Source organism: Diceros bicornis, chromosome 5 (genome assembly GCF_020826845.1).
Source record: "Diceros bicornis minor isolate mBicDic1 chromosome 5, mDicBic1.mat.cur, whole genome shotgun sequence".
NCBI lineage: Eukaryota > Metazoa > Chordata > Mammalia > Perissodactyla > Rhinocerotidae > Diceros > Diceros bicornis.
Genome location: NC_080744.1, coordinates 6,523,197 through 6,595,285, shown reverse-complemented (window position 1 = coordinate 6,595,285; position 72,089 = coordinate 6,523,197). Strand labels below are relative to the sequence as shown.

General features: G+C 39.1%; 1 protein-coding gene across 1 annotated transcript; it reads right to left on the bottom strand.

The window, feature by feature from the left end:
- Positions 1 to 50,255: 50,255 nt before the first annotated feature.
- FSCB (fibrous sheath CABYR binding protein) lies at positions 50,256 to 53,613 on the bottom strand. Its single transcript, XM_058540359.1, has one exon. It carries the CDS (start codon positions 52,884 to 52,886, stop codon positions 50,427 to 50,429), a length of 2,460 nt encoding a protein of 819 aa, XP_058396342.1. The 5' UTR covers positions 52,887 to 53,613; the 3' UTR covers positions 50,256 to 50,426.
- Positions 53,614 to 72,089: the final 18,476 nt, after the last annotated feature.

Below are 72,089 nucleotides of genomic sequence, written 5' to 3'. Positions count from 1 at the left end.
CAACTTTAATGAAACGCCTCTGAAAATTGATCTATGTATACATATGAATGTGGTCCCTAGTTTTGACATTTATGGTAAAAATGACATACAATTCTGCTTTTCGAATGATATTCCTATCCCTATTTGTTATCCTTTTCTTTTTTTTTTTTTTTTAGCAAACACAGAGTTAACACAGGTAAGAGATTGGGAACTGCCCTCAATTATATACTTACAATTTCTCACAAAGATTTGAAAAGGTCCAGGAAAATTACATGACTGCCCCAGAAAGTTTGTAATGGTAAATGAGGAATTGGAGGCAGATTAAGAAAAATAAATTTAAATAATCCCTTTTGTAAACCATGCTAACCTTTGGCTATTTAAGTCAGTTTTGGCAAAGAAATTCTGACTACGTCAGTAAAAATATGTGCCTGTATTTTGAAACGGTTCTAGGCCCAGAGAATGCCAAGACAATTAGCCAGTTTACATCTGGGCTGTGCTACCTTTTCCAAAGCAATACCACAAACTTAACAAAAGTCTTTCCCACCTTCCCCACCTTCCTGAGTGTCTGTTTTTGGAAAACAAGGTGCTCTAGCTCTTTCAACAGAAATTTAAGTGAAATAACCCATTACTTTCTCCATAAGAAAGAGTTATCACTCCAATGGCACATTAAATTGGAGGTGTACAAAATAAAAGCAAAATTAGTATTATTCAGAAAAATGATCGATGGCCTAGATACATTTGGCGTGTCACGTTAAATGTATACGTAGCAGCTCTCCGTATGTTTACTAAGCTTTTAAACTCACATTGAAGGTGAAACTGAGGTTAAGAGAGGAAGGGGCTTTTAAACATCAGCTACCAGGATCAGTCCCCGTTAGATTTTAAAACAGGAAATAAAAATACTCCATCCTAGGAAGGTGCAGGGTTGTGTCAGCTCACATCTTCACCGTGAGACATCAAACTCCTTTTCCGTCCATACATTCGCTAAGAATCATCCAGCAGCTCTTTGGTTCTTGTCAATTATCTGTTCTCTATTCACAATGTATCCAATTTGATTTATTTAAAAGAAATGTACAAAATATAATAAAATGCACGTTATATCCCCACTTTTATGACTATAACCTTTGGACTGAATTGTAATGAGATTATTGCTCCCTCCCCAGGCTCTCTAGATACTTAGTCAAATAATTAGCAGTTTATTTTATTTATGTCACATACTTACCTATTATTATAAAAATAGTAATAATAATAGCTAAATTTTGTTGACTGCTTGTTATCTCTCAGCCATAGTGCAAATCAATTTAAAGACATTAGTTCATTTAATAGTCATAACAACTCAGTGAGGCAGATACAAATACCCTGACTTAGCCCCAAAAGGCTTTAAATTGGAATTATCTACCAACAGGCTACTCAAGAAAAGTGTTTATGTCCATGAGGGCGTGGTTAGAATGATGGTGTATTAGTGATGAGGGTTTCTACTACACCTCCTTCTCCAAAGACACTGCTTGCCCCCGGGGCAGACACTATTTCTGAGTGAGTGACAAATGGTGAAATGTCCACATTTTAACAAGTGAGCGTCTCCTGACAGATGCTCTGAAAGCGAATAAGTTCAGAAGAGTGTGGTGTTCTCAGTCTCCTCGGGGAGGGACGCCTCCACTTGGAATTCTAATTTCAGGTTCTGTTACCAAGGAAGAGGAGCAAAACCTGACAGCACAGGCCGAGGAGGAGAATGAAGGAGAAACAGGGCTGTGAATTCTTAATTAACAGGATGTTCCTGGAAGCCAGGGCAGGCTGTATAAAGCTGTTGCGAAAGGCTGCGTTTAGAATAGACACAGAGGCCGCTCACTGCTCTTACTAACTTCAGGAGGTAAAAAGGCCATTTCCAGAGTTCTAGTCGGTGCTGAGAAGGGAAATTATTTCCTCTGGAAACCCTGAATCTATCTCTCAGAAAGCATCTTCATACTGTTAAATGACTTGGCTAATGATATGGCTCAGAGGTTCCAAAACTCAGTTTCTGAAATGAATTCAAAATGTGCACTCAAGAAATGAAAGGAAAGAAACAATCATAGGCAAAAATACTAAAGACAGAATGATTTCAACTCATATTAAGTTCCCAGAGGAATCAGGGAGCTTCTTAAATATTTTGGGAAAGGTGAAAGCAACATAGACTATCCTTTTTTCTAAGTAAAATTATTGAATTTAGTAATTTAGTGGAAATGTTCATTTAATTATGCATTAATGGGTATATATTGATAATTTTTACAAAGTGCTAGGCACTGTTGCTAGGCACAAGAGCTACTAAGAAGAAAGACACATCTCTGAGGTTGAAGAAACTTTATTAGTCTTCTTGGAGTGAATACCAAAACTTCCTGTGATAAGCCACAGAAAGCAGAAAGCTTTAAAACAGTAATTTAAGGAGGTAACCAGCACTTGCAGCCAACACTATTATGACTCCCTCAAGATGTGCACAAACCAGAATAAGCACAAAATATAAACATTTACAAGGACAGGAAAATTGAATTTTTGAAAATATATACCAAGTTGTATTTTCACAAATAATCGTGTTTATAGATGCATCAATATTACTTGAGACTTGTTTACAATCACAAAGTTTGTCCTCAAAGTTTTGTTGGCTTGTCAGATGTTAGAGGATTAACCCTGGTCAGTATAACTATAGGATATTAACATTTACCGGGCACCTACATCTGATCAGAATCATGGTAGGGGCTAGAGAAACCAAGAAAAGACACGTCCCTTTTCCCCAAGGAGCTCAGAGTCCAAAGGGAGAGAGAGGCAAGTAAGCAGCCCATGACACTAACCAGTATTGTAATTAGCACCCCATGACACTAAGCAGTATGGTAATTAGCACCCCATTACACTAAGCAGTATGGTAATTAGCACACCATGACACTAAGCAGTATTGTAATTAGCACCCTATGACACTAAGCAGTATTGTAATTAGCACACCATGACACTAAGCAGTATTGTAATTAGCACACTATGACACTAAGCAGTATTGTAATTAGCACCCCATGACACTAAGCAGTATTGTAATCAGCACACCATGACACTAAGCAGTATTGTAATTAGCACACCATGACACTAAGCAGTATTGTAATTAGCACACCATGACACTAAGCAGTATTGTAATTAGCACACCATGACACTAAGCAGTATTGTAACTGCCAGGACAGACATACACACAACCTGCTGTAGGAGCCAAAGGATGGGACTTGACAACCACGAGGATAAGGAAACAGGAGATTGTCTGTAGCTCATTTTTAAATGCCTAGCTGAAATTCAGAGCTGCCCAACAGAGGAATGGGAGATCTTGCTATAGGGGGCTTCTTCAGAGCTCAAGAAATGGTAAGGCAGAGAGACCAATTATCAGCACCTTGTAGAAAACTTATAAGAGATGAAACTAGGTAATAATCTAGAGTTTCCAATTGGATCTAACTCAGAATTTTCAACTCTGGATATATCTTTCTATGCTAGGTTATATAGCTTTACGAAAAGTGGGCTCTGCTGCCCCCTCTTTTAAGGTTCTTCAGCACAGACTTGCCCACAAAGGTTTTGAGGTTCTCCATCCTGGAACAATCTCTGCCAGGACAGTGGGGACCCACATCAGCAGACACGCAGGTCGCTCCATGGCAGTAATCAAGGTGACCTTCCTTTTTGTAACATGATTGTCCTACAGGTCAGAATTGTCAGCATCCTCATAAACAATACATACTTCTCCAGCTACGTTCAGTTTTGGAGGCACCTTCTCCTTGGTCCTCACTCTCCAATACTGGCCTCTGCCACCTCCCACAGTTGCGAAATCTCTTCTTTCTTCCTCTTCTCTCTGCCATGGTTTTCCTTAAATCACAACCCAAACTTCGCATTCTTCAAAAAGTCCTACCAATTCATTACATTTGTTCATGGACTTCCACAGCAAATACTGACCACAGAGATGTGAATGCCTGAAAATGTGGAAAAAAGATCTTTTGTAAAAAGCAAAAGTAGAAGAGGGAAATCTTTTTCCAAGCCTGTTCATCTCTAATAATAATGAAACTTAACATTTATTGAGTTCTCCCTGTATGTCTAATACACTTCTATACACTTTAGAGAAATAACCTGAGTCAAATATTATTAACATCACCATTTGACAGAGGAAACAGTGAGGTGAGTAACTTGCCCCAGACTGCTCATTTCATAAGCAACAGAGGTGGGGTTTGAGCCCAGTTAATATGAGTTCAAAGACTGTGTAGTCAACCACTACTTTACACGTCCTCTCCAGTATTTGACAGTTCTCACGGTTATGACCCATATGGCACATAAACAAGGTGATGGATTTGTTAACTATCTCTGCTTATAGGAAACAAGGCAGAGGAGATGGGGAGGGAGAGATGAGCAATTATAACCCCATAGATTATGTGTTAGAGCCAGAGCAGGCCTGGGCCTACCTGAAGAAAGGATAAAGCCACGCGAAGTAGATCCACTCTGATGCTATAAATTTAAGAGAACTAAGCAAAGGAACTGTAATCCAAGAGAGGCTGATCAAAATAATAACTAAACATATAAGACTTGTGGACCCTTTCTGACGTGGAGATATGGCAAGGGACACAGAACAAAGACCACTACACGTGAAGGGTTACTGCCTTTCAGCACTACACAAAATGTTCCAAAGCAGTGGATTTTGCCTGCACCCCCTCATACACTGTAGCACTGGTGCTATTTTATTCTGCTATTATCCATCTATCTATCTCTCTCTCCAAATTTTATAACTAGCAAAAATTCACATATTACTAAATTGTAAGCAATTTGAGGAAAGAGTCGATGTTTTGTTCTTTTTTTGTATCTCCCAAAATTCCTGGAACTGTACTTTGACAATGATAAGCATTTAATAAACACATGTTGAAATTAAGTCCGCTATTAAAAATTTAGATACATTTCCTGGAGGAAAAGATTTTCCCCAAAAGCTTCTGAAAGGAATTAGATTAAAGAGGAAATGGAAAAGTTTATTTTAACCAAAGTCACCAAAATGGCATACAGCAAAGAAGTGAAAAATATTAATAATTCTGAAAAGATCAAAGTGAAGAAAGTTTTAGTATTTAGAAAGGAAAGTGTCACTGTGAAGTAGAAAATGAATCAAGAATGCAAAATTCATTTCAAATGGATACGAAAGAGACAGAGCTTTAAAAAAGCAAAGTTGCACGGGAAACAAGATGACTTTTTGCAAAGCTTCTAAGCTCTAACCCCTGGCGCAAACTCAAAGTGGAGGCTGGCTTCTGGGAGAGGATTTCTCTTAGCATCTATGCTGTTGTATCTTCACATCCTTTACAGCCACCTGTTGTATCATGCGCCTGTCTGCTCTCAGATGATTTACTACAATCAAGAGTTTGCATGTGTTTTCTAGCTGCCTGAGTTGAGCCTCCTCTTTCCAAAATAGACTAAGAGAGAAAGCAAGAAAGAGAGAGAGGGAAACTTGCCTGGGTAAAATTGTACTGCCTAGTCCCTCATGACTGTTATCCAGGTTAATATGAAAGAGGGAAAGCTCTGGTCTTCCCCCACTGCACTCCCCAACAGTGATTGCTTTCTCACTTTCATCCTACAAGTCCAAAGGTAGCCAGGATAACTGGCATCATACAGTGTTAGCAATGTGTTCTCTGAAGGGAAAAATTGCAGTCGCCAGATAAGTTGTCAACAATGCTTGGTGAGCTTTTGTTTCATCGTCATATGAGAATTACAACATGCATCTCCAATAAGTTACTTTGCAAAATGAACTTCTTATCACTCCACAGCAAGCACAGACTACTATTTGGGGGAATCCAGCCTTTTCTGGAAAACAGTGGCCTTTCCTTTGCTTTGAAAATTGTGTGCTATAAGAAAAACAATTGCAAGTAAAATTACAAGTAAACTGTAGATTCTTCATAAACTTAAAGGGCAAAATGGCCCATTCATCCTCTCCCCCCAGCCCCCTTCTTAAAATCATTCTTAGCATTTGTTAAAAGTGTGTCTCTGGCGAGCTATAAAACAGCAATGTTACTCATGATTATTTTTAAATGTTACTTTTTATGATCAAAATATATTGTGATGACACTGTTCATTTTAAAAAGAAATTTTAAACTATTTCAATATTCTTTCTGAAAAAAACACTCCTAGGTTACAAATAGGCAAGATGAGACAGGCCCACACATGGCCCACAAGGGACGGCAGAGTTCTAAAATGCAGGCTTTGTTGGCTTGGAGAGGGGTTGGCAAACTTTTCCTGGAAAGGGCCAAATAGTAAATATTTTAGGCTTTGTGGGCCCTTCAGTCTCTGTTGCAACCACTCAACTCTGCCATTGTAGCATCAGAGCCGCCACAGACTATACATAAACAAATGGGAATCTGTGTTCCAATAAAGTTTTATTTACAAAAGTAGATGGCAGGACAGGCGTGGCCCATGGACCCTGGTTTGCCAACCTCTGATTTAGAGGCAAGACGACAGCTGACAGAAATTGGACATCAGTGTCACCTTACATAGCAAGAGAAAGAGAGAGAATGTCCCCTGGCCCAGGTAACAATATTAAAGGCAGAACACTGCCACACGGAGTTGTTGAGCTGCAGCTGACATGTACGTGTTATCCTTGGTATAGTTCTTAGATTTTACTTGATGTCATCCAGATAAGATGATTAGTTTACAGTCAAAGTAGGTTGTGTCAATGAAGAACCATCAACCACAACAAAATGTCAGTGGGCTGCATGTTTGACATAATGTCATCTACCTTAAAACTGGGGAGTTGGGGAGAACCTAGGAGGAGCCTATCGAAGTTTACAGCAACCACATTAGTTAACATTTCTGAAAACAATTTATTTTCAGTTATAAGGAGACAATCAATTCTGCAATATAAGCTAAAATATTAGCATAATCCCACCACACTACTGAGCAGCATAGAGAAACAACAAACACACACACACACACACACACACACACACACACACACACACACACTCCCCTCTTTTATATAATCCCAATTATGCTGCTGATGATAATGATAATGACGATAGCTACCAGTAACAGTACTTGCCTACTGTATGTTGGGAATTATGATAGATTGTTTTACAAAATTATTTCTATTCCTCAATGACCCTATAGAATAGGTATCATTATCCCATCTTCCATGGATGAGGAAACACATACAGTTATTAAGTGGCTGCAGCTGAGATTAGTCTGACACCCATACGTACAACTTTTCCACACATGATGGAACAACTTTTCCAGTTCTCTGACTTATAAAATAAAAGTTAATTTTACATTTATGGAATTCTGACCCAACTTACCTTCTAGAGTGAAAGCCCAGAGGAGTAAAATGTGACGTGCATTCACTCTCCAAGACCAAAACTCCACAGCGGAGCAGTGAGTTGGGCATGATGAGGAGTGAGTAATGTAATTCTAACCAGCCAACATTTTCCTCACCCACTGACTAAGGTAAGTGAGGAAGGCAACTCACCCTCAAGCTTGGCCTAAAACAGGAATATTAGGCTGCTAAAAATTCCAAATGTGACTTGAGAGCAAGATGGTATAATAGGAGGCCACCAGCCCCACTCATATTTGCCCTCAGCAACAACAGTTTAGCAGACATCCACAGTCAAAAGTACCTTTGTGGGAGATTTGGGATCCAGGTAGAAGATCCCGGCGGATCCAAAGGCTGAAGAGGACCATTTTGAGAAGGCAGGCCCACGCCCAGGTGGCTGACTCACCCATCAGGATCCCAGCTACCAACTCAAAAACAGCCCCAGCCCCTGTGGACTCAGCCACTGCCTTGCTTAGCCTTGGTTTTGCCACCAGCACCATCCACCAAGAGATCCAGCAAGAGTCAACTCACCTGCGTTCTGAGTAACAGGTCCAGTGATCTCAGTCCCAGCTGTGACCCCAGAAGCAGCCCATGACATGGCTCTAGCCCCTCCTAGCTGCCAATCCTACCCACTCTGGGACTGGGTGGGAGACACACTTGTCCATGCCCCTGAAGCAGGTCCTCTGACCTTGGTCCAATTGCAGATCCTGAAATGGCCATGTCAGTAGGCCCCAGCCCATCTCAGCCACAGGCTGGGAACATTCCCATCAACCCAGGGACCTACCAGGAGACACACCTAGTCATGCCCCCAGAGGTAGGCTCACCAATCTTGGTCCAACTGCAGATCTCGGAGCAGTTCCATAGCTTAGCTCCAGGTCCTTGTGGCTACATTAGAGAGCAGTCTTGTCTACCCAGGGACCCAGAGGGAGACACACCTGTCCATTCTCCAAAGCCTGGCCTGCCGACCTCAGTCTGAGCATAGATCCTGAAGCAACCCTGTGACTTAGCTATAGCCCTGCCTAGCCAGGCTCCAGGAGCAGTCCTGCCTGCCCAGAAACTCAGTGGGAGAAGCATTCCTCTGTGCCCCCAAAGGCAGGCCCACTGACTTTCTTCCAACTGCAGATCATGAGGCAGCCCTATGGCCAGGATCCAGCCCCATTCAGCCATCAGCAGCCAAGGGCAGTCCTGTTCATCTAGGAACCCGGCAGGAGGCATGCCTGTCTGTGCCCCTGAAGGCAGGCCTACAGATCTCAGTCCCAGTTACGGACCCTGGAGCAGTCCTGTGACTCAGTTCCAACCCCCCACAGTTGCAGTCTGGGGCCAATCCTGCCCACCCAGGGACCCACCCAGTGACATGTTGGGAGCCCTCACAGTGACTCGATGGGAGCTAAACCCATCTATACACCTGGTGACAGGCCTGCTTTCTGCAGACCCTGAAGTGGACACTTATCCTAGCACTACCCTACAGACCAAGGTGCTGGAGGCAGTCCCATCATCCAGGGACCAGAGAGAATGCAGGCCCACCTGAGCGCCCAGTAATAGGCCCACCAACTGAGGACGCCATTGTAGACCAAGGAGCAGACACATGACCCAGCTCCAACTTCACTCGACTGCAATCATGGAGGTAATACCATCAGTCTGGAGAACCAACAGGAGAAGATCTTTACATATCAAAAACAGTCTGTCAAGACTGAAAGAGGTATTTGCTCCTTCAAATGCAGAGACACCAATGCCAGACTACACAGATCATGAAGAATCAGGCAAACGTCACTCCACTAAAGGAAACTAATAAGCTCCAATAACCAACCCCAAAATGAAGATCTATGAGCTGCCTGAACAAGAACTCAAATAATAATCTTCAAGAAGCTCAATGAGATGAAGAGAAGACATACAGACAACTAAACAAAATCAGGAAACAATGGGTGAACAAAATGAGAAGTTTAGTAAGGAAATAGAAACCCTTAAAAAGAACCAAACAGAAATCCTGTAGCTGAAGAATACAATGACCGTATTGGCAAATTCAGTAGAGACCTTTAACAGCAGACTCGACCATGCAGAAGAAAGAATTAGCAAAATGAAAGGCAAGCCATTTGAAATTAGCCAGTTAGAGAAACAGAAAGAAAAAAGCACCAAAAACACACAGCGGGGAAAGGAGAGTCTCTGCAATAAATGGTGTTGGGAAAACTGGGTATCCAAGTGTAAAAGAGTGAAATTGGATCATTATCTTACGCCATATGCAAAATTCACTTGAAATGGATTAAAGACATAAATATAAGACCTGAAACTATATTAAAGAAGAGACATTAAAGCTGATACCACAGAAATACAAAGGATCATAAGAGACTGCTATCAAAATTGTGCCAACAAATTGGATAACATTGAAAAAAATGAATAAACTTAGAAACATAGACCCAACCAAGACTGAATCGTGAAGAAATAGGAAATCTGAACAGATCAACGAGTAAGGAGATTGAAGCAGAAATTAAAACCTCCCAACAGAAAAGACCAGGACCAGATGGCTTCACAGGTGAATCCTACCAAACATTTAAAGGAGAATTAAAACCAATCCTTCTCAAGCACGTCCAAAAAATTAAAGCGGAGGGTATATTTCCAAACTCATTTTATGAAACCAGCATTGCCACCATACCAAAGCCATAGGAGGACACCACAAGAAAGCAAATTATAGGCCTATATCCCTGATGAATGTCAATGCCAGTTTCCTCAGCAAAATACTAATTAACCAAACTCAATAGCACATCAAAAGGATCATACACTATGATCAAGTGGAATTTATTCCTGGGATGCAAGGATGACTCAATATATGCAAATCAGTAAAACTCTTAGAAGAAAACATAGAGAAAAAGCTCCTTGACATCTGTCTTGGCAACTATTTTTTTGATATGACACGAAAAGTGTAGGTAACAAAAGCAAAAATTAGCAAGTGGGACTACATCAAAGTAAAAATCTCTGTACAGCAAAGGAAACTATCAACCAAATGAAAAGGCAACCTATGGAATCGGAGAAAATATTTGCACACCTTATGCGATAGGGGGTTGATATCCAAAATACATAAAAAACTCATACTAGATAGAACTGAAATTCTGATACATTGCTGATTAGAGTATAAAATGGTACAGCCACTTTGGAAAACATTTGGACAGTTTCTTATCAAGTTAAACAATTTCATTCTAAGTATTTATCCAAGAGAAATGAAAACATATGTCCACAAAAACACTTGGACATTAATGTTTACAGCAGTTTTATTCATAATGACAGTCATGTGTCACTTCACAACTGGGATACGTTCTGAGAAATGCATCATTAGGCAATTTCTTCGTTGTGCGAACATCATAGAGTGTGCTTACACGAACCTAAATGGCATAGCCTACTACACACCTAAGCTATGCTACAAATCTTATGGGACCACCATTGTATATGAGGTCCATTGTTGACTGAAACATGGTTATATGGTGCATGACTGTAGTCTTAAACTAGAAACAATCCAAATGATCGTTAACAGATGAATAGATAAACACTGTGGCATATTCATACAGTGCAGTATTATTCCACAAATAAAAAATAAAAATGTACAAACTGCTGATACGTGTAAAAACTTGGAAGAATCTCAAAAACATGCTAAACGAAGTCGACAAATTTACAGTAGCAGAAAGTGGATTATTGGTTGCATAAGGTAGGGATCAAATGCAAAGGAGCATGAGGGAAATTTTGGGAGTGATGGAAATGTTCTATAACTTGATTGGGGTGGCAGTTACAAGGTATACATTTGTTAAAACTCATCTAACTGCTCACGTGAATGGATGCATTTGCTGTACGCAAATTATACTAATAAAGTTGGTTTTAAAAGAAAAAATGAGATAATACTATTATTATAGAAATCCATCTTGTTACTAAATATACCCAACCTCAGAAAAATTGTGGCCCTCTCATTAAGTGTCACATAAAGCAGCCCCAATAATCATCCTCAATTCTCCTTATCTTCTCCCTGTGCTACTTTTTAGCTGTCAGCAACTATCATGGTTATACTCAGTATTTTTTGAAGACACTAAACTATAAGACAGACGAAAGTAATTAGTATAACTTACCTTAAAAAGAATACCAAAAAGCTGATACGCATCCTCCCTACTACCCATCACTCAGCTCTCCACTGTAGGGATCCCAAACTCAGTAAACATCCAGGAATATAATATAACGTATGAAGATATTCAACATTAGACATCAGGAAGTGATTGTGGACCTATATCAGGGGAATTTATCAAGCAATTTAAAAATTGTTAACATTGTAGTGGCCAAAATAATCAAGCATTTTCCAAGTGCTAACAAGAAGTTTAATATATAAATTTCATTTTAAAGCCTGACTTTCAGGGATGCTTAATCCACAGAAAATGGACGTATCTAAAGTAACCAAAAAGATTCCCTTTGGCTTGCATTAAATTATGGATTTATAAGTTATTAATGAAGTCTTCATAGAAAATTTTGAAGATTTAATGAAGATGGTGAGAGAAGTAAGGTGAGACTAGCGAAAACAAAGCTTGAAACTGCCTAAATTTGAGGTCTTCATTAAGGCAAAGGGAAGAGTAGAAGTGAATCAAAATGCGAAAAAAAGTTTTAAACCAAACAAACAGAGAAGGGGCATTTCTGTCTTGATTTTGAACTTGGGCTAAAAGATTCAGACTGTCCATCTCTCCCATCTCATACCTCACCTATTTCATTTCAGGAAGTGTTCATATAAAAAATAATACGTCACTTTTCCAAGTATACCTGAATCTGGACTTCAATTTCCCACTGATCTCTTTCCTGCTGGTGACAACGGTCACATCACAAAATCCTGTTTCATCCGCAATAGGAGGGCTTAAGTCGCATCACGTTGTCTTCAGAAACTGCAGAGCATTTATAAGATCAACTAACATAGAAAAATTAAGTAGAAGTTCAAGGTTATATAAAGAACAGGCGGGTGCTCTGGAGGAAAATACCAATCCGTTAATAACTGAGAACAAAACACTGCAGGTAAAATAGAAATCCTTGTTAAGCGCCCCCGTCAAAACATGAGCTTCTTTCTAAATATCAGAAAGCCACATTTGTGTTTGCTTCTATGGGATCCTTTCTGTATATAGATCTTACTTATTTTGCACTATTGCTATTTCAGGAATTCATTTATTCCACACGATTATGGAGCCATTTAGCAAACACATAGGCTTTATAGACGCTGTACAGAAATGAATATCAAACTGTGGCTTCCGTGGCTCAGTAGCCTCTACACTGAGAAACTAGAAACAACCACAGGCAGCTCTGCTTGGCTAGAGCAAAGATTCTCAGTTCTGACATCCCCGAAACGACTCGGGGAACTGAAAGCAGTCTTTCCAGTTTACAAGATTCAGGAGCTATCAGGGATACATTTTAGGCTGGCGGCAGAAAGCAAGCATGGAGCTCACTGCTTAGGGGTAGGAATGAAGAGAATAATTAAGGTGCCTTGTCAGACCCTAGCAAGGAAACATTGATAGGACCTTAAGGATGAAAGTCAAACCCTGCTGAGAGGCAAAAAGCATGCTAAATTTTGAATAAGGTTTCAGGCACTTGTTTGCACCATCTCTCCTGCTGGCACTTTCACAGATTGGAGCAGAAGTCCAGAGCCCAGTTTAGGGAGGCAGTGGGTGGGGATGGGAGTGTGAGAGGAGAAACATGGGGATGGGCCCCTGGGTATGTCACTGGGTGCACCTAGGAGGGTAACCACTACATGACTGTGTGTGTAGAGCATGCATTATCTCATTAAATATTCATAATAAACGCTATGAAAAAGGCGCTATTAATTATTCCTATTGTCAAAAAAAACAAGCTCCCATCACATTTGGATTTGGAGGCACTGGCTGTGGTTGCTGTTGTTGCCTGCTTGCGGGACCTCAGGGAGACCTGGGCCAAAACCCATATTGCTTACAGAGAAACACAGAGCTGGCAAGTTCTTTTACAACTGAAAGGAAGAAATTCCATTTCCTGCACCCAACCTATTCTATAAATTAAATAAAAATATAATGCTTCCAGGTATTTACCCCCGAAGGTTAAGTTCCAGAGAAATTAAATATGAATTTTAAATATCATAAGAAGAACTTATCTTCTTAAGAAGGAAGTTTCTTCACTCCTTCTCACTGTTATATCAAGAGACAGAGTCTGTATAGACTGGAACTTAAGTAGGGCCTTTCCCATATGTCCTCTCTCCTAGGAACAGTCTTTGTTGACTGTGCTCCTTGGATCAGAGAATATAAATATCCTTATCTCACCAACACATCCTTTGCATTCTGTCCTCCTCCACCTTATCCATTACCATCGTTTGTGAAATGTGGCTTCTTTTCTTTTTAACCGTGGCTGAATCAAGTTTTCCAGTTCATAAGTTCTAGTTCCTTGCCACTTTATGTATGAGGACACGGAAGCTCAGAGAAGGTGAATATACCCACATTCACATGGATTTGAATGGGCAGGTCATAACTGGAACCCAGGTCTGCCTGACTCCCAATCTCCTGCTCTGACCTGCTGTATTATTCTGCCTCCCTCAGGTGCTAACAGAACAGCTGAGGCAATGGGAAGCTGAATGTCAGCAAGAAGGGCCACGGGGCCAGCAGTCTGGACATGTTTCTAGGCGGGAGCTGACTTTTCGGATTCAAAGCTTTGGAAAACAAAGTATGTTAAACAGGATCTTACTCTCTCTGAGCCTGTTTCTGTACCTAGATGGAGCTTTAGAAAGTTAAGCAACTGCGCAAAAATGCCAAAGACAGGAGAAAGCTGTGCTGCTCCTCTTGACCTGAATAAGACAGATGCCCCAACAGTACAGTCAGGGCACACCCGGCACCAAGTTACTAGGAATGGACCAAGGGTGGCTCTCTCGGTGTCCACTAGAGGCAGCATTATATGGTGGTTCTGAGAGCAAGGCCCGAAGTCGAACTACCTGAGGGAGAATCCCTTAGCCACCCCTTTCCACTTGTGTGACCCTGGGCAAATTATCTAATCTCTCTGCCTCCATTCCCTCACTTATTTTATAAATAAGAATAATAATAGTATCTATCTCACAGGTTTCTTGTGAGAATAAAATAAGTTGATATGTCTAAGCACTTAGAAGCATGTTTATTATTAGCAAGCACTCAATAAGTTACTCTTATCATCAACGTAGGAAATGGAGTAGAGGCGAGACGCAGCCACCCTCCACTGTCTGCTCTTATCATCTTAGATTGGCAAGTTTGAGACCCTGTAGATGGGCACACAAATGGTCAAAAGCAGTTAACAGAAACAGGTTGGTCTCAGAAATACACAGGCTACTTTGGCATGTTGGGTAAGTACAAAAAGACTGTTGCCCACACTTGGCATCTTTACTCAAAGTCTGGCGGATCTGACAGGTGATGTACATATCTTGATGGACAAACCCAGCCAATTTCTAAGAGAAAGGGCTACTGGCAAGGGGCAGGGTCAGGCTGTGGCTCCGAGGACACATAGGTGCTTTCTACTGGTCATGTTGAATACTCGGATTAGGGGCAGCAAGATTTGTGCGAGTAGACTGGCTGCTATGGGGCTCCTGAGAGCCAGGCAGTCTTGGTCAGAGTTTGCTTAGTTCACTGCACTTTTGTTATTTTGCCTACCAAGCGTTTATCTGTCCTTCAGGATACCATACGCTGAAGAAGATTTCTCTAATTTCTCTAGAGAATCATCCTCTACTGACTCTCTCTCTGGTTCCAGTGGTGATCCAACCTCAAACAGGTGGCATGCAACCCATGTTACACTAGTCCTTGGTTCAAGGTTGGTCATGTAACCCAAGTGCTTCCAATCAGAGTGAAGGCCACCATTTGATGGGAGCTCCCAGAAAAAGTTGCTTTCAAATCTACTCTATTTCAACTTGAGATGTGGGCATAGAACTGCTAAGTGACATCTTTTTTTTCCCCACTCTAGAGACTGAGAATGAAGCCAATAAGAAAAGAGACAAGAAGTAAAGAAGGGGATGAAGTCTTGATAGCACTCTTTGAGCCCCTGACCAAGCCACACTTAAAACGAGACTATCCCCTGGATTTTCAAGAAATTTGAGCCAACAAATTCCTCTTATTTTTTAAGTCAGTTAGGATTGGTTTTCTTTCACATGCAACAGAAAGAATCCTAACTGATATACTTAGGAACTGAGAGAGACTATATCTGCTAGTTGAAGGCATCATCTCTAAAGCTGACAAAGACTCTAGTAGTCAGATCCGACAGATTCATAGCACGCTCAATGGCGCTCTTCAGCGTCCTTGACGGGATGTTTCTGTATTCTTACTCATGTTCAAGATCAGCCCACATCTAGTTTTGATAGTGTCCTTTTTTCTAAACATCCTGAAATAATCTTTCCCAATAGAAGAATAAAATATCTTCAGTTCTATACATGTGAATCCCATATCACCATCTACCTTTAAGCCTGTCTATATAGGGCTCACAGCTCAAAATTGTTATTTTATGACAAGTCTTAAGCAAAAACAAAGCCAAAAACCCAAGCAGCTAATCTGGAATACTAATCAGGTTGAAAATAAGCACAAAAATTTGGTGGCCAAAAATGAAATAGTGAAAGATATTTATGACTTTTCTTTAGGCTCCAATATATTTTGATAAACAAATTAATGCACGTTTCAAGCTTTAGGTGTGTCACTTAGGCTAACCTGTGGAAAGCAGGCTGCGGCACAGACACTGTAGCAGTCTGAGCACAATCAGGAGGTAGAAACCACCCAGTAGGTTAAAAGGGGGAGCATAATATAAAGAATTATCAGCTATGACAAAAGAGTAACTATCAGATATGAGGAAACTCTCTACAGCACCCAAGAAAAGACAAATGTGGAAGGCGTTCAGACTGTACGGGAAGGTGTAGTTTGGCCACTGGATAGAAGAAAATTTCACTGGTTTAACCAGGCCTGAGCTGGTCTGGAGTTGCTGATCAAGAAACAGGCACCCTCCATGGTACAGGTGGGAGAGCAGGTGAACAGCAACAGTGGTGTGGGTGTGCAGTGGGAGTCTGGGTGCCAGTGGGAGCAGGAGGCCTTCAGAGCATACAGGCACACAGTAGCCCTGGCTGCCATGCCAAGATGGCTGTGGGAAGGTTATAGCCAGGCCAAGGCTGCAAGAGGGTGGAAGAACTGTGTCTTGGGCCCGTGGTTGGGGCAGGAGCCACCCACTGTCCTGACATTCATACCACCAATCCCAGGTTCCACACGAGAAACTGCAGGAGAGCTTCTCCCTCCTGCAATGTCTGTCCAGCGTCCTCTGCTGGGAGAACCGAACATTGTGCTCATTGTAAAGGAGAAATACTTCAAGGAATTCCATTGTTTATCACAAAGAATATATTGAAGGGCACATGCAGAGCTGAGAGGCAATAAATAAATGACAGCCAAAAGCTGAGTCAACCCTTTTCTAAGAATCCTTCTTTCTCTTTTTCTTGCCTTCTTCACTTTTTACATTCTTTCAAAAATCAACGTTTATTGAATACCTACTATTCATCAAGAAAAGATGAAAAAATGCAATCCACGTCCTCCTGGGATTAGAGGCAATGCAAACAAGGAAACAAACAATTTGAAGTGCAATCTGATGAGTACTGTAACAGAGGTGTGTTCACCAGAATTAAGCTCTACCTATAGAACTCAAGCAAGCCTTCTGTCAGGGAGATTGACCTCCCTAGGCTGTAGCTCAGCAGCACTGTGAGGTTTATAGCAAGTAACTTATTGCTAAAAATGAGCAAGGTATTGAGGTTTGCATGATTTGGATTTTTGTCAATTTCAGTGCAATCAAGGTGTTCCCTATAATAACATCACTTTCATCTTCTTGAACATTGATAGGCTTTCTCAAAAGGACGGAAACTTCAGGAACTATACATAACCCGAGTCTATGAGATTTATGCTACCGCCCACAATCTTGATCTGCCTGTAGGAATATGTTATATTCATAACACTATTGCATCTGAGAGGGAATAAAGGGCATGTGAAGCTTTCGGCTGGCCTCAGACTTTTATGATCCTGAAATTTCTAATTCAATGCAATTAAAAAGAATCAAAATACAATCTTGCCCGGAGATAGGAGGCAGTCCTAAATTTGACAAAACCTAAAAAAGTAGGCAGTTGTACTTCGCAGTCTGGAATTTAGACAAGAGATATGAGCTAGAGAATATCAGTTTGAAAGTCAGTATATTAGTCATGGGATTGCTTAGAGAGGAACTGTAAGGAGGGAGTAAAATGACTGTCCCCTAGAAGCAGTCAAAGATGGAAAGTCTTGTTCAAATAATTTATGGAAGAGAGCTCTAGGAGGAAGGGAGTGGGGAGCAGGTTAGTGCAGGGGGAAAGCTCAGCAAGGATGTGGTCTCAGATGGAGCTTACTTTCAGCTTAATCCCACAAGGAGGTCTGAATCAGCGATGCACCCCAGAGTTGGCCCCACCTTGAGGCATGGGGGCCTGGATTTTAGAGGTCCTCTCTCATCAGAGAATTGTTAGCTTCAGGCTGCCCTGGGAAAGGAGTAGAGCATGACTCCAGGAGAGGTGGCTCCTTTTTCAGGCAAGTCTTCAGAGAAGGGGGCCAGCATTGTGTTATTTTCTAAAACGATTAGTATAAAATAAAGCACAAATAAAGTCTACACCAGAAACAAGGACAGCCACTACCATCTTGTCCTTGCAAGATGCCAGTCTCAGAGAGCACAGCCCAACAATTAAGCAATTCACTTGGAAAGTAACAAATCACACAGAAGGGAACTGGGCAGTGGCTTCTGGGTCTACTGGTGTCCCTACTTGCATCACTAAAAGTCTTTGGGGAGATTAAAAAAAAAAAGAGGTCTTCTTACATTTGCAAAGGACATGCTAACATAAACTATAATAAAATAAAACGGAAACTTGATAATGCACAATTAAATAAGAAAGTACTGTGTGACAATAGCTTAGTGATTTGTGATTATCCAACTTTGGGGAAAAAAGAGTTCACCGTAACTAGTTTTGTTTAGATTATGTTGCTTTACTACATTAAGTAGATAAAAATTGGTACTGGCTGAAAAAGTAAAACTTTTGCTTTCTAATTTCTTTAAACATTTCTTCCTTATTAAGAGTAAACCAACTGAGCCAGTGGTAATTAACCCCTGATTATTTAAGCAAGTCTTAGGAGTTATGCACATGGTTCTTTATCAGGTAAGACTCATGGAATACAGTCAGAATACACCGTTATGCTTTCATTTCCCACCACCCTTTAAATATATTCAATGGACTAGTTTATCATCTGCCTTTGGTTGAAAACTCAGGCAGCCAGCGATTGCCCCAGCACTTGTTGAGCGCAGTCCTAAGCTGGCTTCACACTCTCTTGGTACAGTAGATGTTCACAGCTGGCTTTCTCTGATGGGGAAAATGTATGGATTCTTCAGAGATGTCCGGCATTAGAGTGGGCTCTCAGATGTGTTTCCTTGATCCAGGGGAATCCACTCTCTTCCGGGATTTCTTTACGCCCTCCCCAGCTCCTACTAATCCAGCAGTCACTTCTAACCTCTCTTGAGCGCCCTCTGGTCTGCCCCATTGGGCAGCATTAGGAAGACCTCATTCCAGCTCCCTTGAGCCTGTGGCCCACTCCAGTCTGGATAACACTTCCTCTGTCTCCACAACCTCCAGGACTGTAGTGTGAGTCCAGTGGCCCCTTCGGCGATTACCCTCAGATATCCAATCAAGTTTTCCAAGCAACCTCCTTGAATCTCTCCTCTCTTAACATAAAATGAAGGAGGACATGCCCCAGAGGAGGAGAAATACTCCCAAGTTTTTTTAACTCCACTTTAAACTTCCTACAGGGTCATCTGTTTCATGACTCACTTTGGTATCTTGCAGATATATTGACATCTCAGTTAAAACCTCCAATTTAACATCCTTTTACATTTAAAGGCCACTGGGAAATAAGCCTCATATCTTATATAAAAGCTTTGGGGAGTTGCAATAGTGAGAACACCCTGATTTTAATCAACAAAAGCGGAGGAGAGAATGGACGAAGCGCAGGGATGAAGCTGGGTTCTGAGGAACGGTCGCATCACGGTCCTCAGGAGAGCCCTGAGTCCTAGCAGCCCCATCAGGCAGCACTCTTGGGGCATGTGAGCAACATGACTCGGAGCCCTGTGTGGGGAATCAGGGCGTAGGTAGCTGCCCCTTAACTAGAAGGTCAGCTTCTCTCTAATTCTTTGTCCACTATCCCCTATAAAGAGGCCTCCTTTCTTTTTTTGCAAAATTATTTGTATTGAGTACTGAATTCGATTGGCTATTGCAGGTGGGTTAGGGAAGGTTAGGGACCTCTGTCTCAGAGGTCACCTAAAACAACTTTTTTTAACCTCATTAAACCTAATATTTAAGGAGAATCACTTTCTCACTTGAAGTATTCAGGTAATTATTTTAATTCTCTGTTTCCCACTACTAGTACGGAACTATCCCGAGCCAACCAGCAAGAAAGAAATCTGTGATAGAAATACATCCAACCTTAACAAGACTTGGATAATTAGCTTACAGGATGGAGCCAATATACTTCCCCAAATTAACTAATTTTTGCATTCAACCACAACTCATAAGGCATCTTTATAATTCGCATTTCCTTGCTTTTAAAACTTGAACAATATACTCAAAGCGGCACAGTTGATAAACCAAGAGGCTGAGCTAATGTTTTATGTTCTCTCTTTTGCAGAAAAGACTATCTTGGGGACCCATAAGGATATGAAATTTTTCTTCCAAGGTAATAATTTTATAATATTACACTAGACAGCTAAAATATCATACTCATACATATCATATTGCATCAAACCCTTATATGCTTGAAAAGGTTTTCACTTTCATTTAGAATAGTTATGAAAACCAACAGAATCACTTTGCAGAAAAATTCAGTCCTCAGTAGTCTTTCTTTAGCTAATTATCACTGCAAAAGAATTAAAGAGAGAAAAAAATCTAATCATTCAGTCTAACGCAAGAGAAGACTATAGGGCTCATCAAAAATGCCCTTTGAATTTATTAGCAGACTTATGGAGAGATTGGTTGGCCATCCCTTCGTCACCCGGCCAGACCCTGAACTTTTAAAATGTGATTAATTTCAGCCACTTTAAAGGTTTGGATGAAAAAACAACATAGTTTCAGGTAGATTTAAACATTCCCCCTCAAAAAATAATTAATTAATGTTCTATTATACTCAGAAATCAATAAGCAATCAAACTTGTCCCCAGTGTTAATCGCCTGGAAATCACCTTTGAAGTATTTACAGAAGGATAATTTCATTGAGTTAGCAGTGATCAATTCCATTTTTCTACATCATTGTCAAAACTAACATAAATGTGTAAGACTTTTGTAAAAGATTTTTTCCAAATCACCCTTTGCAGAATGGCAGAAGTAATAAAAGCAGAGCTCAAGTATTAAGAAGAAAAATTTTGTGGGAAAAGGGTTAGGCAGGGTGATGAGAGACGGGCATGCAAGCCAGAAAATAAAAGGACAGGAAAAGGAATTCTTAAATTTTTATTGATGTTCTTGTGAGAACACCCCACTGCTGAAAGGAGTTAAGCATTCAGAATTTCAATGATTTTTTTACAGCAGTAAGAAGAATGTAGAAAACACACTCACCTTAACCTGTGGTTAGCCTTCTGAGAGCTGTCCTCCAAAGACCTCCGCCAATTACCATCCAGCTTTGTTTTTCTGGCCTCAAAACTCTCATGGTTATTCCCAAAAGGATGTATATCTAAAATCAGAAAAATTTATTACTTTTAAGTTTCTATATCTTTATAGTAATGGCTCTCAAATATTAAAGCACATAAAACTCATATAAACTTGTTAAAAATACAGAATCTAGCACATAGATCATCACCACAATCATCATCAAAGATTCTTAATCAATAGATCTATATTTTAAGAAATGTGTAACTTTTTCAAGGCTTGAACCACACTGGAAAAACACTGATCTAATTTGGAGGCTCACATTCAAGTTATCAAGAGGCTGTTGTTATGAAGACTATAGTCAACTTTAACCTGTGACATCTTGAAGGAATTGATATAAGAATCAAAATAAATACACAGAGATGATAGCTTAGATAAATAGATAGATAGATAGATAGATAGATAGATAGATAGATAGATAGATAGATAGACAGATAGAAAGAAAGAATAACTGATAGATAATCTGGCCGCAGGCCCAGTTGGGTGAGCGGTGTGGGATAGGTTGTAGAGAGATGGAAGAAAAGACCCGAGACGGTGAACAACACATACGGGTTTATTGGGCGTTCCTTACAGGGATGTCCAGTGGCAGCTGGCTGGATAGCACTGTGTGCCTGCCACCACGGGTGGGGAGGGGGTTGCTTATATAGACAGGGGACACAAAGGCCATATGCTTGCCAAGGGGCTGTTCCTGGTACGACCGGTGTTCCCAGGAACAGTAGCTCACGTGGAGGAGCTCTGTGTCCCTTTAAGACGTGATGCTCCTTGAGTGAGATAAGGTAGGATTCTGGCTGGCCAGGCCCTGGATTGCTAAAAATCCCAATGGCTGGACGTCTTGCCCAGAAGGAGCCAGAGGGATGCATGGTTGCAATGGGTTTGTGGGCTTTTGCTGAGCAAGCAAGGCCCAGGCCCTACATAGATAGATAGATAGATAGATAGATAGATAGATAGATAGATAGATAGATAGATAGATAGATAGATAGATGATAGATAGATGACAGATAGATAGATAGATAGATAGATAGATAGATAGATAGATAGATAGATGATAGATCCAATGGGAAGAGATGCAAGGGCAGGTGGGAAGTGAGAAAAGGAGATGAGAAGAGAAGATGAGGAGATAGAAACGTCTCTCTTTTTAAAATAAGGTAGCTAAGCTTACGTCTACATAACGCAAAACAATTGTAATTTTTACACTAAATTGATTGGTTGGTTAGTAACAGATAGACATTGCCTTTGGCTACTTTAGAACAGGACACAGTCCTTTGGGATTTATCTCCTTTTTATTCTCCTTCCGTCTTTATCTTTCTCCCCCATAACCAGCTCACCCCTCTTTCCTCAGCTTTCTTCTCCTTTTGTGATTTCTTTCACTCTTTCCAGTCATTTCCTCCTGGTCACATTATCAGTCTCCTGTTTTATTATATCCTGCTCCTACGCTACCTTAAGCACAGGTCAGCACTTTTACAGCTTGAGTAGAAGGACTTCTTCAATATAATGGCTTCCCCACTCCCTCTGGCTGAAATTTTAGAGCTTCTTTCTTTTAAGTTAAGCATTGCCTTATCTACCAACTTCTCTTTTAAAAACCCATATGCTTCTGGAAAGGATATACACTACCGGAAGATCAAGTCACTATCAGCTGGAAATGCTTTTCTTCTGACAGTCAGGATCCAGCGGGCTCGAAAGCTCTGGGCTTCTCACAGACACCAAGGGAAGGCGTCTTGGTCCACTATAAAATTTGGAGACATGTCACGACATGTACACAATGCATACTGGGTAATTGACTTTTCCATCTTCAATTAATTGTTTTGGACACAATTGTGATCGATAAGAGTGGCAAATTTTAACATAGAAACATTTTCCTAGATTTATAGACTCAGACAAATGGAAGAAAAAAGCTGAAGAGAACAGCAATCCATCTGTTAATGGAATTAAACAATGAATTAAACAATTTCTTGGAAATGTAGTCTTAAAATACACACACACACACACACACACACACACACACACACACACACTCAGGCTGAGGGCCTTAGAAGTCATATACTCCTGTATCTCTATTTCATTTCTTGCCTAAAAATGTTCCTAAAAAAAGCTGCCTGAATAAAAGCCCCATCTAGTGTGCCATTAGTCAATGATCACTGTTAGGAAATCTTTCCAAGTATCAACTAAAAATTTCTCATGTGATGGCTTAATTTTTTTCCTTTTATTTGGTAGAGTGAAGATGAATAGCTAATCTTGATCCTTTATTTCACACTTTTCCGTGATCTGTCCATAAGCACAGAGGCCACCTCTGTGTTTTTTTTTCTCTTTTATAATTTTTGCAACCCTTCAGCAGAGGTCCTACTAAGAATTTTTGTTGCTTCCCCTTCCTTACAACCCCTCACAACCAGAATCATTATGAAAGCTCATTTTCATATACTCTGCTTATATTTTCAGGGGAAGTTCTTCAGCATTTTAAAAAATATTTTTAATACTTGGCACGTAAGAAACAGCATTTTTTAATATAACTAGAAGCAGAAAATGATTAAAGTTTAAATTCATTATGCACTCAATAAATGTTTATTGAATTTAGCTGAAGTGTCATGAATTTTCCTATTTTTAATCTTCATTATGATTTATTTTCTGTTTTCACTTATTATGAGAAAACATTTCCATATTCCAATAGAGTAGTTAGATTTAATTTGTTCCTCCCTTGGATAATTCTTTATTCCCCATTATTATGTGTAATATTTCAAACTAAAGTGTTCTTACTGCAAGTCTCCTGTCTCCATGTGTCTTTTTCTTGCAACAAATAAATGTATTAAATTTCTTCTCCTCTTAATAGTAATTCTTACCACCTACCTGACTTTCAGGAACATTGTGAAGATTGATGAGTCCATGAATAACACTTGAAACTCCTTGTTTTTATATATTAAAAAAAAAAGACTGTATAATGGAAGACAGTGGTGTTGTATTTGTTTTTCTAGACATCCTACAATAATTCCTTAAAGGACCCTTTTGTTCTTGTAATAAAATTATGAGTAAACACGAACTTGATAGAATATGGATCCCCTTTAGTAAGAGCTCATTTATTTCTATTCATTACAGAAGATAGGTTCACCATTGTCCATTCAAATAACAACTAAATGGGGCGTGACAAGACCAACTGATTTCAAATTCAGATATAGCAGTTTAATAGTATATCTCAGCAGTTGGCTTTTTCATAGCTAGCCCATCAACCAACGGAAGAAATGCTGTCTCCTAAAATCAATGGCTATCAAGCTCTCTTGCTAGGAAATTACAGATTTTCAGGTAAGTTCTTTACTCCTCTCCACGTTTATCCTTCCCTCGTACTCTTTATCAATCAGTTCTGATGGCTACTTCTTGTCATTCTGCCTGTGTGATACAATAAGACTACACCTGACATCAGGAAACCTGGGTCCAAATCTCTCTCCACCACTTACCGATTGAGCAACCTTGAGCAAGTGTTTCTAAATCTAAATGGACTTGTTTGGGGTAGGAGAATAATATTTTCCCTTGCTATTCATACAGTTTCTGAGAGACTGGAATTAGAAAAAGTACGTGAAGGCGCTATATAGACTCTAAAAAGCTTTTTATGTAGAGGATATTATGATGCCATCCTATCTAGCTTTACTGACCCTTTATCCCACAATTTTATCCTTCAATCACATCATAATTCTCACATAAGAAACAAGTGGAGAGGGGCTGGCGCTGTGGCGTAGTGGTTAAGTTCACGCACTCTGCTTTGGCGGCCCGGAGTTCGCAGGTTCGGATCCCGGGCAGGGACATATGCACTGCTAATCAAGGCGCTGAGGCGGCATCCTACATACAACAACAACAAAAAAAAAAATAGAGGAAGATGGGCACTGATGTTAGCTCAGGGCCAATCTTCCTCACCAAAAAAGAAACAAGTGGGGAAAAAAGTCATTGGCAAACTGAACAGGGTTGTCCCACTTACCCAGCCTTGATCTACATGTAGATTTAAAGACTATGATCTTACAAGGGGCTTAATACACCTCTCAATATCTTTCACATTCCTTCTAATGCTTTGACCAACAGTCCTGTCTCTGCTGACCCCTCCCCCTGGCCAGCCCTGATCCTTCCACTTGGAATGTCTTTCCTTTATCCATGCCTATTGAAATCCTACTAACTCTTCAAAGACCAGCTTGAAAGTCACCTCTTCCATTAAGTGTTCCTCAGTTCCTCAAATTAAAAGTAAATTTTTAAAATTTCCTTTTGTTCTTGTAGCACTGCTCTTTATATCACATGTACTCCAGTCTCCTCCCCAAGACTATGACCAAATTGCATTGAAGGAATTCTCTCTTATTCATTGCTATATCTTAGTGCCAAATAGAGGAACTTGAACATGAAATTTACTGAACGACTCTCTGTTACTCTTACTCATCTGTCTCACAGAAGTTAGTCTTTCATTTGTTTTCACCGCACCTGCTACACAAAAATCTGTAAGGACGTAATTCCACCATCTATGAATCTAACCTAAATGCTTCAGTCCTTTACTCAAGACTCTGCATTGTTATCCATTGCCCCCTCTCATCTGTCTGAACTCCCTATATATGCCTTTTCCTAGTGTTCCTCCTTCTTATCATTTCCCATTTCTTTTGCATCTCATGGAATATCCCTCTTTATCAATCATTTCAAGATCTAGTTTTAAGTTGGCTTCTCCAAGAGACCTTATCTGATTAACCCTCCCACCTAGTTCTTTTGTAGATTCTAAGTTCTCAGACACCAGGGCAGTATCCCAATGAAATGAAGGAGAATGTATGACTCCATACTACAAATGCATTAAGATACACTGCCTAAAGCAAACTGCCTGAAGGCAATTTATCAGTACCCTTCAGAGTTTGTTTCTAAAGCATAAGACTAACAACTGCAGAGAGTTATTATTTTAACAGTATATGTACACAAACATTTTTCATCCTTACATTTTTGTGTGCATGAATAGTATTTCTTGAGAGCAGAGAGTTTTGCGCTATACCAAGGTTTACTGTGTGAAGACAAAACATACAAGCAATTCCTGCTTGTTTATCATAATGTCTTTCTGGAAATCATTTTACGAGTTAGATTGCCATAAAGTGCATCAGAATTGTTCATTGAAAGACTACCACACCAGTAATAAACCCTGACAAAGAACCCAGAATTGAATAGGTAATAGATATGACTAACAGTACTTTAAAGACATATTAAGAAACATAAAGTTCTCTAACAATTCAAAAAACAATTATAATTTTAACACTATAGTATAATTCATATTCTATAAATTTATTTAAAAAGACCTAGATTATATACTAATTATCAAGGATTCTGAATGGACATGGAAAATATTTTTTAAAAATTGAATCTACCATGCTGGCTGTAATAAACATTTAACAATTACTTTCCCAGAAATTTGTGAGGCACCCCCCATCCTAAGATGATGACTAAGCCTCGGGTCTGGCAACACACTCCTCATGCTGAGTGGACAAAGGCGCTTTCCCTAAACTCTGAGACCTACAGCCTGTAGATGCCGAAACAGAAAAGCAAAACTCCAAAGCCAAATATTGCTGGTAAATAAGAAAGAACACAGGCTTTGGAATAAGTCCACCTGAGTGCACATGCCACCTTGTAGCTGTGTAAATGTGGGTAAGCTGTTTAAACTTTAAACTTCAGTTTCCATAGCTATAAATTCAGGACAATTATGCTTAATAACAACTAAGTGGTTGTTGAAAATCAAATGAAATCAAGTACATGATGTGCTTAGAAGGCACCAAGTATATAGCAAACATAGTGAACACCAATAAACAGTTACTGTTATTATTATATCATCATTGTCATTGTATAGGGCACACACCCACTTGCACGTGGTAGATAACCTAACACATGCTGTCCATCCCTACCTCACACTGAGGAGAACAACGAGGTGCCCTCCTCAATGCTCAGGATATGATATAACAAAGCCAGACTGGCCTCACCAGACAAAGGGCCTTATGAGCTAAGTAACAGCAGAAAGAATGCTGGCTGTCATAAATCTTGACAGACACCTGTCATATGAATTGATAGAAAATCTCCTTTACTTACTGAGGAGTAATTTAATCGTGTTGTCACTGACCGGCCACTATAATAAATATCTTGAGTGAAATTTGTTTATGGTCTAACAAACAATTAATTATTCCTGCATGGGAAAATTTCCAAACAATGACAGCCTCACAGAATCTCTAAGAATTGGAATATGGACTACTTAATCTTCCGTTTGTTCAAGTGTTGGAGCCCGCTGGCAAAACTGAGTCCAGTTTTAGGTATTTTTGACTTCGCCTATGGCTGGGCCTATAGAGTAGCTCTCTCTTCAATATCTTAGTTAAACTCCTTAATTTTAATAAAAGTGTGAGAATTCTATCCTCCATTTAGTAGATATTTAAGACACAGGAGTCTTTCCTCCATCACTAACATAGAATAAGTCCACTCAAGGATTTTGCTGGAAGTTATCAACACTACCTCTCTGTGCGCCCTCAGAAGCCCTTGAGGATCACAGGAGGTACCTTTGGGAGGTACAGTTCCATTCCTTTGCTCCTCTGTGTGTCATCCAGGCATCAATCCAGACTGTACTGTCTGGGCCTTCCATAGAATTGCTTTTAAGTTATGCTCTAGTTTGATGATTCATCCTGCATTGAAAAATGCTATTAGAAACTGCCATAAGAAAATCTTATTATCCACTATTTCACTCCATGTCTCCTTTGTAACAAACACGGGAGAAATTTTCCCTAGATCGCAAGGCCAGGCCCTTCCCTCTAGTATTTATATTTTATCACACGGACGATGTGAATAATTCGATTTGTCCTAATTCCGTCTTAGTTTTGACTCATTAGGAAACTGAGGATTGATTTTGGGTTCCACCTTTAGACACTGTGAGAATTTTATAGCATGTGTCCTGTTTACTTTTCTCATAGTCTCATTTTATTATTCTTCCTTATTTCTTTTCACCTTGTCTTTTATATTTTTTTCAGTCATCGTGGTGTATGTACTATAATTTTGCTATCTCCTTAGAATTTAAGACAGGTATTTCGGGGAATGCAATAGATTTTTTTTTAAAGCTCCTCAGGGAAATGTCATTAATTTACTGGTAGCAAAGAAAGAGATTCTGTCATCATGGGATTCATTTCCGTTTCCCAGATTCTCACATATATATGCCAATGAGCCTCTTCTGGCAGTCCAGAAAAATCAACCCTCATTTCTAAATTATTCCTACCAAGATAAATATATGAATATCTACCCAGAATTATATCAGGGGTGAGTCCTGGGTTACCTTATAGTGCTTATAGCCTCTAAACGTTTTTTTCACCACCATTGTCCTGACCAACCCTCTGCCATTCCTCTTAGGATGCTACTGGGGTTCCATCTTGAGTGGACAGATCACCTACATCAGCAATGTCATCACCTGCCTGATTTCAAATATTACTGCTGCCTGAAGATTTTCTGTTGCTAGGCCAGTATCAGCCTGAGACCTTAGTTATCAGGCTGGTACTGTGGATGGTCCAATCCACACCTGGTCTTGCCCCACATATTATACACCATGCATTTGACTGCCTTTCTACCTTGTGAAGAAACAGCTTGTAGAGGCTGATTAATTTCCTCAGCACCTGCCTTCCCTGGTTCCTGCTCTAACCCTCCACACCAGAATGAAGCCCCCAAATGCCTGGCACCCAAGCACCACTGCTACCACTGAAATTCAAAAATATGATCTTAACCACCAGAGAGCTGCATTCAGAGATGGTAACTGATATTAAGAAACAGCCTGTCATTCATCTACAGGCTATTTCAACACTAGATGGAGATTGGATTCCTGAACTTGATAGAAAGACACACTTTTATTAGAAAACTGAAAATGAAAGGTGAAAAATGAAGTAAAAATGGATTACGTCTGTGTATATATACTCATGAAGTATATACACATGTACCTAATGGTATAGATACACCCATTTATAATTTAAAAAGCACACTTTAATGTCAACAGTAGGAGGAATACTAAAGAATAGCAAATTCATAACATTTCTCTTAATGTGTTTCCCAAGCTAACTTTTGAGTAAGCTGTAACGTCATGATTTTGGCCAGAACTGTCTATTGTATGTAAAACTTAAGATTTCACAACAAAGAGCCAGGTTCAGCTAACATATTTATGTGATTAAAATGTCTAATAAAAATAGAAGGGCTTCTTAAAGATATTATTAGTCAAACTATGAAAATTACCCAACATTTCATTTTCAGCTAGAAAACATACATATACAATGTTAACTGTGGAATTTAATCCATCAGATCCCAGTTTTTGACAGCAGGACGTACTGGAAAGGACCGGAAACTAAAACTAGTTCCATTTCCTAAGATACTTCTTAAAGTGTGGTCCGCACACCACCTGAATCGAGTTACCTGGGAAGTCTGTTTAGAGTGCAAATTCATGGGACCCACTCAGACTTCTAGAATTAGAATTTTTGGGGTTGGGGCCCTGGAATCCAGTTTATTTCTAAGCTCCCTTGATACCAAGTGCACTACCGTGTAAGAATCACAACACCAGGAGAAGACAGGTGAGAAACAGACAGCCTGAGCCACAGTGGGGAGGTTTCTTGGAACAGGCAGTCCATAGTAACCAAGGAATGCAGCAGCAAGTGACCCAGTCCAGGCAGGCAATCAGCAAGATGAGGTAGGGTATCCACAAGTGCATCAGTGCAACTGGGTTTGAAGCTTCACTATATGCTCATTACGTCAATTGCCAAGTTTTTTTAAATCTATAGCTCAGTTTCTTCATTTGTAAAATAAGAATAATAATACTCTAACTCATAGAGTGGTTATAAGGATTAATAATTTAACACATGTAAAGCACTTAGAGCAATGTCCAACACATGGTATGTGCTCCGTATATATTAGCTCTTCTTGGTCATAAAGCTGGTCTCCTGAGAGATAAAATCATTCCTCCAACTTTGAAAACTAATATTATCCAATTCTGTGGAACTAAACATCCAAGTCATGAAAATACAATATTTTACACGTAGAACGTGCCATGTGGATGTTAAACATCCTATTCTTATTAATTCATTGATTAAAAGCAATGTATATCCTTTTTTCCTAAAAAGTCAGCTTTGAGAAAATTACTCTTCTCCCAAGTTTGGCTCAGTTAATAAAATCTCTTGTAAAACAACTCTATGAAATAGAATTTTTATGGGAAATTTCTACTACCAAGTGGAAGCTTCACCAAGTTTGTTTCCAGTGGATAGAACTTTCTGAAGTCAAGTAGCTTTCCCAATTCTTCATCACCGTCCCAGCTTAGAATCTTTTTTTAAAAATGTTTCATCTCACAACCAGAGGGCTTCTGAATAAGATGTTGCCACAGGAATTTCATTACTTTCTGTCACCTATTTCTTCCATGGAAAAAGCTGAAGTGACCTGGGCTAACATCATATAGAAAAGAGTTACTCTAAAATTACTAGGTCCTTATCTATGAATACTGCTCCACCAGAGGTAAACAACCATCATTAGCCATACCCTGGGCTGTTTCTAAGCAAAACTGAGAGATGAAGTTCATCCTTGACATCATCCCCTCCCTCCTTGATATCTTCCACTCTCCATGCCTTCTCCATCTGCCCTTCCTAAGCTAGATACTACTTTTGTTCTCACCTGCCCACAGCTTGTTGTTACAGTTTTACCCCATTGGAAATGATCTGTTCTGTATCACATCATCTCATGAGCCGGTGTTTCTAAACACGGATCTAAAATGATGTGCTGCAGCTTTAGATGGACTATTGCCAGCTATACATATCTACCTGAGATTTGGGGAGACTAATCCTTGTCCCCATAGCTTTCTAATGCACTATAAAGAGTAATGGTACAAAGTACAGGAGCGTGAAAAGATATTTAAGAGTAGGCAAATCTCTTAGCAACGATTCATGGCCCAAATGTTCCACACCTACAAAACAAAACCTTGGAGAGAGTAATACACCTTCCTGCTTTCCAACCTGAAAGGCTACCTGTGCTGTCCCTAGCTATTCCTCCTTTCCTGAGTGTCAGGGTAAAACATGTTCTTCCTCCTTTTGACGGCTGATACCTCTGCTTGCACTCTGAATCCTATATACTTCCATCTAACTTGGCGCTTTTTAAATCAATTAGTCCCTCTCTTTTCATTGTCCTCAAATAGTTCCTTCCCCTTGTGCTATGTTCAATCTTTCTTCTTGACTTTTTTTTTTTTTTTTTTTTTTGGTGAGGAGAATCAGCCCTGAGCTAACATCTGTCACCAATCCTCCTCTTTTTGCTGAGGAAGACTGGCCCTGGGCTAACATCCATGCCCATTTTCCTCCACTTTATACCGGACGCCACCACAGCATGGCTTGACAAGCGTGCGTCAGTGCGCCGCGCCCAGGATCCGAACCCCTAGCCACCACAGTGGAGAGCTACACCACCAGGCCGGCCCCCATCTTGACATTTAAACTTTATTGGCGATGGCCACCATTGACTTCCACACTGCCAAATCCAAAGGACTGAAACATCTAGCATTTGACACTATCGATTAGCCTTTCCTTCCTAAAACACTGCCCTTTTTTGACTTCTATAACATCATCCTAAATAATTGAGATTTGTTTTTAACGTCTTTTACTGGATCTTTTCACAATGCTCATCCCTAAAACACTCTATACTGCACCCACTTGTACTTCCATATTACATTTCTTTCTTTGTGTTCCAATCTATTCCCATAAATTTACATGTATAAACTTGAGTCTCAAATTGGAACCTATAGTTTCAGATACTTCTGAACTCCACAACCAAATATCTAATAACCCTGTAACGTCTACCTGGATGTCTTTTTTCCCCATGGGTCATATTTTGATGAAAGAAACTGCTGTCTGTGCAATCAACCATGTCAGAAATCTAGGAATAACTTTTGAACCCTCGTACTTCCTCACTTCTCACATCTTATCAGAGCACTAGGTCTTGTCAGTCTACATCCCAAAGCCATCGCTAATCTGTCGACTTCCCTCCATCCCCACGTGCTGCCAATGCCTTAGTACAGATTACATCCTCTCTTTCCCTAGGACAGACCTGTTAAAAGAAAAAAATTTTAAAGGTAAAATGATAAATCTCATACAAATATAAAATGAACATTATCAAAGATTTTATTTAACTAATTAATTAATGAGGGAACCAGTAAGATGTTGCAATGGATTCAAAGGAGAATTCAAAGTACCACACTCAAATAGGCTAATCGGGAATGCTGAATCGAATTTACAAATAGTTACAAAACTTACTTTTTCTACAGCAGGGATAGAATTGATTTTCCTTCCACCAGAGAGAATTCATTTGTACATCTATGGACAAGAGTCATTTGTATTGCCATGATCTACAATTTACAGAGTTTTAAATAGCTCACACAATGAAAGATGTAAACTCTGTAGAATCAAATAATCCAGAAGGGTGTGCTTTAGACAACACATATATTTTGATTGAAGACATCTAGTAATTGTTTTGGCCTACTGCAAAGTATGTCATAATTTTTTTCTGACAGATTTAAGCATCTTTACTAAAATTAAAGTCTAATAATATCCCTTCCCTGTTCAAAATTCCTCATTGGCTCCCCACCAACCACAAAATAAAATCCAGTGCCACCTCAACTGCGTGGGATGGTCATCCTCATCTCCTGACCCTCCAGCTGACCCCACTCTCACATCCACAGGCACTTTAGACCAGTGGGCGCAGGGCCAAAATGCTTACTCTTTCCCAAGTACACCTGGCTGTTTTATACTCATTAGCTTTCACGTGCCATAACCTTTTCCTCAAATGGCCTTTTCTCTAACTAATAAAGTTTTATTAATTTCAAAGTCAAGTTTAAAGGCCCTATTTTCCAAGAAGATTCTGGCCTCTCCAGAGTTAATCATTTCCTCTCTATCAATGCGAATTATTTGTTTTCATATATGACTTTCACAGTAGACTAGATCTGCCTAGGGACAAAGATTGAAAATGCTTATTGTCTTTAAAGTCATATCTGGGTTCAAATTCTGAATCCATCACCTACTAGCTGAGTGACACAGGCAAGTTACTTAACCTCTCTGTGCCTTGGTTACTCCTATAAGAGGAAGTATTGTAGTTTTGAGTGCTGGCTTTGAATTAAACTATGTGTTTGAATCCTGTTCTATAATTTACTAACTCTGTTATCCAAGGCAAACCACTTGCACTCTTTCCCTCAATTTCTTCATCTGTAAAACAGTGTTGATAACAATACCTCGTAGGGTTGTTGAAAGATGTAAAGATGTAATATGTGTAAAGCTGCATAATGGTTAGTCTTATATGTCAACTTGGCTAGGCCATAGTACCTAGATATTTGGTCAAACATCAGTCTAGGTATTACTGTGAAGGTTATTCTTCAGATGAGATTAACACTTAAATCAGTAAACTTTGAGTAAAGCAGATTACTCGCCATAATGTGGGTGGCCTTGTCCAATCTGTTGAAAGCCTTAAGAGAAAAAGATTGAAGTTCCCAAAGGAAGAGAGAATTCTGCTTCCAGACTGCCTTAGGACTTGAGCTACAACATCACCTCTTCCTGGGTCTCTAGCCTGCTGGCCTGCCCTACAGTTTTTGGACTTGTCAGCCTCCACAATCACATGAGCCAGTTCCTTAATGTAATTTTTTTTGTTATTAGAGCTGTGTGGAATAAATGAGTTAATATATGTAAAACACTTAGCACAATATCTGGCACATCACAAATAGTCAATAGATTTTATATAGTGTTATTAATCATTTCTATATTTCCAGAGCCAAGCATAGTACTTGGCATAATAAATGTTTGTTAATTATCTGAATGGATGGATGGATGGGTGAAAAAAATATATAATATCAGGTAAAACATAGCATTCACTTTAAGGTTACATATATTATATATTTTCGTATTAATTATATGGTATTTAATGTTAAATATTACAGTTATTATTCTGAATACTTTACTTGTGGAGTATAAGAAACTAAGAGAAAAGAGAAGTGCTTAAGGAGAGACCAGCAAGCACATTGTGTTTGAGAAAAGAAGATTGGTCTGGGGTTAGAAAGAAGAAATACAAGTATATTTTAAAAGGATAGTCAACTCAGGTGTGGAAGGAAGAGGTGATACAAATACTATCAATGACCCACCAACCGTCAGCCAAGAGTTAGAATCCAGATACCAAACCAGAGGTAAAAGAGTTCCAAGACATTGAGTCAACACTAAAATCCAAGATGGGAGTTAGAAGGCATAGCTTTAAAGCTGTAGCTTTATCTGGACATATAAACACGTCCATGTCTTTCCTTCTGTGTAAACAACAAGTCTTTGACAGTAAGTCCTTCTCAGACTCCACCCTCTTTCTTCCCTTCACTGCTACGCTGCTTGAGAGAAAAATCTCCCTTATCTATCACTTCTATCAAAGAAAAATTGCACCAGGAGGAGTTAAACAGGCAAGGAAGACTTTATTCAAGACTATTGTAATAGGGATCAAGACTATTACAATAGGACAAAGAGACTGAACTCCAATGAAACAAAACGCGGAGGATTTTTAAGCACTGGGATGAGCTGGTGGAATAGTACTGGAAGACACTGAGGAGGAGGGAGGTTGGTCAGTGTGATTAAGCCACCTGTGTTTGCTAATTGGCGCTAATGGAAGTTAGACTCCTACACTCCATAGAGACCCGGAGAAAGGGGACTCTCCTCCTTGATTATATTTCAACGGGATGGCTCCCAAGTCTTTGAGAAAGACATTCCTGGATTGTAAAACTGACAAGAGGCTGCGAGATTTACATCTAGAAGGAACAAGGAAAAGATTTACAATTGCAAATGCTTTTGTAAATGTTCTAAGAAAATGGTGGTCAAGTGAAGAAACTTGTCCAAAGTTTAGTCAAGCTGAGGGAAGGTAAAGTCCATCTTGGTCACTGCTTCAAAAACCACATTTTCTCTTTCACTCAAGCAATTTGATCTCTTTCCCCACAGCACTCAATGAACCTATTTTCATTAAAATCTCCTCACATGCTAAATCTAATGTTGATGTTACCTAATTTCTATTTTCATCTGTTTCATCTGTTACTATTGACTAATATCTCTTTCGTACGTTCTCCTCTTAGATTTATTTACAATATACTTTTCTGCTTCTTCCATTTCTTCAGAATTTGCCTGGAGCAATTGGCAATCTTTCTCTGTTTGTTTTTTTAAGTTGTTCCCCAGGCTTCTTCTCTCACTTCTCTTCTCTTTTTATTTTAACTGTATACCTGTTGCTCTCAGTTATAAAAACCTCTTTCACCATCCCAAGCCAAACACCACAACTTCTCAAAGAAAACATTATGTGTTCGCCAGACACAGGAAAAACACAGCAGTGTATTAATTGAGCCACAAACTTGTGAAGCAGAAGCAATTGTTTTGTGTGTTCTGTGACACTGTAAAATTTTCAATTCTCCATTAAAATCAAAAGAAACCCAAAAGAAAAATTCTGGCTTTTTGGCAACATCTACCACTACCACAGCAGTTCAGTTCTCTGTTAGCACAACCACCATCACCATCTTAGTTACACTGTGCCTCTGCTCCCTGGAGGATCTCATCTAGGTCTCATCTCCATTTGAATGTCACATAAGCATTTAAAACTCAACATGCCCCAAACTCAATTTATAATCTTACCCAAACCTGCTAATCTCACTATGATTGCCCATCTTATAAATGACACCTCCATCCATACAGTAACCATAGACCCTTCTCTTTTCTGTCATCCCCTATCCAGTCTATCACCAAGTCTTGTCTATTCCCTCTCCTTAGTAGCTGGTCAATCTTTTCCATCTTCTGTACTCCTGCTGTCCATGCTTTACTTCCATCCTCATTTCTCATCCTAATTATTTCAGTAGCCATCCAACAAGTATCCCTACATCCTAAATCCTCTGACTGAAATACATCATCTACACCGCTACCAAAGAAATTCTTTCTAAGCTGCACATCGCTTCTCTGTTAGCTTGCTACTTCAAATCCTTCTACAGACATCCATTACCTTCATGACAAAATCCAAATTCCTTATGATGGCAAATGAAGTCTTTCACCATCCTTTGCCTGCTTCTCCAGCAGCAACATCTCTCACTATGCTTACCCTCAAAGTTGGTGCCCTGGACAAACCGAACTTTTTGAAGATTCAAGAATGTGATGTGCCCTCTATTGCCTGACAGCTTTCCTCTCATGTTGTCCCTTCTGGCTGAAAAACCACTCACCTATCACCACCACCTCATTTGCCTAGCATATCTCTATGCCCAGCATACCTTTTGTCTAAAACCCACTTTCTCATGAAATCCTTCCCTATTCTGTCCCCAGATTGATCTGGTAACCTTTCCTCTATAAATCCATGGTGACCTGCACTGACTTCTTTCACAGCTCCCATCATATTGTAAAGCAGTAGTATATTTATTCCTTTTTCTCTCACTTTAGTAAGAACTCTTTGAAGGTAGGAACTGATCTCTTATCTCTGTATCCCCAGTACAAGAGGACTGAGTTCATGGAGTCAAATCTACGTTCCCCTAACGTACAATTTTAGAGCTACGAGAATCAAATTATATAATGTGTATAAACCTTAGTCAGATGTGTGATGAAGCTGGGTTTCATGATGAAGCTGGGTTTCGTGATGACAAAGAGAAATTGTCATATATCTTAGTATGAGCCTCCACCCAGAAACAGGGAAATAGGACCCGCTAGATATCTAGCATTTGTCACATTCAAACATAAAATTTAATGTTATAAGTTTAAAAGGAAGAAGAAGAAAAGCATCGAAAATCATATGATCTGCAATAGGCATATCATCGTATCCAAATTTTCTACATCATTTTACAGTCCCTGGAAGCTCAATGATGTCCCACGTTTCTCGGTGTCTCACAGGAACAATTTTCTCAAGATCTCCAGTCAACCGTGGGCCCTAAAAGACTGCATTTCCTGCCCTATGCTCCATACTCAGATAAGCAACAGGGAAACTCCTGACTACACCATGTGGATCTGCCAATTTCTTCTTATAGCCAATGCCTCTCTGTTGTGTAGCAAGTATATAGCTCTTTCTGGATACCCTCAATGTCAACAGAGGTGACCTCCGCGTAGTACACCTCCTAATCTTAGCATCAATTATTCCCATCCCTATACTGGCCACCTCCTACCTGAAGCTCTTCACTATTTGTGGATACTCGCTCCACAAAGAGAATTCTCAAGTTATCTGATTCACTAACTCAGCTGTTCTGAAACCTGCATGCACATGAGAATCACCTCTAGCCACTTGTTAAATAAAAAATTTCCCAAGTCCCATCTCTGGTGATCCTGTATTTTTAATAAGTGCTCAGTATAATTCAGGTGGATCTGATCCTTAACCAGAACTGCTAAGGGAAAGATTCTACCCTGACTACCTCTCCATGTCATCACTGGTATTGTTGGTTCCATATTTCCTTCTTTCTGCATTTCTTCCTTACTGGTGAAAGACGAATAAACCTCAGGAAAATTCTGTGATTTGGGTTACAAAGCACAGGTTTTCTGGTAGTGAAACTACGATAAATATCTCTTCAGGAGGTCAAATACATTTTTCTCTGAAATGTCCCTACATTGAAACAATGGCAGGACATTAAATAAGACATCAAAGACAACCAGCTAAAAAGTCTGAGTGGCAACTCTTTACTGTTTTCTCTTGTTGATGAGATATATTTGAAAACATTCTGAAAAATGCAAAGAATTAGGCAACATAAGGTATTATTATTACTACCATAATATTCTGATGCCTAATGTACTCCTTTTGCCTGTGACAGTGTTCGATGAGCCCTGCGTATCTGAGAAAGCTATTTTTTAAAGATGCTGTGAGAAATGATGCTTGCAGAATTAGATGTTTCAAAGAGGCCCAGTTCACATGTCACCAGAAAGGTTTTCAACAGTATTGTTTGTGATCTTTGATACTTGTGGACCACTGTAAAACGGTTTATATTTTTCAACTTAATATGGGAGGGTTATCTGCCCATTAATAGACCCCTCTTGTGAATGTCTTAAAACTTGAATAAGACAAAACTATTCAACAGCTACTAGGACCAATAGGCCAGAATAATTTTAATAATTTTAACTACAAAACTGCACAAGGAGATAATAATCATAGTTTATGTGGGGTATGGGAGAGGAGAACAATGCTCTTGGAACATGGAATAGATTTTTGTCTGACAAGTAATAGGCAAATTTTATCATTATTGTGACCAAAAAATAGTCACAAATGATTCTCTGGGTTCTAGCAGCATTTTAGATTTAGAAGAAATGTTCCATAATAGTGATGTAAACTAGGATAATTCTCCTAATGTTATTGTGCCCAAGAGTCAGTGGAAGTACAAAAATATATTCTTGGCAGTTAAGAAGTCAGTACGACTGTGCTTTTTTGTAAAGGGAACCATCATGACCCGAACTTTATTCAGTCTCTGAGATGTCAAAGCAGTCTATTCAATGATCAAGAAAATCATGAAGCAAAATTACGTAGTCCTGGGCATTGACTGAAATAAATTTTCTGGTTTACCACATGGATTTTTGTTTTAGGCACAAAAACAACATGCTTCTCAATTTCCTTTATCATGCCAGGCTGCCAGAAGCCTCTCTAAGCACCTATTGAGCCCCCACAGTTCATTGGCTATTCATGTGTTCTAAGCCACTCCCGGGGGCCTATGAATACTGCATTCTATGACATCACACAGCTTTGGAATAATGGGAGACCACGGGACCTAAAGAGCTGGGTTCCAATTCTGGCTTATTAAATACTAGCCCTGTGATTTGGAACAAGTTACTCATGGTAATTTAAATTTTTAAGTTAATTTTAAATATTTCTTTAAACTATAATTATGGCTTAAGTGAGGGATGGAAGAGGAGAAACATTGTTTTAGACTTTGGTCTGACAAGCCATATGTTGCATAATAATAGGCAAATTCTACCACTATTTAAACAGGAGGACTTTGGTTTAAATTTAAGTTTAAATTTGAAAAAAATCAAAATAGTAATAATAATACAACATATGAGATCAACTAGTTGTGCTTGTGGCCTTCTGATACTATTGCCTATGTTGTAAACTGATGTGAGTATTTAAAGAAATAATATGTGAAACCTGTGAAGCACAGTAGATTCTCAATAGTTTATACACATATATGTCAAACTCAGGCTCTATAAGTAGGTTTCCATTGCTCAAATACATGTAGTAAAAAATTTGGCTTTGCCCAAAAAGAGGTCTGGCCTTTGCCCTTGACTTTTGGGATGCAATCTATGTCATACCTGATAGGAGCATCCTTGTTTAGAGTGAGGCTGGCCACACTCAGCAGTCTTAGGGTGGGTGGTGGCCATGCCAGAAAGACCAACCATGTTTTAGGGTGTGAAAATTGGGTCATGTCACATCTGCAACCTAGCATCTGAGATCAAACACATTGGAAATCAATCCATCATCAATCAATCATGCCTATCCAATGGAGCCCCCAATAAAAACTCTGAACACTGAAGCTTGAGTGAGCTTCCCTGGTTGGCAATACTTTGTACATATTGTCACACATCAGTTCTAGGAGGGTAACATATCCTGAGGACAAAGGAAGCTTCACATTTGGAACCCACTCAGACTCTGCCCTATGAGTCTCTTCCTTTGGCTGTAACCTTTCCCTGTAATAAGACATAACTGCTTTCAGTGAGTTCCGTTCCTCCTTGTAGTGAATTACCAAAGTGAGGGTGGCTTTGGGAGCTCCCCAATCTTGCAATTGGTGTCAGAAGTGAGAATAGTCTTAGGGACTGTGCACTCATACCTCATAATTCACTAACTCTAAGTAAAATGATATAGTATTATTTAAGTTCATATAAATGACAACTCTTGACTCAGAATTTACCATTTGTGGTAAAGTTTTAAAAAAAAGATAAAATAAGCAAATCACTGAACCTTTCTGAAACATTACTGTTCTACCAATGATACATTTTTATTACAATTAGAAGTCACCTTACTGAAAAAATACCTCTGTGTACTTAATGCTTATTTGGCTAAAGATAGATATGGTTCTCTAATTTTGCCTGAAGGCCATGCCCATAGGAGCTACCAAATATTCAAGACTTTTGCATATGGAAAAAGATTACACTATCATCAAGGTTTTGTCTTTCTATAAAATCATGATGAATTGGTCTAAATTGCAATATCCAAGTCAGAGTCCTGCGACACCTGACAGATTTTTTAAATTCAAGAAAGAGTACCCCATCTGCCTCATTTCTGTGTCTGGAAAGCATTTATATCTCACCAAGAGCATGCTTGGGATTCTGTATCACATCCTGGATCATCTGGAGAGGCCACAGGATGAAAGACTGGGTGATTATTGCAGCTCTTTTTATTTAGGGCAACGATCTTAAAAGTTAGATTAAATTAGTCAGTGCTCTATCCTTTCTCTAGAGCCGTTGGTACTCAGCTGAGTGTGATTTTGCTCCCAGGGACATTTGGTCCCATCTAGAGATATTTTTTGGTTGTAACAACCGAGAGCAGTGCTACTGGCACCTAGTGAGTAGAGGTCAGAGATGCTGATAAACATCCTACAATGCACAGGGAAGCTTCCCACAACAAAGAATTGTCCAGCCTCGAATGTGAATAGTGCCAAGGTTGAGAAATCTTGCTCTAGAGATGTTATAGTTTCAGTCAAACTGAAATTTTGTCCCTGAGATCAGTATAGGAGGATTTCTGAAGGAATTCTGTTCTTTCTGAAGGTATTATTATTCTTTTCATATTTAGTAAGACAACCATACCTACATGCCCAAATCAGATACGCTCCCTTATGTGAAGTAAAATCCTGAGGTATTTACACTTCACAGGGCCTACACATCAGTATCCCTTGGGGAAACTGAATTGAGAGTTCTCAAGCTCCTCTTTCAGAGAGTCTTGATAAGTATGGGCTGGGACCTAAGAATCTCTATGTGTGACCCCTCCCAGATGATCCTAATTAGAAGCCACCTTTGGGAACTGCTAATGTGGAGAGCCATCTGGAGACCTTGTTAAAAATACAAATTATCAGGCCTACTCTAGAGCTACTGAATCAAAATTTCCAAGGGTAAGAACTGAGAAGTTGTATTTTTAACAAGCATCCCCAAATGACTCTTATTATCAGGTCTGTTTGGGAAACATTGGCTAAAAAAGTATCCCCAAAATCAGGATCCATAATCATGGCTTATGGAGAGAGCAGCATCCTTTCATGAGGATAGCAGGACTGAAAGAAAAAAAATTGTCAAAAACTAAGTTCATCCCATCAGGCCCCAGAGGAGTAGGGAGCATTATATTTTTGGTTACAAAAAAGTTGAAGTTTGAAAGGACTGGGAGGAAGGGGTTGACCTCTCCTCTCTGAAGGTACTGTTCCTAGAACTGTTGAAAATGTACTTTACAGAGAGAAGTGTCATCAGTAACTTTCCCTTTCCATGAAGATTGTAGAGAGAATTTTCTCAGCCACAGCTTTGGATTCTATGTCCAGATTTGTGAACATTAACATAATGATCAATAAAGACAATGAAGAAAGGCAGACCAGGACCCATGACACGCTCAATTTTCTGCCAGGGTTTGAAGCCCTCCAAAATTAGAATCCGCAAGTGACCTCATTACACATGGGCACAAGAACTCAGCCTTGAAGTGCCCTCCTGCTAATGTCTCTGACTCAACCACTTCTGACACAGCTCTGCACTCATTCGTATCTAGACAGCTCGCTTGTCTCAGGCTTTCCACCATAAGTGGTTAAGATCCCATAAGTGAGTCATATTTCTCAAGCAATGGACAGAGCAAGTGCTGCGCAGCCAGAAAACATAAGCTAATCCTCCGGAAGCCAACTATTCACAAAGCTGCAGGAAAAGCCTGCGTCAGGGAACAGTACTTATTGAAAACAACTGCCTCTGGTCTCCAGCGTGTGGCCAACTGCAGACTCACACAATCGCAGCTTAGAAAGGAACTGAGCCATCATCTAATTCAACCTCTGTAGGCTCAAACATTCACCTTAACCAGCTCAGTGGTCCCAAATCTGGCTACATGACAAACTATCCTGGGATGGTTAAAAAAAACAAAACACATTCTTGGGCCTCAACTCAGCCCTGCTGCACGAAAATCTCTAAGATGTGGTAAAATCTCTAGATTAAAGCTGTCCTTTTAAAATCCCTCCCTAAATTGTAAAATGGCTCTGCATAACTTCCAACCAATGGTTCTAGTTCAAGCAACTGAGGCCGGTTCTGGAGGTCTTCTTTTTCCTCAGCCAAATACCTCCAATCTTTCCACTGTTCAACATGCGACACAATGTTGAGCCAAGTCCTTAACAGCCGCTTGGTCTCCTGTAAATGTTTTCTAGTTAAGGTATCATAGCCAGGAGAAATGCCGCTTTCTAGCACCAAGTGGAACAGGGCAGTCACCTCCCTCACGTTCTAGATACCGTTTCTATTAGTGCAACTTAGCTGTTCCATTTACACATCACATTGACCTTACCTTAGCTAGATCTTGATCTCTCTTTGAAATCATCTTACATTTTCCTAGTCAAGCTCCTCTTCCATTCCCCCACACAGACTAGTCAAAATCTTTATTTAACCTTCTATCTAAGCCCTACCTCCTAACCCCTTACTCTTAGTTGATAACCATGCTGATAATCCACGAAGAAAACTCAGGCCTACTGTGTCCCCAACCCACCAAAATACCATCTGAGCACAACACATAGTACCAAATTACCAAATCAGAACCACACATATCAAGGTCTTTACGTAGTATCAGTCGTTAGTCATAATGTCAAGCACATAAATAATCAAGAGGCACAAAGAGGGAGAAGCCTGGGATACCCGTGTGGCTCCCCAGGTCCATCCTGTCCACACTGGACAGGAGCCATCTGTCCCAGAAGAATAGATGTGGTTTTTTCAGTGAGGTTTGCGGGTCACTTTACACAGACAGGAGGGTTCAATTATGAAACAATTCCATTTTATACCCCAGAGAATTGTGACATTTCTAGTGAGCTGTGCCTTATAAACGCATAAATCCTAGATGCATTTCCATAAGCAATTCTAAGCCAGGAACAGCCTATAAAGGACATTCCATAGGTAAGGACTCTCTTTCTAACAAATATCATTATTTACCCAAAGGACCAGTTACCATGTTTACAAGGAGATGAGATCAAGTCACCTGCCATCTTTTCTTTCCCTCAGAAGCATCATCCCAGTATTTAGGGCAAAAATAAATCACAGGCCCGCTGCTTTAACTCCTTCCTCCCCAACACCTCTACTTAGCCTTACTTGTTCTCGTCTTAGAGGAAGAAGTCCTGCTTTACATTACTCAGGTGCTCTGAACATCATTCCCTCAGCAATCCTCTTTCATTATGCCCTCTAATATAGCTTTAATGTACTCCTACCTACAAGCGTCTTCTCCTTACCATATAAATGTACTCATTTTCTCCCATTTAAAAACTATTCCTCAATAATTTGTTATCCCGGAGATACCTAATATTCCTTCTTTCATTACTACAACTAAAATTCTTGATGCTTATTGACACCTGAATGTGACTATTACCTGTCAAATGGGGCATTTGTGTGTTTCCTGAGCTATACAAGATATTTGTTGCTGCCTACTGAATATCTCCATCTAGGTGTCCCATAAGTGCCTAAAACTCAGAATATTCCAACCTAAAATTGTCATTTCTAACTTCTCTCCCCCAGCATGTGTTTCTGTGTCTATTTTCCCATTTTAGTGAATGGAATGCACATATACCTAGATGTTCAAACTGGAAATCATGTGAAATGTTCCTCTCTCCACTGAGACTGACATCCAGTCAGTCACTGAGTGCCGTTATTTGTGTCTCCATAATAAATCTCAAATCCGTTTCCCTTTCACTCCCAATAACAGTGCATTAATTCAAGACTTTATCATGTGGGTTCAATAACTCAACACCTAAATCAAGTCATATCCAGCCCACAGTTCTCCATATTTTCCAGTCATCAAAAGAAATCTCATCAAATCCTGAAGTCAGGATACATTAAATCTAACATATTTTGCAAATCTGCTAGTTCAGAAACCTCATAAGTAAAGGAAATGAGCCTTTATGATATTGATTAATATTGATCATATTAATCAATAATATGACTTATTCTGTGATGTTACCTGGATACTACATGACTTCTTTTTATTTTTTATTTATTTATTTATTTATTTATTTATTTATTTATTTATTTTATTTGTCTCTATGCCAGTTCTTACCCATAGCCAGGATCTTTCTGATCCTGAATGGTTGGAGATCTAGCAAACCCAGTTTATGTTCTTTTACTTAAACAGTAATACATGCTTAGTAAGGCCAATGTGGTAAATAGAAAAGTAAAAAGTAAAAAAGACACCCATAATCCCAAACTCAAAGATAACCATTAAATCAGTCAGGGCTCTCCAGAGAAACAGAACCAATAGGAGATAAAACCAACAGGAGATAAAATATCTTTTATCATAAATACATGTACATCATATATATAATATATGCATATATGGATGTATAGAGAGACTTATGGTAAGTAATTAGCTCCTATGACTGTGGGGTTGGCAAGTCCAAAATCCACACAGTAGGCTGCCAGCTTAGGAACTCAGGCAGGCGTTGTTTCAGTCTTGAGTACAAAACTTATACGGCAGGCTGGCAGGCTGGAAACTCAAGCAGGCATTGATTTTTCAGTCTTGAGGCAAAATTTCTTCTCCAGGAAACCTCAATTTTTGCTCTTAAGCACTTCAATTGATTAAATGAGGCTCACTCACATTGTCAAAGGTACTCTCCTTTATTTAAAGTCAACGTATTGTAGATATTATCCACATCTACAAAATACCATCACAGCAACACTTAGATAAGCATTTGATTAAATAACTAGGTATTGTATTCTAGCCAAATCAACAGTAAATTAGCCATAACAACAATAGAATAATTCCTTCAGTCTTTTTTCTAGGCATAAGTGGGGTTGCACATGTGAGTTCTATGATAAATCCTAACAGAAAGAAAAATATTTTGAAAGAAATTTCTTATTTTGAATTAAAGGGTCATTCCAATAACCAAGAGTTAATAGTCAAATTTTTAAAATTTCATTAATATCCTATTATAAAAGTGGACACCAACACCTTCACATTCTCAGAGATGTGTTTAGTTTTTCCAGTTCCATTATGTGTAGTTGGCTTCACAAAGAACTCTTTTGTGATGATCTGGGAATTATACCGGGTTGATGGTCTTGGAAGTATCTCTTATGACCTGAAGAATAACTTCAAGTTCTCTTTTTCCAAGATGGTATTTGAAGTTCTGCTGAAGGAGATGGAATCTTCTACTCAACCTCCTTCCCCCACTTAGCTACATGACACTCTAAAATAATGGAGCACATTTATCCCCAAATATTTGGAAATCAAATAACACAGTGTTTAGTAACTCATATGTCTAAGAATAAGTCAAAAACAAAATCACAAAATACTTGGATTGAATGACAATGAAAGCACAAGGTATTGGAATTTATGGAATGCAGCTACGACAGTGCTCAGAGAGAAATGTACAGCATGAAAGGACCATATTAGAAAAGAAGTAAAGACAAAATCAGTGACATCAGATTCCATCTGAAAAACTAGAAAAAGAGTACACAAGGAAGTAGAAGTAAGCAGAATGATAGAAATGATAAAGAGGAGAGCAGGTCAATGAAATAGAAAAAATAAATAAATACAGAAATCAATGAAACCAAAAGCTGATTCTTTGAGAAGATCAATAAAACTGATAAACCTCAAGTCAGACTGATTTGGGGAAAAAGAAGAAACAGAGAAACGAAGAAACAAAGAGAGAAGACACCAGTTACCAATATTTATTGGTATAAGGTACCAATAATTATACCATAATTAGAGACAGAATATCATTACAGATCCTACTGACATAAAAAAGATAGAAGGAAATGTTATAACAGATAACACAAATAGCCCTATATCTATCAAAGAAATAGAATTTTTAGTTAAAAACTTTTCCACGGGGATTTTCCTCAGCGAAAGTCCCACTTGGGGTCCAGACCAAGATGGTGTCATAGGAGGTTCCTGAACTTCCCTTCTCCCACAGATTCACCAAGTATACAGCTATACAGAAAGCAATTCCCTCTGAGAGAAATTGAAAACCTAGCTTAGTGACTCCTACACATCAGGCAAATGAGAAAATACTGGAAATGGGTAGGAAAGTATGAGACACACTCTTGTCATAAATCCTACATCTAGGCGCAGTGTTACACAATCAAGCAGAAACTCTCAACTCCCAGCTTCTTCCTGAGGAGTGAAGGGTTTGGACCACGCGTCTAGTACACTTGAAAGCCCAACTTTTTTTTTTTTCTTTTTGTGAGGAGATCAGCCCTGAGCTAACATCCACCAATCCTCCTCTTTTTTTTTTGCTGAGGAAGACGGCCCTGGGCTAACATCGGTGCCTATCTTCCTCCACTTTATATGGGACGCCGCCACAGCATGGCTTACCAAGCAGTACTTCGGTGCGCGCCCGGGATCCGAACCAGCGAACCCTGGGCCGCCGCAGCGGAGCGCGCGTACTTAACCGCTTGCGCCACTGGGCCGGCCCCCTTGAAAGCCCAACTTTTAAGGCTACCACCTGAGGATTTGGCCTCCAAATTACCTAGTTCTGAAAGCCAACAAGCTTTGCATTCAAGAGTCCCAGAGGACTATAGCCAATAATAAAGCAATTAATCATATGAACATCTCAATAGATGCAGAAAAAGCATTTGACAAAATAAACATCCTTTCATGATAAAAACTCTCAGCAAATTGGGTATAGAAGGAACGTACCTCATCATAATAAAGGCCATATATGACAACCCTACAGCTAAGATCATGCTCAAAGGTGAAAAGCTGAAAGCTTTTCCTCTAAGATCAGAACAAGACAGCGATGCCCACTCTCGCTACTTTTGTTCAACATTGTACTAGAAGTCCTGGCCAGGGTAGGTAGGCAAGAAAAAGCATCTAAGTTGGAATGGAAGAAGTAAAACTGGCTCTTGCAAATGACATGATATTTTACATAGAAAACTCTAACGTCTCCAACAAAACACTGTTGGAATTAATAAACAAATTCAGTACAGTTTCAGGATACAAAATGAACATACAAAAATCAGTTGAGTTTCTATACACTAATAATGAACTATTAGAAATCCCATTTACAATACCATCAAAGACAACGAAGTACTTAGGAATAAATTAACCAAGGAGGTGAAAGATCTATACAATGAAAACTAAGACATTGATTAAAGAAAGTCAAAGAAGACACAAATAAATGAAAAGATATTCCATGTTCACGAATTGGAAAAATTAACATTGTTAAAATATCCATACTGCCCAAAGCCGTCTATAGATTCAATGCAATCTCTATCAAAATTCCAATGGCATTTTTCACATAAATAGAAAAAACAATCCTAAAATTCACAAAGAACCACAAAAGACCCCAAATAGCAAAGCAATCTTGAGAAAGAATAAAGATGGAAACATCATACTTCCTGATTTTAAACTATATTACAAAGCTATAATAATCAAAAGAGTAGGTTATTGACATTTAAACAGACACATACGTCAATAGCATACAGAGCCCAAATATAAACCCGCGCACATATGGTCAATTAATTTTCAACAAAGGTACCAAGAATATACGATGGGGAAAAGATAATCTATTCAATAAAAGGTCTTGAGAAACTTGAATAACCACATGCAAAAGAAAGAAATTGGACCCTTATCTTACACCATACAATACAAAAATCAACTCAAAATAGGTTAAAGACTTAAATGTTAAGACCTGAAATAATAAAACTCCTAGAAGAAAACACAGGCAGTAAGCTCCTTGACATTGATCTTGCTAATGATTTCTTTTGACGTGACATCAAAAGCAAAGAAAACAACAACAAAAAATAAAGAAGTGGAACTACATCAAACTAAAAAGCCTCTGCACAGCAAAAGAAACCATCAACAAGATGAAAAGGCAAACTATGGAATGGGAGAAAATATTTGCAAAGCACATGTCTGATAATGAGTTAATATCCAAAATGTACAAGGAACTCATATAACTCAATAGCAAAAAATATTCAATAACCCAATTAAAATGTGTAAGGGACTGGAATAGACATTTTTCCAAAGAAGACATACGAATGGCCAACGGATACATGAAAAGGTGCTCAACATCACAATTGTCAGGGAAATGCAAATCAAAACCACAGTGAAATATTACTTCGCCCATGTTATGATATTTATTATCAAAAAGACAAGCAATAACAAATGCTAGAGAGGATGTGGAGAAAAGGGAACCTTTTTACATTGTTGCTGGGAATGTAAACTGGTACAGCCATTATGAAAATATTACAGAGATTCCTCAAGAAATTAACAATAGAACTACCATGTGATCCAGCAATCCTTCTTCTGGGTGTATATACAAAGGAAATGAAATTATTATCTCAAAGAGATATCTGTACTCCCATGATAATTACAGCTTTATTCAGAATAGCCAAGGTATGGAAACAACCTAAGTGTCCATCAATAGATGAATGGATGTGGTATATACATACACAGTGGGATGTTATTCAGCCATGAGAAAGAAGGAAATCCTGCCATTTGTGACAACATGGATGGACTTTGAGTGTATTATGCCAGGTGAAATGTCAGACAAAGATAAATATTGTATGATATTGTTTACATGTGAATCTACAAACTCATAGAAACAGAGAGCAGAATGGTAGTTGCCAGGGGCTAGGAGGTGGAGGAAATGGGAGATGTTGGTTAAAGGGTACAACTTCCAGTTATAAGATGAACAAATTCTGGGGATCTAATGTACAGAATGCTGAGTATAGTTCATAATACTGTATTACATACTTGAAAGTTCCTAAGAGAGTAGATCTTAAATTGTCTCACCAAAGACGAAAATTGTATTTATGTGAGGTTATGGATGTGTTAACTAACCTTATTGTGGTAATCATTTTGCAATACTGTATGTATCAAATCATCACATTGTACACCTTAAACTTACACAATGCTGTATGTCAATTATATCTCAGTAAAGGAGAAAAAAGCAAATACAAAAAGTTTTTTGGAAACAAGAAGCCTCAATAGAAAATCTAAAATAGAAAAAAAAAACCTTTTCAAATTTAGAAAAAGTAGTTTAACTGGATTTTAAGTAGCTCAGAAAACATAAAATCAAAAGGACTTGGAAATATCAAAAAAGCAACCCTCATTCGAGAAGTCCAGAATAATGTTTCTCAACATCAAATCTGGCACATATAAAAAAAAGAATGTGCTTACAAAAATTTTTATAAAATTCTGGAAAACTCACTTAAAAAATATTACATGCTCTTGGTTACAGAGGTAATGAAGAATATAAGAAAAATCTAATGATTATAGGGCATCAAAGTTTAACAAGGCTTAGAATCATTAATCTAGAGTTTTCACTAAACAGAGAAATACACTAACCAAATTAAAAAATTTTTAAGAGAATCATCTCACCATTTCAGCACATTGCAACTGAATTGTAGCTAGACAAAATATTTTCCCAAAAGTTACCATAATCATAGAAATCGAGATGTCCTTTAATAACAGAAATTTTAGAATAATCTATAATTACTATTTAAAAATGTTAATAGCTTACAATATAGTAATTCAACTTTATTCTAAGTTTCTCTTCATCACAAGTTCAGAGTGCTGCTTCCATAGGACTCATCACATTCTAAATTGAAATGAAATAAAAACTATACAGGAATATGCCCTCAAGGCCATCTAGGTATATTTTTCTTCATGTTTCCACACATTTTTTAATACATCATCCATGGTTATCGTCACTGAAATGAAGATTTTTACAAAGGAAATAAACTTCCCTATTCCGACGTTGAATTGTAAAATATGCAAGAAGATAAGAATGAAAACAAGAAAGAAATGCTTGTCTCAGAAGGAATCAAATGGAAAGAGAATAAGAGATACGATGAATTATAGTGAGAAAGAAATCACTACAAACCTTTAGATGTATGGCTAAAACCCAAAGAATTTAAAGTAGGTGAAAGAAGTGTAAAAAATAAAATGCCTTTTCCACTACAAGCTACATAGAGAGAAAAGAAAACATGGCTGTAGAGTATACTTTACCCTTGTCAACAGGGTTGAGTGTAGAAAGGATATTTTAAGTAATTATTTCAATTGTAAACTTACTTCATTTCAAAACAGGCATTTTATACACTCTAGATTTGAATGAAAATAACACAAGCAATTTTAAACCACCAGTTTTTATTGTTCATTTTCCAACCTGCAGTCCACATCTTGGTGTTTCCTTTCATTTGCCTGTTCACAAAGCTATTTCCAAACGCCTACCCTTTTCTAAAGTACGTACTTCCAGACCCCTCAGCTTCTGATTGTAGCTTAGTTAAGCCCTGACTACAGCTGAGGAGGAGGCCCCTATTTTCGTTGTATACGGATGACACCGTCTATTTCAATAGTAGAAACCTGTTCGTTCTTGATATTAGATGAATCTTTGGGAACAGGATCCAGTTCTAATGGCTCTTCATATATTGGCTCATCTTTCAAAACCATGGATTCTAATGTTACTGGGCCATCTGCTGTCTGGGGAGACTGATGTTCAGTAGACACGTTCTCTACCAGAGGCTCAGCTGCAGGGGTTTGTTGAGAAGGAGGAGGCTGAACTTCAGCAGGGGTGTCTTTCATAAAGATTTGTGTAATGAAATTGGGCTCTTTAGCTGGTGGAGGCTGTTTGTCAACAGGGACCATTTCTGAAGTAGTTTCTTCAGTTGGTGGGGGCTGAAGTGGAACATGATGCTCTTCCGCAGGGGCCTCCTCGGCTGGTGGAGATTGAAGTTCAGCCGGGGCCTCTTCTGCAGCGGCCTCTTCCACTGGTGGAGAGTGAACTTCAGCTGGAGCCTCTTCTATATGAGCCTCCTCGGTTAGTAGAGACTGAACTTCAGCCAGTGCCTCTAATGCAGGCGCCTCCTCAGCTGGTAGAGTCTGAAGTTCAGCTGGTCCCTCTTCTGCAGGGGCCTCCTCAGCTGGTGGAGACTGAGGTTCAGCTGGTCCCTCTTCTGCAGCAGCCTCCTCAGCTGGTAGAGGCTGAACTTCAGCCGGGGCCTCTTCTGCAGCGGCATCCTCTGCTGGTGGAGACTGAGGTTCAGCCGGGGCCTCTTCTGCAGCAGCCTCCCCAGCAGGTGGAGTCTGAACTTCAGCCAGGGCCTCTTCTGCAGCGGCCTCCTCTGCTGGTGGAGACTGAGGTTCAGCTGGGGCCTCTTCTGCAGCAGCCTCCTCAGCAGGTGGAGGCTGAACTTCAGCCAGGGCCTCTTCTGCAGCAGCCTCCTCAGCAGGTGGAGGCTGAACTTCAGCCGGGGCCTCTTCTGCAGCGGCATCCTTAGCTGGTAGAGACTGAGGTTCACCTGGGGCCTCTTCTGCAGCAGCCTCCTCAGCAGGTGGAGTCTGAACTTCAGCCGGGGCCTCTTCTGTAGCAGCCTCCTCCACTGGTGGAGAGTGAACTTCAGCTGGAGCCTCTTCTATAGGAGCCTCCTCAGCTGGTGGAGACTGAACTTCAGCCAGTGCCTCTAACGCAGGGACCTCTTCAGTAGCTGGAGGCTGAACTTTGGCAGGGACCTCTTCTGCAGTGGTCTTCTCAGCTAGGGGAGGCTGAAGTTCATCTGGGACCTCATCTATAGGGGCCTCCAGAGCTAGTGGAAGCTTAAGTTCTGGGGCCTCCTGTGTAGGAGCCTCTTCAGCTGGTGGAGGCTGAACTTCAGCAGAAAGCTCTTCTAAAATATCCTCTTCAGCAGGGGCTGGCTCTACTCTAGCAGGGACCTCTTCTGCAGGGGCCTCTTCAACTGGTAGAGACAGAACTTCAGCAGGGGCCTCCTCGGCAGGAGGCTCCTCAGCTGGGGAAGGCTGTGTTTCAACAGGAGCCGCTTCAGCTGCTGGAGGCTGAACTTCAGCAGAAGGCTCTTCTGAAAGAGCCTCTTCCACATGGGCATCCTCAGCTGGTGGAGGCTGAAGTTCAGCTGGGGTCTCTTCTGCAGTAGTCTCGTCTGCTGGTGGAGGTTGCAGTTCAGCAGAGATCTCTTCTGCAATGGGAGGCTGTACTTCAACTAGAATGTACTGCTCGTCTTCTAAAAGTACCGGAGTACTTTTTATGTTTTGTTGACTAAACGAAGATCTGCTGATACTGTTCTGCCTAATTTCTTCACTGCTACATGTTGTGGGTTGAAATTCAGGATGTTCACTAACAAAAATCTTCCCTGAGGATTTATACATCTGTGCACCTTCCTTCGAATTTGAAGAAGAACTACCTGGCTTGCCAATAAACACTATTTCTGAATCAATAAAGTACGTCTGCTGTTCCTTGTCCACTTTTTCATTTTGAGGAATATTTATCATTGTCCAGTCTCCAGTACAACTGGTCTGCTGAGATCTGTCTATTTTGAGTTGAATTGAGTGTCTGCTTGGTGGAATTTCTACTTCCTGAACACTCTCTGGAAATTCAGGGGCTGCCTCTCCAACAGCAGCTGGCTTTTCTTCAGGTACCACTGTCTCACCAACTGACTTGATTTCTTCTTTTTTCTCTTCTGCAATAGTGTCTGTCTGCAGAGATTTATCAGTCATATCCTGTACACGCTTTCTCTTCATCCAAGTTTGCTGAAGTTGAGAAGATACTCTAAGAGACTCATAGTTGACTTTGCTTCCAGGAATATTACCAATACTAAGGGTAGCTTTGGGGCCAGACGATTGTGGCATTGGCAAGGGTTTCTTTTTCTCTGTCACTTCAGTCTGCTGGGATTTGTCTACCATTGGTTGGCTGGGTCGTCTTCTCTTTCGAATTTCTTGCCTCCCTGCTGAGATAGGCTGATCAGGTTCATCACTTTCTTCCATTTCTAAGACTGGTGAATTTCAAATTTACTAAACTTCAAGTGCTTAGTCATCAAGAATTCACAAATGTACCAGATGGTTAAGACTTTGCCTTCCTTCATTAAGTGTTGTTCTGTTGAGTTCCCTCAGAAAAAAGTAATTCATGTATTATTGCATTCTGTACCACACTCTTGTTGGATCCCACCTTATTCAGTAAGCATCTTTCTTATCTAATCTCCAGTATGACTAAATCTTACTTCTAGAAGTTTCCCTCAAGGATCTATGACATCACAGCCAATTCTCCCTACAAAGTTCCATAAGTGGTATTCCCAGCACTTTTTAACTTGTTAAATACTCATGGACAATGGCTGCAAGTGAGAAAATCTACTGTTTGAAACATTCAAGTTGAAAAAAGCATTTGTCTACCAGAGGAACATCAAGAAAACTCCAGTTACACTGCTCTCTAATAGTTGAAGTGAATGCTTTTGAACTCACAATTCTGTTCTTCTCATCCTACTATCAAAGACAGTTATAATGCAGAACTCAGAATGCCGCAGCCTATGTTCAATTGTTGGAGAAAACAACTGATACGTGTGGCAATGTTCTATCAATGTATGTTTATATTATTTGAAAGTTAATATTGTTTGAAAATTTGAGTTCTGAGGTCCATACCCATGTAAGCTCCTTTCCTGTGTCCTTAGCATTCAGTAACCACAAGAACCTACTATCCAAATATATATACAAATAGGTAGCATGTTTGCCTTCTCAAACATCTTGAGATATTTTTATTTTCAACTATTTCAGAAAATAGTTCCATCCAAAGTTTGCCAAATAAAAGAATGTTGAGTCTAAAGATGTGTCAAGTGAAATAAAATGCATCTTTTGACAGTCACTATATACTCTGCTGAATAACCACATGGGACTGAATTCCCCAATGAAGATAAAAACTTTAAATTGAAGCTTTGAAAAAGAGCAACCCCAGTGAAGCAAACTGTAAATGGCATCCTATTAGATTTGGAATACAAATAAAACTTTGACTTATACATTACACAAAAATTTCATTAGAAAGATTGAGATTGGTCAACAGATGTTCAAAAACATATTCCTTTAGTCTAAAGAAAGTTAAAGAGGAGAAAATAGACTTTAAAAATATAGTGACAAGAGACATAGTAGTAAACACATCTAAACAATCATTATGACTTCATTAACCTGGAAATATTTTTAAATTTCTCTATGCTGTATTGCCCCTAGGAGATATAAAAATGCCATCGACTAATTCCCCTTGTTTGACATGCATTAGTCATAATTGTAGCTAGGTCGTCTTGGCAAAATAAATGAGCGCTTTCCACATTCTTTGACCCAGCCCCTGCAACAGCCTCTGTCTCTTGGTAGAGATCAGTGAATATTTGTCTAGTGTAGTTGGAAGATTGTGATTAGAAACCATGCTGCTTGTCCTACGTCTCAACTTGCTCTGCTCTCATTTTTGTCTATTCTGCTACACTGTGTTATATCTTTCTAAGATTTAATAAAGTGAATTAAAACAATAGTTATTTTACAAAAGAATTGACATAGGTTTTAATGAGACCTGCTGTAGTTTGAAAACCAGGTTGTTTATCAACCTCTTTGTGGTCTGGTGCTCCTCTCAAGTGCATCTGTCAAACATTGCATGTGTATTTCATAATCAAGTCTCTGACATTTAATGTAGTATCTTTAAAGTCTGTTTTGGGTCAATTCATAATAAGAAATAAATGTGAAAACCAACATTGCACTAATTGGGTTCACATAACATTGCATGTATTGGATTAATTTTGCTTCCTCAACTTAAATAAGATTTTTACCAAATTTTCCATAGACATAAACTGAATTTGCAATTTCATTAAATTCTCAATTTCCAATTCTTTGATATTTGTGTTTTCCCCTCCAAGAAATAACGAACTTGATCTTCCTTAATTATACACCAAACTTTCACAGTAAACTGCCTTTTGCCACTAGCTTATTCACAGAAGCAAATTAGCATTCCTAAATAATCAATAAATTAAAATTTTACTTGAGATTCCAAATAGAATTATGAGAGTTCATAGAGCAGTTTCTTATCATATTTCTTAACATCCACAAATGCTCCTTTTGCCCTGCTGATCCATTAACCAACTAATCATTAATCTATCTTGTCAATTTAGAGGTTGGGGTTTCATCCTTTATTCTGGAAATCTCACATGATTCGGCTTTCTTCTCTTCACTTGGTATACATCTGTTATGGGTTGAATTGTGTATCTCAAAGAGATATGTTGAAGTCCTAATCCCCAGTATCTACGAATGTAACCTTATTTGGAAATAGGATCTTTACAAATGTAATCGGATTAAGACAGTGTCCTTATAAGAAGATGAAAATTTAGACACAAAGAAAACACAGAGGGAAGATGGCCGTGTGAAGATGGAGGCAGAGATTAGAGTGATGCTGCCACAAAGCAAAGAACAAACACCTAGGGCTCCCAGAAGCTGGAAGCAGCATTGAAGGATCCTCCCCTAGAAACTACAGAGGGATCATGGCCCTGCTAACACCTTGATTTGGGACATTGAGCCTCCAGAAGTGTGGGAGAATTTCTGTTGTTTTAACCCAGTTTGTAGTACTTTGTTATGGCAGCCCTAGGAAACTAACACAACATCCTTTCAGAGCCCCATATTTCTGACTCCTGCCTGGCATGCTGTTCTTCTGACTCTTTCTCTATCTCTAGGGCTAGTTTCTTTATTTCGGACTCAGGTCTGGCATTTAGTTTCATACCATATTTGACACACTTCTGTAGTCATAAAACCAGAGGGATTTGCTGAAAGGCCTCTTCCTGATGATTTGCATTTAATTTTACCGAAAACAAATTTGCTGAGTGGCACTTAATTTCACGTATAATTGTAACAACTTTGAAGGCTATGATTTAGAGATGGCAGAGATGTTTCAAATCAATAATAAACAAACATATCTAAATAATAAACAAACATATCTAAATAATAAACAAAATATCTAAAATGTGGCCTATGTTGCTTTGTTCTTAGCTGAGTAGATCAAATAAGATGAAGTCTGAAAAATGTTCATTGGATATAACAACTATGAGGTCACCGGTAAGTTTAGCAAGAGCAATTTCAGTGGAAGGGTGGGAATAGAAGCCATAAAATTCTAAAACTTCTGTGAATTAAAAATAAACAAAATTAAAATGCAATGACAAATGAGGAAAAATAAGTACAAAATATAACTTAAAGAGCTATACTTAATATACTAAAGGATATTAAAATCCATTATAAAAATAACACAGTAGAAAAATTAACAAAGGGTAATTCAATACATAAATAAATATATACGACATCAAATTCACTTCTAAAATGAAAATTAACATAATACCAATGTAAAATTAGCAAAGATTTATTTTTTTTTAAATTTTTTTGTTTATTGCAGTAACATTGGTTTATAACATTGTAAAAATTTCAGGTGTACATCATTGTACTTCTATTTCTGCATAGATTACATCATGTTCACCACCAAAATACTAATTACAACCCATCACCACACACATGTACCGAATTATCCCTCTCACCCTCCTCCCTCCCCCCTTCCCCTCTGGTAACCACCAATCCAATCTCTGTCTCTATGTGTTTGTTTGTTGTTGTTATTATCTACTACTTAATGAAGGAAATCATACAGTATTTGACCTTCTCTCTCTGACTTATTTCACTTTGCATTATACCCTCAATGTCCATCCATGTTGTCACAAATGGTTGGATTTCATCGTTTCTTATGGCTGAGTAGTATTCCATTGTGTATATATACCACAGCTTCTTTATCCATTCGTCCCTTGATGGGCACAAGACTTGCTTCCAAGTCTTGGCTATTGTGAATAATGCTGCAATGAACACAGGGGTGCACGTACCTTCACAAATTGGTGTTTTCAAGTTCTTTGGATAAATACCCAACAGTGGAATAGCTGGATCATATGGTAGTTCTATCTTTGATTTTTTGAGGAATCTCCATACTGTTTTCCATAGTGGCTGCACCAGTTCGCACTCCCACCAGCAGTGTATGAGAGTTCCCTTCCTCCACATCCTCTCCAACACATGTTGTTTCCTGTCCTGTTAATTATAGCCACTCTGACGGGCGTCAGGTGATATCTCATTGTAGTTTTGACTTGCATTTCCCTGATAGTTAGTGATTTTGAACATCTTCTCATGTGTCTGTTGGCCATCTGTATATCTTCTTTGGAGAAATGTCTGTTCAGGTCTTTTGCCCATTTGTTAATTGGGTTGGTAGTTTTTTTGTTGTTGAGATGCAAGAGTTCTTTATATATTTTGAAGATTAAGCCCTTATCAGAAGTATGGTTTGCAAATATCTTCTCCCAATTGTTAGGTTGTCTTTTCGTTTTGTTGATGGTTTCCTTTGCTGTGCAGAAGCTTTTTAGTTTGATGGAGTCCCATTTGTTTATTTTTTCTATTGTTTCTCTTGTCCGGTCAGACGTGGTGTTTGAAAAGATGTTGCAAAGGCCGGTGTCGAAGAGCATGCTGCCTATGTTTTCTTCCAGAAGTTTCACAGTTTCAGGTCTTACATTCAAGTCTTTAATCCATTTGGAGTTAATTTTTGTGTATGGTGTAAGGTAAGGGTCTACTTTCATTTTTTTGCATGTGGCTATCCAGTTTTCCCAACACCATTTGTTGAAGAGATTTTCTTTTCCCCATTGTATGTTCTTGGCTCCTTTGTCAAAGATTAGCTGTCCATAGACGTGTGGGTTTATTTCTGGGCTTTCGATTCTATTCCATTGATCCGTGTGTCTGTTTTTGTGCCAGTACCATGCTGTTTTGGTTACTATAGCTTTGTAGTATATTTTGAAATCAGGGAGTGTGATAGCTCCAGCTTTGTTCTTTTTTCTCAGGATTCCTTTAGCTATTCGGGGTCTTTTGTTGTTCCATATAAATTTTAGGATTATTTGTTCTATTTCTGTGAAAAATGTTGTTGGAACTTTGATAGGGATTGCATTGATTCTATAAATGGAATATCTATAGATATTCCATACTTTAGGAAGTATGGACATCTTAACTATGTTAATTCTTCCAATCCAAGAGCACGGAATATCTTTTCATTTCTTTGTGTCTTCTTCAATTTCTTTCAGAAATGTTTTATAGTTTTCGGTGTACAGATCTTTCACCTCTTTGGTTAAGTTTATTCCTAGATATTTTATTCTTTTTGTTGCAATTGTAAATGGGATGGTATTCTTAATTTCTCTTTCTGCTACTTCGTTGTTAGTGTACAGAAATGCAACTGATTTTTGTATGTTGATTTTGTATTCTGCAACTTTACCATATTCATTTATTACTTCTAAAAGTTTTCTGGTGGATTCTTTAGGGTTTTCTATATATATAATCATGTCATCTGCAAATAGTGACAGTTTCAATTCTTCCTTTCCAATTTGGATCCCTTTTATTTCTTTCTCTTGCCTGATTGCTCTGGCTAGGACTTCCAGTACTATGTTAAATAGGAGTGGTGACAGTGGGCATCCTTGTCTGGTTCCTGTTCTTAGAGGGATGGCTTTCAGTTTTTCACCATTGAGGATGATATTAGCTGTGGGTTTCTCATATATGGCCTTTATTATGTTGAGGTACTTTCCTTCTATACCCATTTTATTCAGAGTTTTTATCATAAATGGATGCTGTATCTTGTCAAATGCTTTCTCTGCATCTATTGAGATGATCATGTGATTTTTATTCTTCATTTTATTAATGTGGTGTATTACGTTGATTGATTTGCGAATGTTAAACCATCCCTGCATCCCTGGAATAAATCCCACTTGATCATGGTGTATAATCTTTTTAACGTATTGTTGTATGCGATTTGCTAGTATTTTGTTGGGGATTTTTGCATCGATGTTCATCAGTGATATTGGCCTGTAATTTTCTTTTTTTTGTGTTGTCCTTGTCTGGTTTTGGTATCAGGATAATGTCAGCTTCGTAGAATGAGTTAGGGAGCTTCCCCCCCTCCTCAATTTTTTGGAAGAGTTTGAGAAGGATAGGTATTAAGTCTTCTTTGAATGTTTGGTAGAATTCACCAGGGAAGCCGTCTGGTCCTGGACTTTTATTTTTGGGGAGGTTTGTGATTACTGTTTCGATCTCCTTACTGGTGATTGGTCTATTCAAATTCTCTACTTCTTCTTGATCCAGTTTTGGAAGGTTGTATGATTCTAAGAATTTATCCATTTCTTCCAGATTGTCGAATTGGTTGGCATATAGCTTTTCATAGTATTCTCTTATAATCTTTTGTATTCCTGAGTTGTCTGTTGTAACCTCTCCTCTTTCATTTCTGATTTTACTTATTTGTGCCTTCTCTCTGTTTTTCTTGGGGAGTCTAGCTAAAGGTTTGTCAATTTTGTTGATCTTTTCAAAGAACCAGCTCTTGGTTTTATTAATTTTTTCTATTGTTTTTTTGGTCTCTATTTCATTTATTTCTGCTCTGATTTTTATTATTTCCCTTCTTCTACTGATTTTGGGCTTTGTTTGTTCTTCTTTTTCCAGTTCCTTTAGGTGCATTGTTAGATTGTTTATTTGAGATTTTTCTTGTTTGTTGAGATAGGCCTGTATCGCTATAAACTTCCCTCTTAGAACCGCTTTTGCTGTATCCCATAAATTCTGGCATGTCGTATTTTCATTTTCATTTGTCTCCAGGTATTTTTTGATTTCTTCTTTGATTTCTTCGTTAACCCAGTCGTTGTTCAGTAACAGTTTGTTTAATCTCCACGTATTTGTGGCTTTTCTGATTTTCTTCCTATAGTTGATTTCTAGTTTCATACCGTTGTGGTCAGAAAAGATGCTTGGTATTATTTCAATCTTCTTAAATTTATGGAGACTTGTTTTGTGGCCTAATATGTGATCAATCCTGGAGAATGTTCCATGTGCCTTTGAAAAGAACGTGTATTCTTCGGTTTTTGGATGGAATGCTCTGTATATATCTACTAGGTCCATCTGTTGTAGTGTGTGATATAAGGCCAATGTTTCCTTATTGATCTTCTGTTTGGATGATCTATCCGTTGGTGTAAGTGGAGTGTTAAAGTCCCCTACTATTATTGTGTTACTGTCTATTTCTGTTTTTATGTCTGTTAATAATTGCTTTATATATTTAGGTGCACCTACATTGGGTGCATAGATATTTACAAGTGTTATATCCTCTTGTTGGATTGTTCCCTTGATCATTATGTAATGCCCTTCTTTGTCTCTTTTTACAGTTTTTGTTTTAAAGTCTATTTTGTCTGATATGAGTACTGCTACCCCAGCTTTCTTTTCATTGCCATTTGCGTGGAGTATCTTTTTCCATCCCTTCACTTTCAGTTTGTGAGTGTCTTTAGGTCTGAAGTGTGTCTCTTGTATGCAGCATATATATGGGTCTTGTTTTTTTTATCCAGTCAGCCACCCTATGCCTTTTAATTGGAGCATTTTGTCCATTGACATTTAAAGTAGTTATTGATAAGTATGTACTTACTGCCATATTTTAACTTTTTTTTTCCTACTGTTTTAGTAGTCCTTCTCTGTTCCTTTCTTCTTCTATACAGAATTGATGGTCACTTTAGTTTGACCTCTGTCTGAAAGCCGTACTCTAACTCCCCTCCTCCCTCCTTTTATGTTTTTGATATTATATCTAACCTCTTTTTTGTGCATTTGTATCCATTATGTTCTAATCATGGAAATAGATAATTTTTCCTATTTGTGGTCTTCTCTTTTCCCCTTAAATCAGTTCCTTTAACATTTCTTGTAGCACTGGTTTCTTGGTGACAAACTCCTTTAATTTTTGCTTATCTGGGAAAATTTTGATCTCTCCTTCCATTTTGAATGATAACCTTGCCGGGTAGAGTATTCTTGGCTGTAAGATTTTTCCTTTTAGCACTTTAAATATATCATGCCATTCTCTTCTAGTCTGTAAGGTTTCTGTTGAGAAGTCAGCTGATAGCCTTATGGGGTTTCCTTTGTATGTAACTTGACATTCTCTTGTGGCTTTTAGGATTCTCTCTTTATCTTTCATTCTGGACATTTTGATTATGATGTGTCTTGGTGTGGGCCTCTTTGGGTTTATCTTGTTTGGGGTTCTCTGTGCTTCCTGTACATGGATGTCTGTTTCCTTCCTTAGGGGAGGGAAGTTTTCATCTATTATTTCTTGAAACAGATTCTCTGCCCCCTTGTCTCGCTCTTCTCCTTCTGGGACACCTATAACACGGATGTTAGTGCGCTTGATGTTGTCCCAGAGGTCCCATAGACTGTCCTCAGTCTTTTTAATTCTTTTCTCTTTTACCTGTTCACCTTGGGTAATTTCTTTTAGTCTTTCGTCCAGCTCACAGATCCGTTCTTCTGTATCCTCTACTCTGCTTTTGAGTCCCTCTAATGAATTTTTCATTTCCAGTATTGTATTCTTCATTTCTGATTGGTTCTTTTTTATGTCTTCCATTTCTTTGTTGACATTCTCACTGAGTTCATCTATTCTTCTCCCCAGATCAGTGAGCATCCTTAACACTCTTAGTTTGAACTCTCTGTCGGGTAGGTTGCTCATTTCTGTTTCACTTAGTTCCTTTTCTGGGGTTTTGTCCTGTTCCCTTACTTGGAATGTATTCCTTTGCCTCCTCATTTTGCCTCTTTCCCTGTGCTTGTGTCTACGTATTAGGTAGGTCAGCTACGTCTCCTGCTCTTGGATAGGTGACCTTATGTAAGTGATGGCTTAGGAGGCTTCCAGTGTGCTTCCCTCAGTTCTCAATGTTCCAGAGGTGACCCTATGTGGGCTACGTGTGTCCTCCTGTTGTGGCCTGTTTGCTCTCCCTATAGGCGCCCAGGGAGGCTGAGTTATGCTCCTGGCCAGCTGCTGTAATGCTCAGCTGCTTGTAGTTGTTGTGGGCCCTTCAGTCTCTTTATCAGGTGTGGGGAGCCCCAGCACAGTTGGCTGCAAGTTCTAATACCACATTTGTGTTGCAGTATTTCTTTTAAGTGAGTAGGCCCCCAGCGTGGCAGGTTGTTAGGCTCAGGGCCTTACAATTGCTGTAAGCCTCTAGCCTATTAGGTCTCTTGTCAGCTCTCTGAGGATTGCAGCTGGGTGGGGCTGGCCTCAGGCACAGGAGCACCCAATTGTTTCAGGCTTTGGAAGGTGGGGCAAACCTCCTATGTGGGTCTTTGGGAAGCACAAGTCTTCTGCAGCTGACAAGCCCTGCCACCCACAGGTCCACACACACAGTCAACATAGTCCTGCCCCGTGTGTGCCCCGACCTCCCCAAGCGGACCCAGTCTCTCCACAGCGGGAGCCCCACACACTCTGCCACCGCCCCACACTCTCTACCCGCTCCTTGTGCACACCCTGCCCTGCTCAAGTCAGCTCAGTTGCCAGGCTGCAGAGAATCCAGTCACCAATATATGCAGGCCCACAAGTTGCCTGAGGGCTTGTTGTTGGGTGGGGCCAGTCTCTAGGGTGGGCCGCCTGCCCTGGCTGAGCTGGATTAAATCGGTGCTCTAGCGGGTGGGGCAGACCCTGGGCTAGCAGGCCCCAGGGAGAACTCCAATGGCGTCTGTGTCAGCACGCTCACACCAGGCCACAACAATGGCCGCCGCCAATGTCCCAGTCCCTGGAGAGGTCTCACCCCTCACCGAGATGCACTCAGGGCCTATTAGGTGAGTCTCTTGTCACCAAAGCACTGTGCACCTTTCTTTCTGGTGATTTTAGGTTGCTTTCTGAAATGGGTGAGTTTGCGCGCGGGCCCTTTAAGAGCCAGTTTTAGTTTCTTTGTGAACCGGGTTTTCTGGGGGTGCTCCCCAATGCTTTAGTAGCAGCAAAGTCAGATATTATGCCGCTGGTCTCGATTGTGCTGGGTCCACAAAATGCCCTCAGCGGGGGCGCTCCCCGGCTCAAATAAGTAAAATCAGAAATGAAAGAGGAGAGGTTACAAAAGACAACTCAGGAATACAAAAGATTATAAGAGAATACTATGAAAAGCTATATGCCAACCAATTCGACAATCTGGAAGAAATGGATAAATTCTTAGAATCATACAACCTTCCAAAACTGGATCAAGAAGAAGTAGAGAATTTGAATAGACCAATCACCAGTACGGAGATCGAAACAGTAATCACAAACCTCCCCAAAAATAAAAGTCCAGGACCAGACGGCTTCCCTGGTGAATTCTACCAAACATTCAAAGAAGACTTAATACCTATCCTTCTCAAACTCTTCCAAAAAATTGAGGAGGGGGGGAAGCTCCCTAACTCATTCTACGAAGCTGACATTATCCTGATACCAAAACCAGACAAGGACAACACAAAAAAAGAAAATTACAGGCCAATATCACTGATGAACATCGATGCAAAAATCCCCAACAAAATACTAGCAAATCGCATACAACAATACGTTAAAAAGATTATACACCATGATCAAGTGGGATTTATTCCAGGGATGCAGGGATGGTTTAACATTCGCAAATCAATCAACGTAATACACCACATTAATAAAATGAAGAATAAAAATCACATGATCATCTCAATAGATGCAGAGAAAGCATTTGACAAGATACAGCATCCATTTATGATAAAAACTCTGAATAAAATGGGTATAGAAGGAAAGTACCTCAACATAATAAAGGCCATATATGAGAAACCCACAGCTAATATCATCCTCAATGGTGAAAAACTGAAAGCCATCCCTCTAAGAACAGGAACCAGACAAGGATGCCCACTGTCACCACTCCTATTTAACATAGTACTGGAAGTCCTAGCCAGAGCAATCAGGCAAGAGAAAGAAATAAAAGGGATCCAAATTGGAAAGGAAGAATTGAAACTGTCACTATTTGCAGATGACATGATTATATATATAGAAAACCCCAAAGAATCCACCAGAAAACTTTTAGAAGTAGTAAACGAATACGGTAAAGTTGCAGGATACAAAATCAACATACAAAAATCAGTTGCATTTCTGTACACTAACAACGAAGTAGCAGAAAGAGAAATTAAGAATACCATCCCATTTACAATTGCAACAAAAAGGATAAAATACCTAGGAATAAACTTAACCAAAGAGGTGAAAGATCTGTACACCGAAAACTATAAAACATTTCTGAAAGAAATTGAAGAAGACACAAAGAAATGGAAAGATATTCCGTGTTCTTGGATTAGAAGAATTAACATAGTTAAGATGTCCATACTTCCTAAAGCCATCTATAGATTCAATGCAATCCCTATCAAAGTTCCAACAACATTTTTCACAGAAATAGAACAAAGAATCCTAAAATTTATATGGAACAACAAAAGACCCCGAATAGCTAAAGGAATCCTGAGAAAAAAGAACAAAGCTGGAGCTATCACACTCCCTGATTTCAAAATATACTACAAAGCTGTAGTAACCAAAACAGCATGGTACTGGCACAAAAACAGACACACAGATCAGTGGAATAGAATCGAAAGCCCAGAAATAAACCCACACATCTATGGACAGCTAATCTTTGACAAAGGAGCCAAGAACATACAATGGGGAAAAGAAAGTCTCTTCAACAAATGGTGTTGGGAAAACTGGATAGCCATATGCAAAAAAATGAAAGTAGACCCTTACCTTACACCATACACAAAAATTAACTCCAAATGGATTAAAGACTTGAATGTAAGACCTGAAACTGTGAAACTTCTAGAAGAAAACATAGGCAGTACGCTCTTCGACATCAGTCTTAGCAACATCTTCTCAAACACCACGTCTGACCGGACAAGAGAAACAATAGAAAAAATAAACAAATGGGACTCCATCAAACTAAAAAGCTTCTGCACAGCAAAGGAAACCCCAACAAAACGAAAAGACAACCTAACAATTGGGAGAAGATATTTGCAAACCATACTTCTGATAAGGGCTTAATCTCCAAAATATATAAAGAACTCATGCATCTTACCAACAAAAAAACTACCAACCCAATTAAAAAATGGGCAAAGGACCTGAACAGACATTTCTCCAAAGAAGATATACAGATGGCCAACAGACACATGAAAAGATGTTCAAAATCATTAACTATCAGGGAAATGCAAATCAAAACTACAATTAGATATCACCTCACGCCCGTCAGAATGGCTATAATTAACAAGACAGGAAACAACATGTGTTGGAGAGGATGTGGAGAAAAGGGAACTCTCATACACTGCTGGTGGGAGTGCAAACTGGTGCAGCCACTATGGAAAACAGTATGGAGATTCCTCAAAAAATCAAGGATAGAACTACCATATGATCCAGACATCCCACTGCTGGGTATTTATCCAAAGAACTTGAAAACACCAATTTGTAAAGGTACATGCACCCATGTGTTCATTGCAGCGTTATTCACAATAGCCAAGACTTGGAAGCAACCTAAGTGCCCATCAAGGGACGAATGGATAAAGAAGCTGTGGTATATATACACAATGGAATACTACTCAGCCATAAGAAACGATGAAATCCAGCCATTTGTGACATCATGGATGGACATTGAGGGTATAATGCAAAGTGAAATAAGTCAGAGGGAGAAGGTCAAATACCACATGATTTCCTTCATTAGGTAGTAGATAATAACAACAATAAACAAACACATAGGGACAGAGATTGGATTGGTGGTTACCAGAGGGGAAGGGGGGAGGGAGGAGGGTGAAAGGGATAATTCGGTACATGTGTGTGGTGATGGGTTGTAATTAGTATTTTGGTGGTGAACATGATGTAATCTATGCAGAAATAGAAGTACAATGATGTACACCTGAAATTTTTACAATGTTATAAACCAATGTTACTGCAATAAACAAAAAATTAAAGAAAAAAAAAGTTAACCAAAAATAAATGATATAATTTAAAAAAAAAAAAAAGAAAGAAAAAATGGGCAAAGGACCTGAAGAGACATTTTACCAAAGAAGACATAGAAAGGGTCAATAGGTGTATGAAAATGTGCTCAACATCACTAATCATCAGTGAAATGCAAATCAAAACCACAGTGAGATATCATCTCATGCCTGTTAGGATGTCTGTTATCAAAAAGACAAGCAATAACAAATGCTGACAAGGATGTGGAGAAAGGGAACTCATCCACTGCTTGTGGGAATGTAAACTGGTACAGACGCTATGGAATGCAGTACGGAGGTTCCTCAAGAAATTAGGAATAGAACTACTGTATGATCCATCAATCTTATTTCTGGGTATATATCCAAAGGAAATGAAATCACTATCTTGAAGAGATATCTGCATTCCACATTTATTTCAACATTATTCACAATAGCCAAGATATGGAGACAACCTAAGCGTCTGTCAGTAAAGGAATGGATGAAGAAAATGTGAGATACATAGGTAGGTAGATAGATAGATAGATAGATAGATAGATAGATAGATAGATAGATAGATAGAACGGTATATTATTCAGCCTTAAAAAAGAAGGAAGTCCTGCCATTTGTGAAAACATGAATAAACCTGGAGGACATAATGCTAAGTGAAATAAGCTAGACAAAGACAAATATATATGTGGGATCCAAAAAAGAAATTCAAACTCATAGAAACAGAAATTAGAACGGTGGTTGCCAGGGACTGGAGGGTTGGGGAAATGGGGAGAGGTTGGTAAAAGGGTGCAAACTTTCAGTTATAAGATTAATAAAATCTGAGGATCTAAGGTATAGCATAGTGACTATAGTAGATAATACCATATTGTTTAAGTGAAATTTACTGAGAGAGATCTTAAGCATTCTCATCAAAAAATTTTTTAAAGTAACTATCTCAGGTGATGGATATATTAGTTACCTTTATTATGGGACTACTTTCACAAGGTATAGATATATCAAATCATATCATTGTACACTTTAAATATATTTTGCATTGTACACTATAAATATGTTGTCATTTATACATCAGTAAAGCTGGGAAAAGAGAATTATTTTGTTTTAAATGTCATATAAAGGTATTGAAATGTTTTAAGCTTCCTCTGTCCTCTGTGTTTAGAATGATTGTGGGAACAAGAAGGAAGTGGGTATATTAGTTTCTCTGCTGTATAACAAATTACCACAAATTTAGCAGCTTAAAACAACACGAATTTATTATCGTACAGTTTTTGTGAGTCAGGAGTCAAAACACAGGTTAGCTGGGTCCTCTGATCTGGATCTCACCAGAGGATCTCACTTAAATCAGTGTCAGCCTGGGATGAGATCACATCTGAAGCTCAAGGTCTTCTCCCAAGCTCACTACGTGTTGACAGAACTCAATTCCCTGTGGTTGTATGACTGAAGTCACAATTTTCTTGCTAGCTGTCAGCCAAATTGGCTCTCAGCTCCTAGGGGCTGCCTTTAAGTCCTAGCTATGTGGCCCTCTCACAACGTGGCAATTTAATTTTTCAAAGATAGTAGGACAATCTCTTTTCTATGTGCTACAACAGAATCTTATATAACACACAGTTATCACGTGACTAATAATCCCATTACTTTCATCATGTAATATAACCTAATCAATTACATGTATCCTCTATCAACTATCAACTATCCCATGATATTCAGAGGCTCTGCCCATACTCAGGGGGAAGAGATTTTACAACAGATAGACCAGGTGGCAGGGAACTTTGGGGTCATCTTAGAATTTTGCCTACCACAGAAGGCAAGAATGGAATCATAAAAATCATATAGAAGGCTGACAAGAAAAGAAGGCCCAAGACAAAGCCCTAATCAAACGTTTAAATTTCAGGTAGAGGAAGAGAGGCTGGAAAAAAAAATAACCGCAAATGAGTATTAGGTTGGTGGCAATCTGGATGGAGAAAACTACAGGTGAATTTTTGGAGTTGGGATCAACAGGAATTGGTGATAATTGGATATAAGGGAAAAAGGAAAGAAAATGCTAAGAATGATTCCTAGGTAGTGATTTTTGCAACTGGGTGAACGGATGTACAATTTCTTGAGATGGAAAAAAAATGGATGTGGAGCAGTTGGTGAGGGCAATATCCAGAGTTCAATTTTGGACATGTTAATTTTGAGATGTCTGCGACACAGCCGGGTGGAGATGTTAGGTAATTCACTGAATATCAGGTCCAGAGCTCAGAAGAGTGGTCAGCACAAGAGACAGAAACTTGAGAATCATTGGATATAGATGATATTTAAAGCCATGAGGCTGGATATGATCACTTAGGAAGAGGGTCCAGAAGGACAAGAAAAGAGGGCCAAGACTGGGCCCACCCAGTTATCAAGCAGTTAAATGTCAGATAGAGAGTTAGGGGTTGGCAAAATATAACTGAAAATGAACAGCTAGAGATATCAGAAAACCAGGAAATTGTGTTGTCATGGAAGCTAAGAAAAGAGAATGTTTTAAGAAGGAGTGGTCACCAGTGCCAAATGATGCTCATGGATCTAGTCAGATAAGGACTAAAATTTCTCCACTGCGTCTGTCAAAATGGAACCCATTGGCGAATTTAGCTAAAGGGTTTTCACTGGAGTGGTGAAGTTGAAGAAAATGGATAGAGTTACAAGGGGACAATGCTTACCAAAAGCTTCAGCAACAAAGATTATGGAAAAGGATGTTTATTGTCACACTAAACAACAACTAGATATAACCTCTAATAATAAAAGGACAAATAGTATATCTCTATATTGAAATGATGTCACCATTAAAAATCATGTTAATGAAAAATATGCCATGACAGAAAATGCCTACAACAAAATATTACGTGGGAAAAAAGCAGGATAAAAAATTGTAAGTATGAGCCTCTTTTCACAAAATGAATATTACATATTACACATGACACACTTCTTTATATATGTAAAATGCTTAGAGAAAGAATTAGAATGGTATAGTTATTGGCTATGTATTAGTGGATGAATGAAAAGTGATTACAGCGTAACACCTATTCTTTTCTATATTTCTGCATGTTTCAAAATAAATAGTATTTATATTTCAATTAGAAAAAATAAAAATGGTTATAATAAAGTAATATACTGGAGTCTTTAAAATTTCTCCTATAGGGAATAACAGAAACAGCTGACTACAGTTAAGAGGACCCCCAGGACCTACTCAGTTCAACATAGGTTGAAACCCAAAATGAGTTGCGCCATCAGTCTGTACAATTGTTTAATTTTTCCCAACTGTGTCGGCAAACCTATGTACAAATTCGCAGAAGGTGAGCGATTGATGCAAGTTTTTTGGGTTTGCCAGGGCGGTGGAGCAAAAAAGTGGAAAGGAACAAGGGAGTCATGACCAGATATGACAGGAAGTGAAGACAAGTATAAACCGAGATGTGGGGAAAAAACGGAAGGGACTAGGAAGCTCAATGAACAAGCATAGTGGGAGCAAAACAGTGAGAAAATGGAAAAGATAGGAACAGTGATGAGGGAGTGGGATGCTATAATTTAAGATAAAAAAGGCTAAGTAGTCTTGGCTTACAATAAAACCAAGGATGTGGTTGGGGTAGAAATAAGGTGCAAGTCTCTAAACTTCAGGAATTCAAGGAACCTTGAGGTTAGGTACGAGCTTCAATAAGTAAACATATTTTACATAACGGTTAAGGGAAGAGCTGAAGCAGGCACGGGCTCCTACTCCCCATCCCAAGGTGCTTGCGGTTTAAGGAAACAAAGGGCCTCCGTTAAAGAAGGTTGTTAGGAAAGCTGCACCTTCAGTTAAAGCAAACAAATGGATGTAGCAGGCTATCAATATCCTGACAATGTATGGAAGCTTTTTTTTTGGAGGCAGGGGAGAGAAATGCCCCAAGTAAAAGCATTGAGCTGGATGGGATCAACGGAAGACTAGACGTCAAAAGTGCATGACCAAGACAACTGTAACGTTCCCCTCAGCTTGACTAAACTTTACAGGCTTCTTCCAGACTCTAAGCCCCTGACTTCCATTTTCTTAGAGCACTTTCTTTAGAAAACTTTGTCCCTGTAAGTTCTTTCTCTACCTCTTTGAGATACAAATCTGTTTTAAAGCCTCCCACCAGTTTCACAACTCAGGACTCTCTCAAGGATCTGGGAGCCAGCTTTTTAAAATGTGATCCTCAAGGAAAAGAGTGCCTCCATCTCTCAGTTTTGTGGGGAGGGTGGGAGCCTCGCTTTGGTGGGCAGTGGGTGCCTTGCTCCAAGTTGTAAAACTACCTCCTGTCATGAGAATTTAAGTATCATAGATGGCCTAAAATTCACTCCACTCCAGCTCTTAAAAATTATCCTGGCCTTTGTTTCAGTGGAGTTGAGTTCAGACTGCATTGTGGTCTCCCTCCTCTATTGCAATAGCCTTGAATAAAGTCTTCCTTACCTGTTTAACTTTGTCCAGTACAATATATTTTTTTGAAAGAGTAAAAGAATAGATTATACAAGGAAAGCTCAATATGAACAGTGGCCAAAAGTAACAACGATGTGAAGAATTGTGAGATATCCTGGCCACAACATTCTCAAAATATCTCAGATTAAAAGGTATTCCACTGTAAGTGCAGACTACAACGTTTTATTCTGGCAATCCTTGTTTAATCAGAGGCTATTGAACTATTTTTGCCTGATTCTTCTTTCTAAGTGTTTATGCTAAAAAGACTTTCTGTATATAGGACAGAGTTTTGGTTTTTTTAGGTATTATTTTTGTCATTATTGCTTTACTAGAGGAAACACCTAGAAACTGTAAATGTAAATAACTAGAAGACTGGGGCAAAAGGATATTGTTTTTTTCTGTGGATGCCTTTGCAATCCTTCACTTTACTTTTATAGCAAGATGCCAAACAAGATTGGATAGATAGATGATAGATGGATAGATAGATAGATAGATAGATAGATAGATGATAGATGGATAGATAGATAGATAGATAGATAGATAGATAGATAGACAGACAGATGATAGATAGATAGATATCCAAGACTAATTCAACAAAGCAAATTCCAGAGTATATCAGTTAGTACATATTCAGAATACTTTCCTAAAATATTATACAATGAGAACCTATGTTCATGCTGATTATTCACAAACATTCAAAAATACTTCAGTGTCTTCTGAATCTTCATATTTTAAATTACATATTATTCTGATGTATTCCGTTTGCCATTCTAGGTCTTCTCTTCACTTTTTTCCACCCTACGTTGTACCCCAGGAGCCCAGTGTAAATGGACTGCAAGAACGGGTAACCTTGCTTTTTCACTTTGGTTGAATTCAGCAAATGGAGCACACTTGGCAGGAGATCTGAAGGAGGCAGAAGAGTGAGGTTCCCCCAGCAACTTCACTGAAGAGTTGCTTCGAGCTGGCTGAGTCTCTCTGCCGAAGGTCGCAGCTTCTGTAAGATCCTCCGTGCATAGGTCTCTCCAAACAGCTCACACACGTGCTCTCTCTCTCTCTTTCACACTCTTTATCTCTCTCTCAATTCCTCATTGTCTCTCTCTCTTCACTAAACTACTCCTCCCCTGCCCCTTTCAGCCTAGGGATAGTCATGTTACTAGGTCAGGGTACTGTACTAGCCTATATGATTTCCCTTACACTCTGCCCAGAATTTTATGATTAGTCCCCTTATTAGACTCTCCTTAAATTACCCAAATTGAGTATTTTCCTGTGAGGAAGGATATATATGTCATATAAATTTAGAGATTTGAAGATGTTGTTATATCATAAGCTTTGAATTCATTTTATGGTATATGGTTTAAAATATAAATTTCAGATAATAAGAAAGTGCAGCTACCAAAACACTCTTTTCTCTAAATATTTTAGATAAATGGTACTGTTTGTTTCAGATTTTACCCAAGTTTAGCTAGAGAAATAAAGGAGTTGAGAAAGCAGCTTATGCCAATGCTTTTTAATCCACCCAAATGGGAAAATCAAATTAAATATCAGTTACACTACTAATCAAGCTTTTAATAAATAGGCTACATTACAGGAGTCAGGGAGAGGAGTTTCAGTGACAACAGGCATCTCTCTCATTCTCTTCCTGAGTCCTGCTATGATGATCCAGGAATTCTCCTTGAATGGGTATAACTTAGCAATGGAGAAGAGAGTAGTAATTCTTTCTGGACCATGGCATAGTTGCTGCTGGGCCCTGGGTTAGTCTGTTTTACAAAGGATATGAGTTATATGAAAAATGTAGGATGTACACTCAGTAGTCCCGCCCCATGACCAGAGCTCAACTTCTTACAGAGTAATTTCTTCACCAGAAGTGGGTTCTTCACCAGAACCCACTTGGTCGAACCCAAAAAGTTACTACATTAGAATAGGAATTTAATAGGAATTAAATTAATTCTTTAATTTAAAAAATTAAAAATACT

Bases quoted from the DNA above. Each gene is read 5' to 3' on its own strand.
- FSCB (XM_058540359.1), bottom strand. From the start codon at position 52,886: ATGGAAGAAAGTGATGAACCTGATCAGCCTATCTCAGCAGGGAGGCAA.